The following is a 69,390-nucleotide window of genomic DNA, read 5'->3' as shown; positions in this document are numbered from 1 at the left end:
AGTTTTCCAAATTTGCTGGCATATTGAGTGCAGCAATTTCACAGCATCATCTTTCAGGATTTGAAAGAGCTCAACTGGAATTCCATCACCCCCACTAGCTTTGTTCATAGAGATGCTTTCTAAGGCCCACTTGATTTCACATTCCAGGATGTCTGGCTCTAGGTCAGTGATCACATCATCGTGATTCTCTGGGTCATGAAGATCTTTTTTGTACAGTTTTCTGTGTATTCTTGCCACCTCTTCTTCATATCTTCTGCTTCTGTTAGGTCCATACCATTTCTGTCTTTTATCGAGCCTATCTTTGCATGAAATGTTCCTTTGGTATCTCTGATTTTCTTGAAGAGATCTCTAGTCTTTCCCCTTCTGTTGTTTTTCTCTATTTCTTTGCATTGATTGCTGAAGAAGGCTTTCTTATCTCTTCTTGCTATTCTTTGGAACTCTGCATTCAGATGTTTATATCTTTCCTTTTCTCCTTTGCTTTTTGCTTCTCTTCTTTTCACAGCTATTTGTAAGGCCTCCTCAGACAGCCATTTTGCTCTTTTGCATTTCCTTTCCATGGGGATGGTCTTGATCTCTGTCTCCTGTACAATGTTATGAACCTCATTCCATAGTTCATCAGGCACTCTATCTATCAGATCTAGTCCCTTAAACCTATTTCTCACTTCCACTGTATAATCATAAGAGATTTAATTTAGGTCATACCTGAATGGTCTAGTGGTTTTCCCTACTTTCTTCAATTTAAGTCTGAATTTGGCAATAAGGAGTTCATGGTCTGAGCCGCAGTAAGCTCCTGGTCTTGTTTTTGCTGACTATATAGAGCTTCTCCATCTTTGGCTGCAAAGAATATAATCAATCTGATTTCGGTGTTGACCATCTGGTGATGTCCATGTATAGAGTCTTCTCTTGTGTTGTTGGAAGAGGGTGTTTGTTATGACCAGTGCATTTTCTTGGCAAAACTCTATTAGTTTTGCCCAGAAAATGACATTGGAGAAGGGAATGGCAAACCACTTCAGTATTCTTGCCTTGAGAACCCCATGAACAGTATGAAAAGGCAAAACGACAGAATACTGAAAGAGGAACTCCCCAGGTCAGTAGGTGCCCAATATGCTACTGGAGATCAGTGGAGAAATAACTCCAGAAAGAATGAAGGGATGGAGCCAAAGCAAAAACAATACCCAGCCGTGGATGTGATTGGTGATAGAAGCAAGGTCTGATGCTGTAAAGAGCAACATTGCATAGGAACCTGGAATGTCAGGTCCGTGAATCAAGGCAAATTGAAAGTGGTCAAACAAGAGATGGCAAGAGTGAATGTTGACATTCTAGGAATCAGCAAACTTAAATGGACTGGAATGGTTGAATTTAACTCAGATGACCATTATATCTACTACTGCGGGCAGGAGTCCCTCAGAAGAAATGGAGTGGCCATCATGGTCAACAAAAGAGTCTGAAATGCAGTACTTGGATGCAATCTCAAAAATGACAGAATGATCTCTGTTCGTTTCCAAGGCAAACCATTCAATATCACAGTAATCCAAGTCTATGCCCCAACCAGTAACGCTGAAGAAGCTGAACGGATCTGTGAAGACCTACAAGACCTTTTAGAACTAACACCCAAAAAAGATGTCCTTTTCATTATAGGGGATTGGAATGCAAAAGTACGAAGTCAAGAAACACCTGGAGTAACAGGCAAATTTGGCCTTGAAATACGGAATGAAGCAGGGCAAAGACTAATAGAGTTTTGCCAAGAAAATGCACTGGTCATAACAAATCATGTTTAGCTATGCTAAAAATCTCACAAGAATAAATAAGTACATATTGGTCAAAATAAAAAGAGATTCAAGACATAGTCATCAATGAAAACTAGATTACAAACTTCAATGATTCAACTTGTTTTATATATATAATATAGGTAGCCAAGATCTCTAGATTTGCTTTGTGTTGTTATTTTTGCATAGCTATTTACTATAGGAAATATTGACAGCCTATTTAATAAAGAAATAATAAAATATTAAAGTAAAATGTTTTAAGTAAGCACCTTAAAGTTATTGTTCTACAATACCCATTTTTAGTATAACTATTAAACTTATCACAGAGGGAAATGTCAAAATGGAAGTTATTCCTACCCAACCAATCCTGGAAGACATGCCAAAGTCCAAATAACATCTTTACCACCATCCTCCTTCAATCGTTTCAGTTTGCTTAACATACAGAAGCCTCCATAGTGCCTGTTGAACTTCCTTATTCCTCAGAGTATAAATCACAGGATTGAACACAGGAGTGACCACAGTGTAGAGCAGGGCAAAGACCTTAGTGAGGAGCTGGGAGTGGACAGCAGAGGGCGCAATGTACAAGACCATGAGAGAGCCATAGAATGTGGACACTACAGCTAGGTGGGAGGAACATGTAGAGAAAGCCTTCCTTCTGCTGGCCCCAGCAGGAACTCTCAGCACAGCCACCACGATCCGACCATAAGATGTCAGAATCAGTCCAAAGGGAACAGTGAGGCAGACCACAGACAGAATGAATGTTGTCATCTGGGCTACACTGGGATCTGAGCAGGCCAGGCTCATTAAAGGCATGAAGTCACAGTAAAAGTGGTCAATGTGGTTGCGGCCACAGAATCTCAGTTGGGCCGTGAGGGCTACAACCAGTCCATCTACCATGAAGCCAGAGAGCCACGCTATGACCACCAGCCCCAAACACCATCTGGGTCCCATCAGGAGAGGGTAGCGGAGCGGGTAGCAGATGGCCAGGTAGCGATCATATGCCATGACAGCCAGTAGGAAGCACTCAGCAGTGGCTAAAGAACCAAAGATAAAGAACTGGAGCAAGCAACCAGCCACAGAGATGGCCGCCTCCTGCAAGAAGCCCTCCAACATCTTGGGCACCACTGACGAAGTATAGAGGATCTCCAGGAAGGACAGATTAGCCAGGAAGAAATACATGGGTGTGTGGAGCCTCTGAGAGCTAACCACCGCCACAATGATTAGCATGTTCCCTAGGATGATGGACGCGTAGATGACAGTGAACACAATAAAGAGAAGGAGATGCAGCTCAGCTTTGACATAGAAACCAAGAAGGACAAATTCAGTAATCGTTTGGTTTCCTATGGAGACCGTTTCCATGAAGATCATCCAAGTTTCTGCAGTGATTAAGTGACAGATTCTAGTGCTTCTTTGCATCTTCTACACCAAGCCCGAGATAAGTAGAGCTAAAATGAAAAAGATAAAAGTGAATCTCAAAAACAAGAATCTTTAACACACGTTGTCCTTTTCTCTCCCTTTTTTAGTTGCTTACTGCTTTTCCAACTCCTGTCCTCCACTGCATTCCTTAACTATGCACATATTCAAGACTCAAGAAAGTTGGCCCAAACTCAGAGTTTTCAGTCTTCAGAAACCTTAACCTATTAGTTCAATCTAATATTTTTATGATATAATACATTCTACCTTCCCAATCTCTATAACCAGTCATAGAGCCTTCCTCGTGAGCAACAGTATAATGCCATTCAAATGTCTGCTTTGTGTCCTATCACAGCTTACAATCAGCATGATTTTTTTTTTAATCTTTTTTTATTATTTTATTTTATTTTTTAACTTTACAATATTGTGTTGGTTTTGCCATATATCAACATGAATCAACAGGTATACATGTGTTCCATATCCTGAACCCTCCTCCCTCCTCCCTCCCCGTACCATCCCTCTGGGTCATCCCAGTGCACCAGCCCCAAGCATTCACTATCGTGCATCGAACCTGGACTGGCAATTCGTTTCATATATGATATTATACATGTTTCAATGCCATTTTCCCAAAAATAAATAAGTAAAGGTTTAAAGGGCAAAAGTCCAACATGAATTATTTTAAATTTTCATATGTTTCCCCTAATATTGTTAGATTACCAGTCTCTATCTGGACATTTTAGTTAGATACAATATCTAACTAATATTTTAAATAAAATATCTAAAAATTTAAAAAATAAAATAAAAAATCTCTTTTATCTTTCCTGAGCACAACCAGCTCCATTGTGAGTGGTTTGAAAATTCTGCCTGATACTCAAGTTTGCTGTATTGTCGTCATCTTTATCTTAACACTGTCTCTTATTCCTCTAGCACCTTATCAATTGTTGCTTGGGAAATTCTTATATAGCCCCTCTCTGCTATCCCACCATTAGTGTCATGACCTCTTTAGGACTATCTTAGCACAATTTTGGCCTCACAGTCTCTAGATTCCCCTCTCCCTTACCAAAATAATCTTCTTTACATTCTAGTTTCATACAAGGTTTTATACTACAAACATGACAAATAATAAGATTGAGGAATGTACAGGTGCCACGTGAGTAGAGAGAAACTCAACCCAGACTAGGATCTGAGGGAGTGTAATAATCAAGGTCAGAGAGGTTCCCTGAGGAAGTAATTGTAGGTAAAGTCTTGAAGAACAAGAGTCAGCCAGGCAAAGGATAGGGGAGCGAGCTCAGCATTCTAGGCAGGAGAGACACAATGGAAAGCAAAGATATGTAACTGAGTGAAGAGCTGAAAATGCACCTGAGTACCTGCGAGGAAGATCTCATATGCTATCCAAAGGGATGTGTGTGTGTTTATTAAAAATGAGAATGCATCGAATGATTGGAAGCAGAGGGGAAAAGTATAGGGAAAATGCAGCTATTCCTGTGTGTGTGTTATCACAGAATCAGCTAGTAGAGTTTGTGAAAATATGGTTGTCATCTCTACACGAGACTGTTCTTGGGAATGTTTTAAAAATTTACTCAGGTACTTCCATAGAGGTCCAGTGGTTAAGACTGTGCACTTCCACCACAGGGGCATGGGTTTGATCCCTGGTCAGGGAACTAAGATCCTGCCTGCTATGCAGCCAAAAACTATTAATAAAATAATTTTTTTTTTAATTCACTCACATGAAAACTATTTTCAAATCATAACACAATCCTGGTTTTTCAGATCACCACATTTTCACTCTATTTTTCAAGGGTTGGGGAAGTGGGAATAAAGAAGGAAAACAGAAGATAAAAGGAAGTGAGGATTATAGAGAAATGGGAACGTTTTAGTGGAAGACGTTGCAACACTGGAATTCCAGAGGACAACTGGGATTTCTTCAAATGCCTTTGAAAAACAGACTTTTGACTCTCTGGGTTAAACAAAATGTGTTTATGATCAGAGGAGAAAACCCCATAAATACCAATTCTTTACCTATATTTTAAAGAGTCTGTGAACTAAGCTGTAAACAATTATACAAAAATAAGAAACTCACCTGCAAGCACTTCCAAAGGAAAAAAATTGTGAAAAGCAGACTATGTGCTAAGATCTTCCAAAGAGTTCAGATTATTGAAGTTTCCCAACTTCAACTCCTCCCTTCTTGAGCTCAACCTGAAATAATGTAGGACATTGATTAGAAATGTCGCACCTGTCACCTTCCACTTCCCAGAGTCATTCTCTCTTCCACTCTCCATCTCCTTTTCTAGGTCCCCAATTCCTTTGGCTTTTCTTTGTTGTAGGTCCTTCCCTTTATCACAAAAGAGGGCTGACAATTGCCTAGAGGGGAGGGGCCCCTGAGAACCAATTACAGATTGACTGGAGAGAAACCTTAAATGAAAAGGAAATATCAGCCCCCTGAGATATTTGTCTTTCTCCAGAGGAGGTTCCTGATCTGTTGGCTTGACCAAAAGTAGAGCAGAAATCAAGGGTTATATGGAAACCCACCTTTCCATCTCCATGGGGGCTAATGCTCTCCACTAAGCTCTCAATCCTTCCACCCTACACCCAGCTTTCATACCTTTCACCATCCCAGAAAAGTATTTCAGTTGAGACAGCCCTTGAGGAGTCGTTTATGTGGGTTATCAAGGCCTTGCCAATGCTGGGCCTGATTCAAGGGGAAGGAAGCTGGTACATTATTACAAAGTAACATCTACATGATTATATGGCCTTTCAGTGTCCTCCATGCCCAAATGCCTGCCTGACAGCTCGTCTCCTACTATTCCCTTCTGCAAATTCTCCACAGATACCAGGCTGATCTATTGACTTCTCATCCCCAGCAGTGTGTTCAGTCACCTCGTCATCCATCTGAGTCAAACCCTTACTTCATTCCCATTGCTTTTCTAACAGACCAACAGGGAAAGCCCCCTTCTTTGAACTCCTGTAAGGTCCACTGTCTACAGCCAAAAGTAAATGCCGCCTACATTCTTTTTTAATTCTATAGCTTAAATTGTAACTATAATACACCCTAACTGTAACAATTCAAATAAAATAGTAATCTCTAAAAAAAAAAAAAAATGAAGATTCTCTTTTTCTTCCCCCCAAACACTCCACACACCTGATGAAATCATTGTGAAATGTTGGTGTCTGTCTTTAAATATCTTTCTGTTTACTTACAAAAACATATGCAGACATAATGTTGGTGCTCAGTTGCTCAGTCATGTCTGACACTTTGTGACCCCATGGACTATCTGTAGCCCACTTGCTTCCTCTACCCTTGAAATTTTCCAGGCAAGAATGCTAGATCAGGTTGACATTTCCTACTCCAGAGGATCTTCCCAACCCAAGGCTCAAATCCATGTGTTGTGTTGTGTCTCCTGAACTGACAGGTGGATTCTTTACCAAAGTGCCACTTGGTTAGCCATAGTATCCAATGATTATTTCCAATGGTGCCAAAGAATTCCATGATACTTGTCAAGCAGAAAAAATAAAGTACAAAATAGTATGTTTAGTATGTTCCCATTTGTGTAAAAAGCATAAAATAAACCACTCATATCTGTTTATATGGGCATAGTCAAGAAACTGAGACAGGCCTAGTAGCTGGGACCTTTCGCTATAGTGCTGCAAAGCTTGCACATGGACACACCTCTCTTCCAGCTACAAAATACAAAGAAACTATATGAAACTAAAGATAACTGTGGGCCTGGGCGAGTTCTGGACCAAAAGATACAAAAGACTAAATACCCAACTGCCATTTCTGAAGAGCTAGGAGCAAAAACTGGGTGTTGGGAGCAAAAGCAGGGTACTGAGGATGCCCCCCTGCACTTAACAATACAAAATGGTAGGCAAACAATCTAAGCCACCCCTCTGGCCCCATCCCTCTTCCCACCCTCAGCCTCACCTCATGTAAGGAAGGAGCTCATCCTTCCTCTGTAGCAAGCAATCGAATCTGTTACTTGTTTTCACTCCTTCATGCAGGGAGTGAAGGAGCCCCAGTAAAGTCTTGCCTGAATTTCTTGTCTGGCTTCTAGTCAATTTCTATTGACTGGGGAAAGTCAAGAACCCTGGTGGGTATCAAAACTACTCTATCTGTACCTGGATTCTAGGTAAGCATATCAATGGTTTCAGGTGATGGAAAGATATAATTTTCATTGTATACATTTTAAAAAATTTACTGTGTAAAAACTTTACCAGGTTTAATTTTTTACATTTACCAGTTATCATATAAACAGCTCTTTAAATTTTTTATTTATTTATCAAATTCCCAAAGTAATAGATTCATATTATAATAAATGAAAACATAATGGGTCCCCCATGTCTCTAGGCTATTTCACAAACCAGAGCCCAGTTCTCTTATCTGGTTATTATTAATAGTTCCCCGATCCCTTCCCTTGGATCTTAAGAAATTTGCACCCAAGGAGTCTTTAACAACAGGATTTCATGGACCTAACTTGAAATATTATTTTATCCCATACCTTCCAAAACTTCTTGAAGATCAGAGATTCAATTTTACACAAAAGAGATGGTATTCTATCCAGCCAGATTTTAACAAGACAAATCATAGCCTTTTGTGGTTTCTATTAGAAATTTAGCCTTCTTCTTCACTAGACTCAAGCTAGAAATAAGTAATAATACTCAGTAATACTTAGCGCATCCTATTCGTCTTTGTTCCAGAAGTACATTGTAGTTGTTTCATAAGTGGTTAGCAAAACAATGAATAGAAATGCCTTCATGGATGCCTAAATGAAAAACATGGGTATTTGACTCATAATCCTTGGCTTTCTGAAAATGTCTTAAAGTTTCAGCTGTGAAGAAAACACCAAAGATTGCAAGAGTAGAGAAGATTAGAATAGTCAATATTCATAATTTGTATATTCAGTATTTGTCAAAACGCTTGCTCTCTAAAATTTATGTGTAATCCTAAAATCAATATTTTCAGTACTTTTCTACTTATGCATGGGTGTTAGGATGTGCACATGGCAAAAAATTGAGTCAGCTGATAGACATGTTGCCAGCTTAGGTTGAACAAGATAAAGTTTTGCCCTCTTACTTCAGTTCTATGCTATAAGTAAGTGGCCTTTTCATAGTATATTTAGTGCCACGTTTTTCACAGTTTGGGATGTTTTTTGGTGATCTCACTGGTCCCCAAGTGTAGTACTAAAATGCTGTCTAATTTACCAAGGGCAAAAAGACTGTGATGGGCCTTACAGAGAAAAATGCATGTATTAGATAAGCTCTTTTCAGCCATGGGTTACAGTGCTATTCGCTGTGAGTTCAATGTTAATGAATGACATATATGTAGTGTCTTTAAGCAGAAGCACACTTAAAACAAGACTACACGTTCATCAGTGGACAAAAAGGTGGCCAAGGGCTTGTAAGAATATAACTCTGAATTTCCCCTAGAGCAAAAATAAGCATTTGATACTCACAAACAACTTCAGTGTTCAAGGAAATTTTATATAAAAAGCATAACTATGGCAAATAGCAAGACATTGTTGCATCTCACTTTTTTAAATTAAGTCTTCATTGAACTTGTGACAATATGGCCTCTGTTTTATGTTTTGTTTTTTTGGCCAGGAGGCATGTGGGATCTTAGCTCCTGGACCAGGAATCAAACCCACACCCCCTTCACTGGAAGGCAAAGTCTTAACCACTGGACTACCAAAGAAGTCCCTGTAATCTCATTTGAAAATGAGAAATCTAAACGCCTATCCTACTCAAACTCTTCCAGAAAATTGCAGAGGAAGGTAAACTCCCAAACTCATTCTATGAGGCCACATCACCCTAATACCAAAACCAGACAAAGATGCCACAAAAGAAGAAAACTACAGGCCAATATCACTTACGAACATAGATGTAAAAATCTGCAACAAAATTCTAGCAAACAGAATCCAACAACATAATAAAAAGATCATACATGATGACCAAGTGGGCTTTATCCAGGGATGCAAGGATTCTTCAATATTTGCAAATCAATCAATGTGATACACCACATTAACAAATTGAAAATTAAAAACCACATGATTATCTCAATAGATGCAGAGAAAGCCTTTGATAAAAGTCAACACCCATTTATGATAAAACAAAACTCTCCAAAAAGCAGGCATAGAAGGAACATACCTCAACACAATAAAAGCCATACATGATAAACCCACAGCCAACATTATCCTCAATGGCAAAAAGTTGAAAGCATTTCCCCTAAAGTCAGGAACAAGACAAGGGTGCTCACTCTCACCACTACTATTCAACACAGTTTTGGAAGTTTTAGCCACAACAATCATAGAAGAAAAAGAAACAAAAGGAAACCAGATTGGAAAAAAAAAAAAAAACTCTCACTGTTTGCAGATGACATGATACTTTACATAGAAAACCCTAAAGACACCACCAGAAAATTACTAGAGCTAATCAACTTGCAGGATATAAAATTAATACACAGAAATCCCTTGCATTCTTATACACTAACAATGAGAAAACAGAAAGAGAAATTAAGAAAACAATCCCATTCACCATTGCAACAAAAAGAATAAAATACTTAGGGATCAGATCAAATCAGATCAGTCGCTCAGTTGTGTCCGACTCTTTGCAACCCCTTGAATCGCAGCACGCCAGGCCTGCCTGTCCATCGACAACTCCCGGAGTTCACTCAGACACGTCCATCGAGTCAGTGATGCCATCCAGCCATCTCATCCTCTGTCGTCCCCTTCTCCTCTTGCCCCCAATCCCTTCCAGCATCAGAGTCTTTTCCAATGAGTCAACTCTTCGCATGAGGTGGCCAAAGTACTGGAGTTTCAGCTTTAGCATCATTCCTTCCAAAGAACACCCAGGACTGATTTCCTTTAGAATGGACTGGCTGGATCTCCTTGCAGTCCAAGGGACTCTCAAGAGTCTTCTCCAACACCACAGTTCAAAAGCATCAATTCTTCAGTGCTCAGCCTTCTTCACAGTCCAACTCTCACATCCATCCATGACCACAGGAAAAACCATAGCCTTGACTAGACGAACCTTTGTTGGCAAAGTAATGTCTCTGCTTTTGAATATGCTATCTAGGTTGGTCATAACTTTCCTTCCAAGGAGTAAGCGTCTTTTAATTTCATGGCTGCAGTCACCATCTGCAGTGATTTTGGAGCCCAGAAAAATAAAGTCTGACACTGTTTCCCCATCTATTTCCCATGAAGTGATGGGACCAGATGCCATGATCTTCGTTTTCTGAATGTTGAGCTAAAGAAACAAAAGACCTATATATAGAAAACTATAAAACACTGATGAAAGAAATCAAAGATAACACAAATAGTTTGAAAATATACCATGTTCATGGATTGGAAGAATCAATATAGTGAAAATGAATATACTACCCAAAACAATCTATAGATTCAATGCAATCCCTATCAAGCTACCAATGGCATTTTCCACAGAACTAGAACAAGTAATTCCACAATCTGTATGGAATTACAAAAAAAAACCTCGAATAACCAAAGCAATCTTGACAAAGAAGAATGGAACTGGAGGAATCAACCTGCCTGACTTCAGACTCTACTACAAAGCTACAGTCATCAAGACAGTATGGTACGGGCACAAGACAGAAATATAGATCAATGAAACAAAATAGAAAGCCCAGAGATAAATCCATGCACCTATGGACAACTTATCTTTGACAAAGGAGGCAAAAATATATAATGGAGAAAAGACAATCTCTTTAACAAGTAGTGCTGGGAAAACTGGTCAACCACTTGTAAAAGAATGAAACTAGAACACTTTCTAACACCATACACAAAAATAAATTAAAAATGGATTAAAGATCTAAATTTAAGACCAGAAATTATAAAATTCCTAGAGGAAAATATAGGCAAAACACTCTCTGACATAAATCATAGCAAGATCCTTTATGATCTACCCCCCCACCCCCAGTGTAATGGAAATAAACAAATGGGATCTAATTAAACTTAAAAGCTTTTGCACAACAAAGGAAACTATAACAAGGTGAAAAGACAGCCTTGAAAATAATAGCAAATGAAGCAACTGACAAAGAATTAATCTCAAAAATATACAAGCAGCTATACAACTCAATACCAGAAAAATAAATGATGCAATCAAAAAAAATGGGCCAAAGAACTAAACAGACATTTCTCCAAAGACATACAAATGGCTAACAAACACATGAAAAAATGCTCAACATCACTCATTATCAGAAAAATGCAAATCAAAACCACAATGAGGTACCATCTCATGCCAGTCAGAATGGCTGCTATGAAAAAGTCTACAAACAATAAATGCTGGAGAGGGTGCAGAGAAAAGGGAACCCTCTTACACTGTTGGTGGGAATGCAAATTAGTACAACCACTATGGAGAACACTGTGGAGATTCCTTACAAAACTGGAAATAGAACTGCCATACAACCCAGCAATCCCACAGCTGGGCATACACACTGAAGAAACCAGAATTGAAAGAGACACATGTACCCCAATGTTCATCGCAGCACTGTTTACAATAGCTAGGACCTGGAAGCAACCTAGATATCCATCGGCAGATGAATGGATAAGAAAGCTGTGGTACATATACACAATGGAATATTACTCTGCTATTAAAAAGAACACATTTGAGTCAGTTATAATGAGGTGGATGAAACTGGAGCCTATTATACAGAATGAAGCAAGTCAGAAAGAAAAGCACCAATACAGTATATTAAGACATATAAATGGAATTTAGAAAGATGGTAACAATGACCCTATATGCGAGACAGCAAAGGAGACACAATAAGAAAAGAAGAAACACATGGAAAGCAAGGAGGAGGACAAGGCATCAAATAAGCTTTGGGGGACTTTCCAGTATTAAAAAGTTTGTTGTTGTTGTCATTTAGGCACTAAGTCGTCCTCATGGACTGTAGCCTGCCAGGTTCCTCTGTCCATGGGATTTCCCAGGCAAGAATACTGAAGTGGGTTGCCATTTCCTTCTCCAGGGTATTGAACCCCACTCTCCTTCTTGACAGGCAGATTCTTTAGTACCAGGGTCCAGCCCCGGTTGGATCCAGGGATTCCCTCGGGAGGACGGCATTGGCGAAAGAATAGATAAAGAGATAAGGAAACAATTTTGCAGTTAAGAAATAGAGGAGAGAAAAGAGGCTGATATTCCGTGGTTTACACAGAAAGCTAATAAAGCCCCCGCACGGGACTTGCTCTGTTCACGTAGGCCACAGGCACCCTCTCGAATCACGGAATGTGCCCCACCTTAGGCACTTTCTTGAGTGGGTCTTAGAAGCCCAGGCAGGAAAGTGAACACAGAGAGCCCCTGCGCTCCATGGAGATCAACCTGAATAGGAAAAGGAAAGAGAAAGAACGACATGGGGAGACCAAGCTTCGGTACGCAAGGCCCACACTTTATTTTCAAAAGTAGTTTTTATACCTTAAGTTGTGCATACAAGATAAAGGGGGAAGGGGTAGAGTCATGCAAGGTCAGCAGTCCTTGATCATTATCAAAGCCAGGCTTTCTTCCTGCAAACTTATCATATGCAAAAGTTTTAGGTGATTTACATCATCTTCTGGCCAGGAGGCCTGTTAACATTTTATGACCCTTTTCCTCAGAAAACTTATTTTTCTCTCAAGGTGATTATTCTAAAGTCATGCGTCACCCTCCCAAAGCATTAGATAAAGTTGCATACCTATAGGGCAAAAGTGGTGGGCTATAATAAGAAACAGTATGAAAAGGCAAAATGATAATACTGAAAGAGAAACTCCCCAGGTCAGTAGGTGCCCAATATGCTACTGGAGATCAGTGGAGAAATAACTCCAGAAAGAATGAAAGGAAGGAGCCAAAGCAAAAAGAATACCCAGCCGTGGATGTGACTGGTGATAGAAGCAAGGTCTGATGCTGTAAAGAGAAATATTGCATAGAAACCTGGAATGTCAGGTCCATAAATCAAGGCAAATTGGAAGTGGTCAAACGAGATGGCAAGAGTGAATGTCGACATTCTAGGAATCAGTGAACTTAAATGGACTGGAATGGGTGAATTTAACTCAGATGACCATTATATCTACTACTGCAGGCAGGAATCCCTCAGAAGAAATGGAGTGGCCATCATGGTCAACATAAGAGTCCAAAATGCCGTACTTGGATGCAATCTCAAAAACGACAGAATGATCTCTGTTCGTTTCCAAGGCAAACCATTCAATATCACAGTAATCCAAGTCTATGCCTCAACCAGTAACGCTGAAGAAGCTGAAGTTGAACGGTTCTATGAAGACCTACAAGACCTTTTAGAACTAACACCCAAAAAAGATGTCCTTTTCATTATAGGGGATTAGAATGCAAAAGTAGGAAGTCAAGAAACACCTGGGGTAACAGGCAAATTTGGCCTTGGAATACAGAATGAAGCAGGGCAAAGTCTAATAGAGTTTTGCCAAGAAAATGCACTAGTCATAATAAACACCCTCTTAAAACAACACAAGAGAAGACTCTATACATGGACATCACCAGATGGTCAACACCGAAATCAGATTGATTATATTCTTTGCAGCCAAAAATGGAGAAGCTCTATATAGTCAGCAAAAACAAGACCAGGAGCTGACTGCGGCTCAGACCATGAAATCCTTATTGCCAAATTCAGACTGAAATTGAAGAAAGTAGGGAAAACCACTAGACCATTCAGGTATGACCTAAATCAAATCTCTTATGATTATGCAGTGGAAGTGAGAAATAGATTTAAGGGCATAGATCTGATAGATAGAGTGCCTGATGAACTATGGAATGAGGTTCGTGACATTATACAGGAGACAGGGATCAAGACCATCCCCATGGAAAAGGAATGCAAAAGAGCAAAATGGCTGTCTGGGGAGGCCTTACAAATAACTGTGAAAAGAAAAGAAGTGAAAAGCAAAGGAGAAAAGGAAAGATATAAACATCTGAATGCAGAGTTCCAAAGAATAGCAAGAAGAGATAAGAAAGCCTTCTTCAGCAATCAATGCAAAAAAATAGAGGAAAACAACAGTACGGGAAAGACTAGAGATCTCTTCAAGAAAATCAGAGATACCAAAGGAACATTTCATGCAAAGATAGGCTTGATAAAAGACAGAAATGGTATGGACCTAACAGAAGCAGAAGATATTAAGAAAAGATGGCAAGAATACACAGAAGAACTGTACAAAAAAGATCTTTATGACCCAGATAATCACGATGATGTGATCACTAACCTAGAGCCAGACATCCTGGAATGTGAAGTCAAGTGGGCCTTAGAAAGCATCACTACGAACAAAGCTAGTGGAGGTGATGGAATTCCAGTTGAGCTATTCCAAATCCTGAAAGATGATGCTGTGAAAGTGCTGCACTCAATATGCCAGCAAATTTGGAAAACTCAGCAGTGGCCACAGGACTGGAAAAGGTCAGTTTTCGTTCCAATCCCAAAGAAAGGCAATGCCAAAGAACGCTCAAACTACTGCACAATTGCACTCATCTCACATGCTAGTAAAGTAATGCTCAAAATTCTCCAAGCCAGGCTTCAGCAATACATGAACCGTGAACTTCCTGATGTTCAAGCTGGTTTTAGAAAAGGCAGAGGAACCAGAGATCAAATTGCCAACATCCTCTGGATCATGGAAAAAGCAAGAGAGTTCCAGAAAAACATCTCTTTCTGCTGTATTGACTATGCCAAAGCCTTTGACTGTGTGGATCACAATAAACTGTGGAAAATTCTGAAAGAGATGGGAATGCCAAACCACCTGATCTGCCTCCTGAGAAATTTGTATGCAGGTCAGGAAGCAACAGTTAGAACTGGACTTGGAAAAACAGATTGGTTCCAAATAGGAAAAGGAGTATGTCAAGGCTGTATATTGTCACCCTGTTTATTTAACTTATATGCAGAGTACATCATGAGAAATGCTGGACTGGAAGAAACACAAGCTGGAATCAAGATAACCTCAGATATGCAGATGCACACCACCCTTATGGCAGAAAGTGAAGAGGAACTCAAAAGCCTCTTGATGAAAGTGAAAGTGGAGAGTGAAAAAGCTGACTTAAAGCTCAACATTCAGAAAACGAAGATCATGGCATCACTTCATGGGAAATAGATGGGGAAACAGTGGAAACAGTGTCAGACTTTATTTTGGGGGGCTCCAAAATCACTGCAGATGGTGATTGCAACCATGAAATTAAAAGACGCTTACTCCTTGGAAGGAAAGTTATGACCAACCTAGATAGCATATTCAAAAGCAGAGACATTACTTTGCCAACAAAGGTTCGTCTAGTCAAGTCCATGGTTTTTCCTGTGGTCATGTATGGATGTGAGAGTTGGACTGTGAAGAAGGCTGAGCACCGAAGAATTGATGCTTTTGAACTGTGGTGTTGGAGAAGACTCTTGAAAGTCCCTTGGACTGCAAGGAGAGCCAACCAGTCCATTCTGAAGGAGATCAGCCCTGGGATTTCTTTGGAAGGAATGATGCTAAAGCTGAAACTCCAGTACTTTGGTCACCTCATGCGAAGAGTTGACTCATTGGAAAAGACTCTGATGCTGGGAGGGATTGGGTGCAAGAGGAGAAGGGAATGACAGAGGATGAGATGGCTGGATGGCATCACTGACTCGATGGATGTGAGTCTGAGTGAACTCCGGGAGTTGGTGATGGACAGGGAGGTCTGGTGTGCTGCGATTCATGGGGTATCAAAGAGTCGGACACAACTGAGCGACTGATCTGATCTGATAACAAGAAAAGAATTAACTCAAGGGTCTAAGGTTACAAACATTAAAGCTACTACTTACATTTCTATACACCAACTATATTAATCAATACACTCCCAGGGACAGAGTAGGTAAGGGATATGGAAACTTGGCAGCAAGCATTAGCTCAACAAAGAAATCCTCTACTAGTTCTATTTAACAACTTTAACTCTCTGAGAAGCTCTGCATTGTTAGAATATCTTAAGCTTCCTGTGCCTCTCGTGGTTGGGAGGCTGTGAATTTGAACAAATCTGTCAGGCAAGCTAGAAAGTCATCAGAGAGGTTTGAATTGAAACATTCCTATTATGTCCAGGAGACTTATTAACTAGAGTTTCAAGTTGATTTTCTTACAGAGAAGGTGGTGGGGGATAGCCGCTGTAAATGTCAGAAGAGTTGGTGAAAGTCGTGAAATAGCAAAACAGACAGATTTTGGTTTTGGGGTACATGCTCAGGCAGGCCCAGAGGGGCACCCCTTGAGTTCTGGCTCGCCTTGCCCACCAGAACTCTCCCACATGGCCTTGTCATGGGGTGGGGACTCCCGTGCTGGTTCCTGGCACATTAGCACTAAGCCACCTGGGAAACCCATGTCCAACAGGAAGAGAGAATTTGGAGTCTGAGTCATGTCACACAAGAGAGTGACACCTTAGTCTTTCCACAAATGCATACTACCAAAGCATAAAATCAAGCCCCCTTGATTCAAGATAATCATCTATTTCAAGATGATCCTCCGTGACTTGAAACATCTCCTAGAACAAAAATCAATCTTCTTCTTCCAGATCCAATTAAGCTTCTATCTTAATATTAGTTTGTAGTGTTAAGTGCCTGATAATTACCTTTTTTATTGTAATGCAAGTGCCTAACATTAAGCTTTTGATTGACAGGCATTTATTTCAAACACGTTTACCTCAAATAAACATATAGTCAACTACACATTTAAATAAAGAGCTGGGCCACCCCACCCATGAATTCCCCTTTTAGAAAACCTTGGATGGCCTCCATTAACTGAGCACTTGAGTGACCCTGCTTTTCCCTCCCATGCTTTAATTTCTCCTCTTGTGTTTTATTTTCATTGATAAAGAGTGAACCCATGACACCCTAGACACCCCACCCTTGATCCCAATAATGGCAGAGTCCCAGATCCATGCTCTCTCTCTCCCTAAATTCTCTTTGTGTGGCCCCAGGTGTTCATGTAACCTTCAGGACCTATAAGTAATAAACCTTGTTTTTTCCAAATTTCCATAATGATTGTTGCTGAGATGCATCCTGCAATCATAATAGGAACCACAAGGGTCAGCCCAGCCACAGCATTAGCCTTGGTCAGAGAAACGTCTGTAGGGAGAGCCCAAGTGAGTGCCTCAGGCATTCTTAGCTGATGGAATCACTACCCTATCAATAGACTGAGATCGACACAAAATATGTTTATATAAAATACAAGATATAGGGATAGACACCAAACAAAACCATAAGTCAGCAGAAAGTCTAATGTAAAATATAAACCATTCTACAGTGAGCTTAATTTCCCCAAAGTCAAAAGTATGAAAAAAAAATAGAGGAGAAGGACCACTATGAAATAAGGGACTTAAAAACACAACAAGATACAGTGTGAATCTTGTTTACATCCTAATTTTAAGAATTTACTTAAAGATAATTGGAGAAATTTGAACATAGTCTGGGTATTAGATGCCATTGGGGAGGTATTTTTAAATATCATAACATCGGGGTTGGCATGTTTTTTTCTTTAAATGCCTTCATCGATAAAACATACTGAGTACACTTGACCCTTCAACAATACCAAGGCCAGGGGTGACAACTCACTGAGAAATTGAAAATCCACCTATAACTTTGAGTTGGCTCTCTGTACACATGGTTCCCCTGTACATATGAGGTTCCCTATCTACGGATTCAACCAGCCATAAATCCCGTACTTCTGTATTTACTACTAAAAAAAAAAAGTCGGCCTTTAAGTGAAACTGTGCAGTTCAAATCCATGTTGTTCAAGGATCAAATGTATTTGCACATGGAAAACATCGCTACACTTCTCACATAACACAATACTTACACATCTGAAATTTGCTCTAAAGTGTTCCAGAAAAAAAAGGAGCTATAGGCAATAGAAATAGGATTGGCAAATGTTGATATTGATGCTAGATGATGGCTGTATGGGATTTATTATAGTGTTCTATCTACTTTTCTGTATATTTGAAATTTTCTACAATAAAGTAGTTAAACAATTAAATGCATTCAGCTTTAATTTTTTAATATGCTTTCCCTTTAACCTGACAATTCAACTCTTAAGAATTTATTGTAGGAAAATCTAAATGTGAACTATATTTGCATGGTGAAAAAATTAAAAATGACTATGAGCTTTCACAAACAGAGATCACCTAAATCATGTTCAGCTATGCTGAGAATCTCTGAAGAATAAATACATACATATTGGTTAAAATAAAAAGAGGTTCAAGACATAGTCGTCAATGAAAAACCACATTACAAACTTCCATGATTCAACTTATCTCTAGGTTTGTTTTGCATTGCTGTTTTCATATATTTGTTTCCTATAGGAAATATTCAAAGCCTATTTGGTAAAGAAATTATAAAATATTAAAGTAAAAAATTTAAAGCACTTTAAAATTATTGCTCTACAATATTCATTTTTAGTATGAGTACAGTAACTATAAAACTTTTCACAGAGAGAAACGTCAAAACAGGACAAAGTTATTTCTACCCAACCAATCCCAAAGTCCAATTAACATATTTACCACCATCCTCCTTCAATCATTTCAGCTTGCTTAACATACAGAAGCATCCACAGTGCCTGCTGAACTTCCTTATTCCTCAGGGTATAAATCACAGGATTGAAGAAAGGGGTGATCACAGTGTAGAGCAAGGCAAAGACCTTCATGAGGAGCTGAGAGTGGACAGCAGAGGGCGCGATGTATAAGACCATGAGAGTACCATAGTATGTGGACACTACAGCTAGGTGGGAGGAGCACGTGGAGAAAGCCTTCCTTCTGCTGGCCCCAGCAGGAACTCTCAGCACAGCCACCACAATCCGGCCATAAGATGTCAGAATCAGTCCAAAAGGAACAGTGAGGCAGACCACAGACAGAATGAATGTTGTCATCTGGGCTACACTGGGATCTGAGCAGGCCAGGCTCATCAAAGGCATGAAGTCACAGTAAAAGTGGTCAATGTGGTTGTGGCCACAGAATCTCAGTTGGGCCATGAGGGCTATAATCACTACACCTACCATGAAGCCAGAGAGCCACACTATGACCACCAGCCCCAAACACCATCTGGGTCCCATCAGGAGAGGGTAGCGGAGCGGGTAGCAGATGGCCAGGTAGCGATCATATGCCATGACAGCCAGTAGGAAGCACTCAGCAGTGGCTAAAGAACCAAAGATAAAGAACTGGAGCAAGCAACCAGCCACAGAGATGGCCACCTCCTGCAAGAAGCCCTCCAACATCTTGGGCACCACTGACGAAGTATAGAGGATCTCCAGGAAGGACAGATTAGCCAGGAAGAAATACATGGGTGTGTGGAGCCTCTGAGAGCTAACCACCGCCACAATGATTAGCATGTTCCCTAGGATGATGGAAGCGTAGATGACAGTGAACACAATAAAGAGAAGGAGATGCAGCTCAGCTTTGACATAGAAACCAAGAAGGACAAATTCAGTAATAGTTTGGTTTCCTATGGAGACCGTTTCCATGAAGATCATCCAAGTTTCTGCAGTGATTAAGTGACAGATTCTAGTGCTTCTTTGCATCTTCTACACCAAGCCCTAGATAAGTAGAGCTAAAATGAAAAAGATAAAGGTAAGTCTCAAAAACCCCTTTTTAGTTGCTTTTCCAATTCCTTACCTCTGCTGTTTTCCTTAATTGTGCACATATTCAAGACTCAAGAAGTTTGATCAATGATTTAAACTCACAATTTCCAGTCTTCAGAGACCTTAACCTATTAGTTCAATCTAATATTTTTATTAAAGAAGGAAATGGCAACCCACTCCAGTATACTTGTCTGGAGAATCCCATGGACAGAGAAACCTGGCAGGCTACAGTCCACGGGGTCACAAGAGTCAAACACAACTTAGCGACTAAACCACCACCAATATTTTTATGATTTACTAAATTCTACCCTCCTGATCTCTGTAACCAGCCATAGAGCCTTCCTCATGAGCAACAGTATGCTATGCTAAGTCACTTCAGTCATGTCCGACTCTGTGCGACCCCACAGATGGCAGCCTTCCAGGCTCCCCTGTCCCTGGGATTTTCCAGGCAAGAGTACTGGAGTGGGGTGCCATTGCCTTCTCCGGAGCAACAGTGTAATGTCTTTCAAATGCCTGCCTTGTGTCCTATCACAGCTTACAATCAGCTTGTTATAGGAAAAAGAAAAAAAAAAAAAAACTGTTTTATCTTCCTTGATCACAACCAGCTTCACTGTGAGTGGTTTGGAAATTCTGCCTGATACCCAAGCTTACTATATTGCAGTCATCTTTATCTTAACATTGTCCCTTCATTCCTCAAGCACCTAATCAATTGTTACTTGGAAAATTCCTATGTATTCTCTCTTCATTAGTCTTATAACCTCTTTATCTTAGCACAATTATAACCTTATAGTCTCGAGATTGCCCACTCCCTTAAAAATAATGTTCTTTAAATTCTAATTTCATACAAGATTTTATAATACAAATGTAATAAATAATATGATTGATGAAAGTATAGGTGCTGTGTGATTAGAGAGAAAACCAACTCAGACTAGGAACTGAGAGAGTGTGAGAATCAAGATCAGGGAGGCTCCCTGAGGAAGTAATTGTAGCTAAAAAGTTTTGAAGAACAAGTGTCAGCCAGGCAAAGGATAGGAGAGTGAGCATAGCATTCTAGGCAGGAGAGACATAATGGAAAGCAAGGATGTATAATTGAGTGAAGAGCTGAAAATGCCCCTGAGTACCTGCAAGGAAGATCTCATATGCTATCCAAAGCGATGTGTGTGTGTTTATTAAAAATGAGAATGCATCAAATGATTGGAAGCAGAGGGCAAAAATGCAGATATTTGTTGGTGCATGTGTGTGTGTGTGTGTGTATGTGTGTCACAGAATCTGCTAGCAGAAAGTATGAAAAATATGGTTGTCAACTCCACAATAAGACTGTTCTTGGGAGTGTTTTAAAAGTTCAGTCAAGATCTTCCCTGGTGGTCCAGTGATTAAGACTCCAAGCTTCCACTGTTTGGAGGACAGTGGACACTGGGGACACAGGTTGAATCCCTGGCTGGAGAACTAAGATCCCACATGCTGTGTGGGAAAAATAATAATAATAAAATTAAGTTTAAAAAAAATCACTTACATGAAAACTATTTTCAAGTCATAGCATAATCGTGGCTTTTCAGATCACCACATTCCCACTCTATTTTTCAAGGGGTTGGGGAAGTGGGGAGAAAGAAGAAGGAAAAGAGAAGATAGAAGGATGTGAGGATTATAGACAAATGGGAAGGTTTTAGTGGAAGACATTGCAACACTAGGATTCCAGAGGAATGACTTTGAAAAACTGACTTTTTGACTCTCTGGGTTAAACGAAATGTGTTACTAATCAGAGGAAACAACTCCATAAATACCAATTCTTTACCCTTTTATAAAAAGTCTGTGACCTAAGCTGTGAACAATTATACAAAAATAGGAAACTCACCTGCAATAGTCCTTCTAAAGATAAAAATTGTGAAAAGCAGAATATGTGCTAAGATCTTCTGAAGAGTTCAGATTATTGAAGTTTCCCAATTTCAACTCCTCCCTTGAACTCAACCTGAAATAATGCAAGACATTGATTAGAAATGTCACACTTTTCACCCTCCACTCCCCAGAGTCATTCTCTTTTCCACTCTCCATCTCCTTTTCTAGTTTCCCGATTCCTTTGGCTTTTCCACTGTAGGTCCTTCCCTTTATCACAAAAGAGGGCTGACAATTGCCAAGAGGAGAGGGGCCCCTGAGAACCAATTACAAACTGACTAGAGAACAACCTTAAATGAAAAGGAAATATCAGCCCCCTGAGATACCTGTCTTTCTCCAGAGGAGGTTCCTGAACTGTTGGCTTGACCAAAAGTAGAGCAGAAACCAAGGGTTATATGGGAACCCTCCTTTCCATCTACTTGGGGGCTAATGCACTCCACTAAGCATCCCATCCCCCATTCCTAGGCTGTTTCCCCAGAACTTATCACAAAACTCTCCTAAGTTCTCTACAGCATCCCTAAACCACCATGCCCAAGAGTGGTCCTCCCAGAAGACTGCTCTCAACCCTTCCATCCCACACCCAGCTTTCAGACATTTCACCATCCCAGAAAAGTATTTCAATTGAAACAGCCCTGGGGAGTATTTCATGTGGATTTTCAAAGCCTTGCCAATGTTGGGCTGATTTAAGGGGAAGGAAGCTGGCATATTATTACAAAGTAACATCTACATGATTAAATGGCCTTTCAGTGTCCTCCATGCCCAAATGCCTACCTGACAGCTCCTCTCCAATTGTTCCCTTCTGTGAATTCTCCACAGACACCAGGCTGATCTATTGACTTCTCATCCCCAGCAGTGTGTTCAGTCACTTCACTGTCATCCATCTGAGTCAAACCCTTACTTCATTCCCATTTTTTTCCCAACAGACCAACAGAGAAAGCCCCTTTCTCTGAACTACTGTAAGGTCCACTATCTACAGCAACAGTAAATGCTACTACTTTTTTTTTAATTCAATAGCTTAAATCATAGATATAACGCACTCTAACTATAACAATTCAAATAAAATAGCAATCTCTAAAGAAAATGAATACTCTCTCTTTCTCCCCGCAGAACACTCCACCTACCCTGATGAAACCATTGTTTAAATATTGACATCTGTCTTTACATACTTTTCCCTTTACTTATAAAAACATTTGCAAACATAATGCCTCAGCAGGCAGATTCTTTACCATTGCATCACCCAGGAAGCCCTAATATCCCATGATTATTTCCAATGGTACCAAAGAGCTCTACGATATTTGTTAAACAGAAAAAAAAATCAAGTACAAAATAGTATGCTTAGTGTGTTCCATTCTCATTTGTATAAAAAAGTAAAATAAACCACTCACATCTGTTTCTGTGGACATAATCAAGAAATTGAGACAATGCTGAGACCTGGGATCCTTTGCTGCAATACTGCAAAGCTTACACCTGGACACACCTCTCTTCCAGCTACAAAATACAAAGAAATTATATGGGACTAAAAATTACTGTGTGCATGCACAGTTGGGGCAAATTCTAGACCAAAAAATACAAAAGTCCCAACTGCCATTTCTGAAGAGATGGAAGCAAAAACTAGGTATTGGGAGCAAAAACAGGGTACTGCACATGCCCTCCTGCACTCAACACCACAAAAGGGTGGGCAAACCACCTAAGCCACACCTCGAGCCCAAGCCCTGGACACACTCCTTGTTGTTAGTCACTACATCGTGTCCAACTTTCTGTGGCCCCATGCACTGTAGCACACCAGGCTCCTCTGTCCTACACTATCTTCTAAAGTGTTGATCCATTAGTTAATTAGCATCAACTAACCAAGATGATTAGATGAGACCTAACCATCTCATCCTCTGCTGCTCCTTCTCCTTTTGCCTTCAATCTTTCCCAGCATCAGGATCTTTTCCAATGAGTCGGCTCTTTGCATCAGGTGGCCAACGTACTTTGGAGCTTCAGCTTCAGCAACAGTCCTTCCAATGAATAATCAGGGCTAATTTCCTTTAGGATTGACTGGTTTGGTCTCCTGGCAGTACAAGGGACTCTCAAGAGTTTCTCCAGCAACACTATTTGAAAGCATCAATTCTTCGGTGCTCAACCTTCCTTATGGACCAACTCTCACATCCGTACATGACTATTGGGAAAACACTCCTACCCTCAGCCATGTAAGGAATGAGCTCGCCCCTCCACTGGGACAAGCAAGGGAACATGTTACTTGCTTTCTCTCCCTCCTGCAGCTGGCACAGGAGCCCCAATAAAGCCTTGCCTGAATTTCTTGTCTGATCTGTAGTCAGTTTCTATTGACTGTGGAAGGCCAAGAACCTGGTTAGCATCAAAACTACTAATTCTTGCTACTGGGGATTTGGGGTGATATACATGATTTTTATTTTCATACATTTTTTGTTTTTTCCCATATAAAAACTTTACCATGTTTAAATTTTTTATGTGTTTGCCAATTACCATACAAATTGCTCTTTAAATTTATTTTCTATTTATCACCTTCAACAACCAAGATCAAAACCCTGGCCTGTTCACTGCTCTCTCTGCTATATGCTTACTTCCTAGGACACAATAAGAAAAGAAAAAACACACAAGGGAAATGAGGAGGAGGACAAGGCATCAGACAAGCTTTGGGGGATTTTCCAATACCAAAAATGTTGACCCTCATGCAGCAATGAATTGAAAACGTTACAGAATGAAAAAAACAGCATATTCATTGTAATGATTATTCAAACTTGATGGGACTTTTCCTGTCCCATCACAAACTGTACTTGGGAGAATTTCCTCAAGCCCTCATTAGTGAATTCAGGCAAGTTGCTGTTACCTTTCCCCTCCTTAACTCTCTTTACTCCCACAGAGGAAGGTCTTCCCTAAAGCCCGAAAAGAAATGTTTGTGTTCAACAAAAGCATAAGAAGTGGGCACTGGGGACTTCCCTGGTGATCCAATGACTAAGACTCCACGCTCCCAGTGCAGAGGGTCCAGGATCTATTCCTGGTCAGGGAACAAGACCCCACATGCTGCAACTAAGACTCGGTGCAGCCAAATAAATATATCATTGCTGTTGTTTGGTCTCTCAGTTGTGTCTGACTCTTTGAGGCCCCATAGACTGTGGCTCACCAGTCTCCTCTGTCCATGAGATTTTCCAGTCAAGAATACTGGAGTGGGTTGCCATTCCTTCTCCAGGGGATCTTCCTGACCCAGTGCTCGAACCTGCATCTCCTGCATTGCAGAAAGGTTCTTTACCGTTGAGCCACCAGGGAAGCCCAAATAAATAAAAAAAACATTAAAAAATTATAACCTTAAAAAAAAAAGGTGGGCATTGGACACACTCTTATTACTAACAGTCATTACTGACTGTACAGGACTCTGTGTGAAGAGTGATCTTCTTCAGTGGCTCTAGATCGAACAATATGACACCAAGAAATTCTGGAATCAACAGCCTCAGAGCTAACATTCCAGACAGCAGAAGAGGAAACCTGGTCCCCATCAGCCTGCTCCATACACAGAGAGGCAGATGTGGTCCTTCTACAGGGAATTGTCTGCACTGGCAGGGCTTTCTGACTCTAAGGGAACAGTGTGACCGCTGGGCTCCTGATACCAATCATCTCTGTGAGTCACCTTAGGGTGTGTGGGTCTCAGGGAGTACAGTTCCCCTGAGGAAAAAAGACACACCAACAACACTTCCCTTCACAGGGCAGTCACCTCAGAGCATGGAGGCTCAAATCTGGAAAATAAACTATACATGCTTCTGAAGATTCCATGGTTTTCCAGAGACCCTGACCCCCTAAGGAAGACATGCTTCTGAAAAGGGAGCTGGGAGAAGAGGACACAGGGAGCTCCTCTCCAACACCACCTCTCTCAGTTGGACTTTGTTACTGTTTTTCCTAAGACAGAAGCTGCACCCTACCTCTTTGTCCCACAGAACCAACTGATGCATCTTTCCGGTCCTCTTTCCCATCATTGGTGAGTGCTATCTTCTCCTGCCCTGATGCCCAAGGCAATGAGGGTCAGTGTCTTTGGTCATGTAAAAAGAATTAGGAATGGAAAGTTAGAGTGTAACTAATGATAGTGAGCCAGATCTTCTCTCTTAGTCAGAATTCAGTTGCATTATCCCTATTTTAAAGGCTTCGGCAGTGGCTGACAGAATCTGCCTGCAATGCAGAAGCTTCAGGAGACTCAAATTTGATCCCTGGGTGGGGAAGATCCCCTGGAGGAGGACATGGCAACCCACTCCAATATTCTTGCCTGGAAAATCCCATGGACAGAAGAGTCTGGAGGGCTACAGTCCATAGGGTCGCAAAGAGTCGGACATGACTGAAGTGACTTAGCATGCATCCCTATTTTAAAAAGAAAGAAAAGGGGTAGGGGAAGGAAGGGAGGAAAACTTAAATTCAAAATAGCCGAGATAGGACACTCCAAAAGTAACCTGAAGCTTCACTGAATAGCAGAATGGTGTAGAGTATTTCTCTCTCTCTTTAGAAATAGAGAATAAATGTCCGGAGTGATGGATGAGAGAAAAGTATTCTTTATCAGCTGCTGAAGTAGAGAGAGAGATGGAGAAGGTGGAGCACCTAGAGTTGTTCATTTCTGAATCATACTCAGCTTCTCAGAGACAGCTGAACACCAACCTGCTGTTTGACCTCTACCTGATATTTTTAAAGACTGACCATTTTCATATATATCCCTCTGACTCAACTTTGTCCATAACTTCACAAAGGGCAGTGACACAGTCAATGGCTCTAACTCAATAATATTTTAAATTTTATTTTCAATAAAATTATATGTTTGCCTGTTTTTTAAATTAAATAATAAATGAGGGTAAGAAAAGGAAAATATTTATATTGGTTTGACATTTTTCAAGAGTCTTTATAGTTAGGATTAGAGATGATTTGTCCAAAGTTTCAGAAGAAACCTTGACTCAAAAAATTAAATGAATTCTTTAAGATGACCAAATGAGAGATGATAGATGCCATTTCTTAATTCCTGGCCCAAATTCTAGGCATAAATATTGTGATACCAGCAACTACAAGCACAGCCTCTTGGTGGTAAGAGGAAGGGGACCACTACTTATTTGACCACAAAGTTTATGGAAGCATAGAGTCTGTTTTACTCCCCCTATACATTCTCACTCATTCCCATTCTGGAAAATAAAATACAGTAAGGAATATCATAGATTTATACAGGGAAAAACAATAGTATTGTGAACACTGGTTCCAGGGTACAAAGATAAAATATAAATATGCTGCCATCAGTTCTGTTGTTCAGAATCCAGCACGGATGAAAAGACATGAGATTGTTCCAAGCCCCTTCCTCTCTGGGCTGCGGAACACTTATTATAGGTGAAGTTTATTGCATCAGAATTTCCAGGTCCAGTTGCCATTCTTCTGAACTGTATAGCTCTCTGAACAGTAAGAATTCAGGATTATTTCACTAGTCCCTGGACTAGAACATTTGGCTGAGACTTCATAAATGAATCAAAAACAATGGTTGCTGTTTTACAAAACACAGGGGAGGATGCCAAGCATGAGCAAAGGCACTGAGGCAGAAAGGAATCTAGGGTTTGGGGCAAAATAAGGAAAGCTGCCTAAAATGGCCCCCAACCTTTAGATTCTCTAAATGTTAAATGTGCATCAGTGATTGCTGATATATGAATATAATATACTAAGACTCAATGTATGGACTGCAAATGTACAGCAGTTGTATTTTTATGGTTACTGCCATACACCGTGCTCTGCTTACTGCCTCCCTTTCCACTGGGTCACCAACTGCCTAATGACCCTGAGTCAGATTCCCTAATTTGTCAGTCATGTTTATGTTTCAAAGTGTTCTCTGGCTATTAAGACATTCACTTTTCCTTTGCTTCTATTAGGGTGAAACTTTGCACACAAATCCCTGTTAGTTTTTGTTCCAATCACATTTTCATATCAATGTTCCTTTTTAATAACCCCAGCCAACAGCCAGTCCTAGATCTGCTCTTAGCTCTGCTAGCAGTAAAAGGGAGAGAGCCTGGTCTGCTCACATGACCCCCACTTTTCCCCCATATCTACTTTTTCTGGTCAGGCAGGTAAGGAAATAGATAAATATGCTGGTAAGGTTGCATCCTCTTCTTGGTTGGAACTTTGGCTCAAGCCAAAGTTAATTTAAACAGAAGTCGAGCAGCTCCCTTAAGCCTTGGCCATCCACTCAGTTTCATCTTGCCAGTTGACTCCCAACTGAGAGCCTCATACAAAATTCCCGATGCCCCAAACTCTTTGCCCGATGATCCAGTATGGGCCCAAATGCATCAGCTCTCTATAACCCTGACTCTGGAACCTGTACCTACACACAGATTCGTCTTCATTCCAGTGGGAAATCAATAATTCAGGGAAGCAAGGTCTGTTTCTTCTCTGCCAGGAGGTCTCACTGTATCACCTCTCCCAAAGCTCCTCCCCTAGCCCCATCAGTATCTGCTGGTGGGTGAGCGACCAGTGAGGAAATCAGAAGTCAGTGTCTTTTCTCTGCAGGTCTTACTTTTCCTTCAGGGGAAGAAAGGAGTTGACTTAGGGAAGAAGACTGTTGGAAGGTCAGAGATGGAGACAGCCTGTCCGTGCAAGCAAGCCCTGCCTTCCCCAAAAAAATGACCCACCCCTTCCTCCCAGCCCTTACCTTAATCAAAGCCCTAGGGAACTCCTCAGTGTCAGTTCATGCCTCCGTGCATTGGCAAACACCCTGCTCTTTGATACCTAAAAACTCCTTTGTATTCATAAAGACTGATGTTGAATTTGACCTTCTCTGTGAAACCTTTCTCTGCTTCTAAAAAGTCAGATCCTTCAACTGCAGTGGTTTCCTTAAGGTCCTTTAGCCCATGTTTATAACACTTACCAAAATACTTCATGAAACATCTGTTTATATCTAGATTTCTACTATAAGACATGAGCTCCTTGAAGTCAGAAGCTCAATGGTAATCATAGATAAGTAAAAATTTGGGGCTGGAGAGAGTGAAGAGGAAGAGTGTTTTCTTCTGACATAAATCTCTCAGTAGTTCTTACTGGGAGAAAACAGACACAGTAAGTTTGTATTTAGAATGAGCTCTGGGGAAATAGGAATAATCCCACCGGCAAACTTAAAAATACACTTTCTTAGACAGGTGGTATAGAACACATGTTTCAGGGTCTGCAAAAGAATGCCAATCCAAGGAATTGGAACCTGATATAATGTATTATAGGAATCACAGGCAAAAGATTGATGGAATGAAAACTGTGTCCAAAAAAAAAAGAAAACTGTGTCCAGGAAAATCCATCTGGCAGGGAATTCTGGACACTTTGGAAGAGAAAGAAGCTGGATAACAATTAGCAAGCAGCTTTGATGGTGTATCTATTCATTCCTCCACCTGACACTTAGTTTTTACTGCTCTGTCTTCCATGCTGTATCCCAGGTTTGGAGAATAAAACCTTGAATAAAGTAGAGCTCCCAACTTCAAGGGATTTAATAGTAGATCTGAGTAAATCTTAAATACTGAGATTTAATAGTAGAAAAATAGACATAAACAGATATATCACAAAGCACTTTAGTAAGTATTGACATGGGGGCAAAGAAAGAGAGAGGGGAAGAAGGGAGTCATTGAACATTAATCCATATTTGCAGCATGAGAAACCTGATGGGTGGTAGTGTCATGAACAAAGGAGATGGTACTAAGCCTGAATCAGGAGATGGCAGTGGAAGAATGGAAAGTAAAGGATGGACAGTTCAGAAATTTCTTTTTATGGTTTCAAGTGTGCACTTGTCTTTGCATGTGTATGTGTATATGTGTGTATAAATACATAAATGAAAATACTTCAAAAGTTAACATTCCAATATAAATAACGTTTCTCACACTGACTGGAAAATATTCAGATGATTCTTAATTTCTTTTTAATATTTGTCAATTTTCTCTAGTTTTTCTCAACTAACTCAATGCATTCTTTTTTAATATTTATTTCTTTATTTGACTATGCCAGGACTTGGTTGCAACCTGAAGGATCTTTATCAACTAACTTATTTCTGACATCAAAATAAAATAAATATTTTAATAGCAAAATAAAATATCCCTCTTGATATAGAAATTGTATTTATTATGAAGTGGTGACACAAAAATTTACATTTAAGAAGTCACTGGTAATCTATATCTTGGGCATACATACCAGATCATATTGAATATTAGATTTTGCATCACACCTTTACATTGTGTCAAAACAATTTCTCATGTATTTTATTTATTTCATGTATTTTAATGTATAGGATAATTAATCTTACTCCTAATGTTGAATATATTTGATATTTCCATTTTTAGAGCACTTCAAATGAAGACACCTGCAAGATGTGCAAAATATGTAAAACTCACAGCTCAATAATGTCAGTGCTATCACCTTCATCCATTCCAATGAACTTCAGCTATGCAAACCTGAGTATCCTCTGAGTCTTGCTTTTGTGATTAGTTTGGATTTAAGCACATATCTATAACAGTTGTTTCCTTTCAAGGATCTTATCCCATCCCCAAATTCCCATCTGGGAATCCAAGCCTACATTAACTCTTCACGTTAAACTATATTCCACTCCTTACCCTCCACTGAGCAAGAAGAGCTCTCCTACTCTGCCTTTGATTCTCAGAATCAGAGTCTCCATGAAGGGCCTCTATCCAGTCTTGTGCTGGAATCTGTACAAAGGTAAACACACTCACTACTCCCCATCTTCTGAGATCTGATGGCAAAAGACAGAGCTACTGTCCAGAGCAGGAAGATAGAAGATCAGTAATATCCCATATCTTCTGCAAGCCTGAAGGTTAAAGATTCTTGGGATCAGAGAGCTCAAGGATACACACTAACCAATCCTTGGAAATATTAAGTTAAATAATATAAACTTCCTGGTCTGACGTCCAAAAAAGTTGATATCTACAATAATATGCAATTCAACCTATGCTTAGGGACAGCGTGGCTCCATGTTCACTCTAGTTAGAGCCACAGCTGAGTCCTCTCCTGTAATCTTTCTAAAGAGAATTCCTGGGAAATGTGGCATTTTAGGACCTATTTCAATGAGGAGAAAGAGAGAGTGTCTTGAATATTTAGTAACCCTACTTTTGAAGAAGTAGAGTGCTCTCTGCTTTGGAGAAGCTCTGAGGCAGTCAAAGGGTGAATTAAAAGGAATACTGGGAGTGTGTGGAGTCCAGATGGTGTAATAAAGCTGGAGAGGAAACCATGTAACTTAAGACATCTCAAGATCTTTATATGTCTCCTCCATGCCCAGTTGACCCACCAAGCTGAATGGAAAGAGCCAACCGCACCTTGGTCACTCAATTTATCTTCATGAGATTTTCCAACTCTCCACTTCTGCAGCTGCTCTTCTTCTCCCTCTTTCTCCTGGTCTACCTCTTATCCCTGGTGGGCAATGGGCTCATTGTGCTCATTGTGGCCCTGGACGGACGCCTCCACACTCCCATGTACTTCTTTATCTGCAACCTCTCCTTGGTAGAGCTCTGGTACACCACAGTCACCGTGCCCAAAATGCTGGCCAACTTTCTCAGTTCCCAAGGGGTCATCTCAGTTCCCAGCTGCATCACCCAGTACTACTTCTTCTTCTCTTTGGCTGCCACAGAACTCTTCTTTCTCACTACCATGGCCTATGACCGCTATGCAGCCATCTGCCGACCACTCCACTACCCACTTCTGCTCAGCCCTCAAACGTGTGGTACCCTGGCTGGCGTCTGCTGGTGTGTGGGATTCCTCTGCCCCATGTTCCCTTCATTCCTCCTTACACAGATCTCCTTCTGCACCCCCAACCAGATCAACCACTTCTTCTGTGACGCTGACCAGATTTTCCGCCTTTCTTGCACAGACACATACGCCATCCAAGCCGTGGGCTATGCTTTTAGCACTGTCATTATCCTAGGGGCCCTGGTCTTCACCATGGCTTCCTATGCCCACATCCTGGCCACAATTCTAGCCATGGCCTCAGCTGCTGCTCAGCACAAGGCCTTTTCCACATGCACAGCGCATCTTTCCGTGGTCACCATCTACTTTGGCACTCTCATATTCATGTATGTCCGCCCTGCTGTTAGGTATGAGTCAAGTATCAACAAGATTGTGGCTATTTTCTACTCAGTCATCACTCCCCTTCTCAATCCTCTCATCTATACACTCCGTAACAAGGATGTCAAGGAAGCTCTGAAAGTCTTGGTGTCCCGGATGAAAAAGGTCTACCACTCAAGCGGGGAAACAAAGTGATGGAGCCACAGGAAAAGCAGAGAGAGCAAAGCTGGTGGGGTATCCAGCAGAAAATAACTCCTAGTCATTGAATTTTACCTGTGCAAGGTAACTTTTTTAATCATTAAGCTTAGCTTTTTATTTATTTATTTTTTTAATTTTTGGTTCCACTGTTTTCATTGCTTTGTGCAGCCTTTCTCTAGTTGCAACAAGTAGGGCTTGCTCTTGCCAGTGCACTGGCTTCTCATGGCAGTGGCTTCTCTTGTTCTGGAGCACAGGCTCTAGGCGCAGGAGCTTCAGTGGTTGCAGTGCATGGGCTCAGTAGTTGCTCGCAGGCTCTAGAGCTCAGGCTCAGTAGTTCTGCCACACCCACTTTAGTTGCCCCAAGCATGAGGAATCTTCCCAGAATAGGGATTGAGCAAGTGTCCCTGCATTGGTAGGCAGACTCCCACCCAGGGAAGTCCAGTCATTAAATCTATATATTTGCTCTGGGGAGTTATCTGTGGCACATTTTAAGTGAAACAGTTGCTCCTCCTGCCACCCAGCATGTCCATTTTTGCCTATTCTTTCCATTGCTCAGCTTCTCCAGAGGAGTGAATACTCTCATGTTCATATAAAGTGCTGGGAAATCGCACGTGGTTTGTAGTCTGTACATCTGGGTTGGACATCCAGCTCCTTCACTTGCTATCAGGCAGGTAACCAAAGAACATAAAATCCTTTTCAGTTCTCTCAGAGAGAAGTTCTGATGTTCAGTAGACTTAATAACATGCAAAGCAGTGAATGAAGAAATGATGCAAAGCCGAAGAATTGATGCTTTTGAACTGTGGTGTTGGAGAAGACTCTTGAGAGTCCCTTGGACTGCAAAGAGATCCAACCAGTCCATCCTAAAGGAAATCAGTCCTGAATATTCATTGAAAGTACTGATATTGAAGCTGAAACTCCAATACTTTGGCCACCTGATATGAAGAACCGACTCATTGGAAAAGACCCTAATGCTGGGAAAGATTGAAGGCGGGAGGAGAAGGGGACAACAGAGGATGAGATGGTTGGGTGGCATCACTGACGCGAGGGACATGAGTTTGAGTAGGCTCCAGGAGTTGGTGATGGACAGGGAAGCCTGGTGTACTGCAGTCCATGGGGTCGCAAAGAGTCAGACACGGCTGAGTGACTGAACTGAAAGCAGTGAACAAGTGCTGGTTTATTAGATTAGATTGGCATGTAGTTTTCTTTCCTTGTAGTGCTGTTATGCGCTGGACTGTGTGTGACCACCTCTCTCACCCCCAGAAAAATTCATATGTTGAAACCCTAATGACCAATGCCTCAGAATGAGGCTGTATCTGGAGACAGCATCTTTAAAGAGATGATTAAGGATAAATGAGTTACCTGGAATGGGGCCTAATCCAATATGACTACTAATATCCTTTTAAGAAGAGGCAACCAGGACACAGATATACAGAGGGAAAACCAGTGTCTTAATACATAGGAGAAGACAGCCTTCTATAAGCAATGAGAGTAGACTCAAGAAACTAACCTTGCCAACACTTGGATCTCCAGACTCCTGTGGAGTCTGTGAGATAATGAATCTTTTTATTTAATCCATCCCATCTGTGATACTTTGTTGCTGCTGCTGCTGCTAAGTCGCTTCAGTCGTGTCCAACTCTGTGTGACCCACAGACGGCAGCCCACCAGGCTTCCCGTCCCTGGGATTCTCCAGGCAAGAACACTAGAGTGGGTTGCTATTTCCTTCTCCAATGCATGAAAAGTGAAAAGTGAAAGTGAAGTCGCTCAGTCGTGTCTGACTCTTAACGACCCCATGGACTGCAGCCTACCAGGCTCCTCCATTCATGGGATTCTCCAGGCAAGAATACTGGAGTGGGGTGCCATTGCCTTCTCCGTTATGGCACCCCAAATAAAGTTTGCCTGTTATTTTCTTTTTTATTGAAGTTTAATTGATTTAAAATGTTATGTTAGTTTCAGGTGCACAGTAAAATGATTCATATATAGATATATAGATATATATATACAGTCTTTTTCAGATTCTTTTCCCTTAAAGGTTATTACAAAATAGTGAGTACAGTTCCTTGTGCTATACAATAGATTCTTTGTAGGTTATCTATTTTACATACAATAGTGTGTATATGTTAATAGCAAACTCCTAATTTTCCCTCCCCTCCTTTCCCCTTTGGTAGCCATAAGTCTGTTTTCTATGTCTGTGAGTGTATTTCTGTTTTGTATAGATATTCATTTGTATCATTTTTTAAATTCCACATATAAGCAATATTATATAATATTTGTCTTTGTCTGGCTTACTTAGTATGATAATCTCTAGGGTCCATCCATGTTGCTGCAAATGGCATTATTTCATCCCTTTTTTGGCTGAGTAATATTCCTGTGTGTGTGTGTGTGTGTGTGTGTACTACATCTATATCCATTTATCTGTTGATGGACACTTAGGTTTCCTCCATTTCTTGACAATTGTAAATAATGCTGCTATGATCATGGGTGCATGTATCTTTTTAGTGTTTTGATTCAGTTTGGTTTGGTTTGGTTTGGTTTGGATATATACCCAGGAGTGGAACTGCTGGGTCATAGTTCTATTTGTAGTTTTTTGAGAAACCTCTGTACTGTTTTCCATAGTGGCTGCACCAGTTACATTCTCACCTCAGTGTACAAGGGTTCTCTTTCTCCATATCCTCACCAACATTTGCTGTTTGTGTTCTTTTTGATTACAGTCATTCCAATAGATGTGAGGTGATAGGTCATTGTGTTTCAGGTTTGCATTTCCCTGATAATTAGCAATATTAAGCATCTTTTTATGTGCCTGATGGCCATCTGCATTTCCTCTTTGGAAAAAATGTCTCTTCAATTCATCTGCCCATTTTTTAATTGGGTTAGTTTTTTGATATTATGGGAGAGCTACGAAAAACAATAGCCCTGGACATTTTCTCTGATATGCTCTTGACAGGTCACCCTACAATTTCTGCAACCTAAGAAACAGACTTTAAAATAACACATTAATTGGTTGTGTGAAGAGCACTTCCCTTTGGAAAGTCAAATATGCTTGGAGACTCAGGTCCTCAGAGACATGAAAGAGACACCAAATTGAACAGTACCTTCCTCGGGAGGGATCCACTGTGTAGAGAAAGGAGAAAATAAGCAAGTCATCAAAGACCATCTGCCTTTATCACTGGCTGTTTCTTCAAATAAAAAGAAAGAATTCTGATAGCATCTCCTGAAAAACACTGAAAGAGCCACTAAGGTGGAATGAACCAAGGACTCTCGAACTGCAAAAGGACACCAGTGTGTGAGCTTGTATTTTTAATAGATGTTCCTGAATATGGTTTTACGTTTGCAAAGAATTTAGATGTGTGCTTCTATTATATATCTGGGTGTATTTATATTCCTAGGTTAAATGTATTTTCACATTCATTGTTATTTGTAGTGATATTTGTGTGTATATACAATACATGATTTATTTGTGACCTTAGCTGACTCTAGCATCTGAGGATATTGGACTATTTTTCTGTGCTTGTGTTTAGAAATGTACTATGTTAGTGTGTGGATCTGTGAAGTTTACACGTGTGGCTTGGGTTTTTGCATACATATTAAGATAAATAGAGATGAGGTTTGAGGGCTGTAAAATGCAAAAATAAGCAACCAGGAAGGACCTTGTCATCTCCTTCCTGAGTATCTTTAAAAACTAGAGCGATTCTCACTCCTTTGGATAATTAACAGTTTAACTGCCTATAAGAGAGAGAATCTTTCCAATTTCTTCTCTCCCCTTTGAAAACCATGAAATTTATCTCATTGCCATTAGATAGGAAACTGAGAAAAAAAATAGAGAAAGGTTGAGTGGATCTGGTAACTGAAGAAAGAGTTGAAGTTGGGGGGCGGGGGGTGGGGAACTATACGTAAATTGTGTGAGAGGGGAGACAAATTGAGAGGCATGGAAAAAGGAAACATGTGAAAGAAGGAAAGTAAAAGACAAAATAGAAGGACTCAAAAAGGAAAAAACACAGAGAAAATTCCGACTAAATTGGGATTTTTCATGCCCTCCCTGAACATGGAACACATCTAACTTTGAGGAGGGAAATATCTGCTGGGAGGGAAAATTCTGTCCCCAGCACTGTGGGAAGGATGAGCAAGGGAGAAAAGAGTAAAAAGGAGGCTAGAATGATCCAGCCCTCATCCCTGGAGTAACTGAAAACAGAATTCAGTGTGTTGTTATGAAAGGCGGGCACCACCAGGGACAAGTCAGGTGAGGGAGTTAGGCACAGAGCCGCACTATTCACCCAGGGTTCCAAGAGCCAGCAAGAGTCTAATATGGACTCAAGGCTGTGCTGCCTCAAAGGCCATGAAAGTCTAAAAGACAGAAGTTCCAATGCTTTGCTCAGATACAAGAAGAGGTCATCTTTTTTAAAATTTCAAATTTTGAAACAGGGTTTATTTCTTTTTAATTGTTGGCCAGACCCTGTGTCACGTGAGATCTTAGTTCCCCTACCAGGCATGGAACCCGCATCCCCTGCACTGGAAGGAGCAGTCTTAACCACCTGACCGACAGAGAAGTCCCAACAAGACGCCATCTTTGCCCACCTCACAATTCCATAATTGCAACTTTCCCTCGCCATTTCTTTCGTCCTTCATCAGAAGGGATTTGAGCAGGATGTCTACAAACACCTCCGTGGTGACCGAATTCATTCTTGTCGGTTTCTCCCGCCTGGCCGACCTCCAGGGCTTACTCTTCTCCTTCTTTCTCACCGTCTACCTGCTCACCGTGGCTGGCAACCTCCTCATCGTGCTGCTGGTCTCTGCTGACGCTGCCCTCCGGACCCCCATGTACTTCTTCCTTCGAAACCTCTCAACCCTGGAGATCGGCTACACGTCTGTCACGGTCCCCCTGCTGCTTCACCACCTCCTCACCGGTCAGCGCCACATCCCTCGCTCTGGTTGTGCTCTCCAGATGTTCTTCTTTCTCCTTTTTGGTGCCACGGAGTGTTGCCTCCTGGCAGCCATGGCCTATGACCGCTACGCCGCCATATGCCAACCCCTTCGCTACCCACTGCTGCTGAGCCAACGGACGTGCCTGTGTCTAGCTGGGTCAGCGTGGGCCTGTGGGGCACTGGTGGGCCTGGGCCACACCTCCTTTGTCTTCTCCTTGCCCTTCTGTGGCCCCAAGGCCATCCCACACTTCCTCTGTGAGATCCAGGCTGTCCTGCAGCTGGTATGCGGGAACACCTCTCTCAACGAACTGCAGATTATCCTGGCCGCTGCTCTCCTCATCCTCTGTCCCTTTGGCCTCATCCTGGGTTCCTATGGGCGTGTCCTGGCTACTATCTTCCGGATCCCGTCTGCTGCTGGCCGCCTCAAAGCCTTCTCCACCTGCTCCTCCCACCTGGTGGTGGTGTCCCTTTTCTATGGCACCGCCATCTTTATCTACATCCGGCCTAAGGCCAGCTATGATCCCGCCAGTGACCCTCTTGTCTCCCTCTTCTATGCTGTAGTCACCCCCATCCTCAATCCCATCATCTACAGCCTCCGGAATGCTGATGTCAAGGCTGCCCTAAAGAGAACCATCCAGAAAATAGGGCCTGCAGGGATTTGACAAAGGGTTGCTGATGATGACCCCCATTTCCAGTCAGCCCCAAATCACCAAAGATCAAAGGGAGAAGAGGCGTGGTTCTTGGGAGAGGGCAGCTTGTCAAAAAGAAAATGTTACCTTAAAGAACTGCTGGAGTCAAACGCCTCCTCCAACTTCAGCAACCCACGCACGCACAAGCACGCAAACACTATTCTGCCTTCTCCTAAGAAACAGGAAATATTTAGGATGGAGGATTAACTCTACAAACAGAGCAAGTTGACAATTGGGAAAATGTTACAAATTGTCATCCTCACCAATGAAGGTAATAAAATTTCCAACCAGAGTAATGATCCTTGAAGTTATTTGACATTTGTACATTCTAAGGTAAGGCATTTATTCTCTGAGTGGTCCTGCTCCTTAGTACTTTTCACACATAATTATACCTAAGTAAATCTATCACCAGGTAGAAAGGAAAGCCCTTAAGAAGTGAGAGCAATGAAAAAAGTTTCAATAAAGGTAAGTTCTTATGAGAATCGGACTTCCCTGGGGGCTCAGCTGATAAAGAATCCGTCTGCAATGCAGAAGACCTGGGTTCCATTCATGGGTTGGGAAGATCACCTGGAGAAGAAATAGCTACCCACTCCGGGAGTGGTTAAGAGAATAGATTATAATGTCTGTAATTCAAGATCATAATTTTTCCAAGTGATTACCTGTGTGATAACAGGAGAACTATATCATCACTCTGAGCCTTAATCTATTTATCCATAAAATTTGCATAATAATAGAGTATTTCTTTGGGTTTGTTGAGGATTTATAGACTTGTTAAATAGCCAAATTCAATGTCTCACACAAAATAGTGTCTCCATAAATGGTTTTATTAGAGAGTCAGACAGATCTGTACAGAGGATAATATCCATTGCACATTGGGCACCTTTGCTGGGAGAGAGAAGGATCTTCTTGGAGTGTCAGTGACCTCCTGCACCAAGATTCAAAGGAGTGGAGGAAGAGACTCCACACCCATCACAGACATAAAGACAACCAGGCCACTATAGAGCAGATATGATGGCAAAGTACAGAAGAGTCAGAGACACACAGAACAAAAAAATGAAATGAGCTGAGACCATCAGAAACCATGTCTCGGGGGCAAATACTCAGTCATTATTAAAAATCCAATCCATACTCGTTTTCTTATAGGCAATATTTTATTCAGTTTTACAAGCATTTACTGAAGGTCTTCCGTATGCCCACTGCTGTGCTTGGCACTGTGGTGAATACCAGAGAAATATAGGGTGGTGATTTTGCCCAGATGGTGCTTGCTAGCTGGTTGAGGAAATAATGCTGACTCCCATGAATCTGGGCTTCCCTGGCAGCTCAGTTGATAAAGAATCCACCTACAATGTGGGAGACCTGGGTTCAATCCCTGGGTTGGGAAGATCTCTTGGAAAAGGGAAAGGCTACCCACTCCAGTATTGAAGCCTGGAGAATTCCATAGTGTAGTTCATGGACATGACTGAGCACACACACACACACACACACACACACATACTTGTGAAACCATTCCCATATGCATGATATGAAAGAATTCAAGCCCTTCAAAAGTTTTCTCATGTCCTGTTTCAATTTCTCCCTTCTACCCCTCCACACATTGCTCATTCCCAAACCTCTGATCAGCTTTCCGTGGCTATAGATTATTTTGCCTTTTCTAGAGTTTTATATAAATGGAATCACAAAGTATGTACTCTTTTATGACTTCTTTCATTCAGCACAATTAATTTGAAAGTCATCTATGTTGTGTGAATCAACAGCTCATTTCTTTTTATTGCTGTGTTATTCCATTATACAAACATATGACAAAATATTTATCCATTAACCTATTGGTGGAAATTTGGGTTGTTTTCAGTTTCTGGTTATTACAAATAAAGCTGCTCTGAACACTATGTACAAGTCTTTGTCTGCTTTTATCTCTCTTCAGTTAGTATTTAGGTGTGGAATAGCTGGATCATACGGAAAGTGTTTAACTTTTTAAGAAACTAATTAATCACTTTTCCCTGCTTGCATGACAACCAGTAAACTTAAAGCCAAATTTGTAAGCCATCTCCAGGAAATGTACATTCCCTCACAGTGCACTTTTGAAATATTCACCTGATATCTGACATCACCTTAGTTTTTCTATTCTGCCATTTTCTTTGTTCTCTCTACCTCACCCTTACTTTGTGGATAATATGTAAAGCTTGTTAAAGTTTTTCTAGAACAAGATCTAGGGTCATGAGCATAGAAAAGATAGCAGAGAGGAGGGCTGAAAGGAAAAGGGCTGACTCAAATGAGCTCTATGTCAGGTTCAAGCTCCACTATTTCATGTCAATTTCCCTGAGGACTTTCTGCTTCTTGTGGCTAATTCTTGGATAAAGAACCAAAAAAAAAATCTGGTAAATGCTCCCTCCCCACCATTGCTGCTAAGGGATCTTGAACTACATTGTATATGTGTTAGTCACTCAGTTGTGTCCAATTCTTTGCTACTCCATGGCTCCTCACCAGGCTCCTCTGTCCATGGTTCTTCAGGCAAGAATACTGGAGTGGGTAGTCATTACCTTCTCTAGGGGATCTTCTGACCCAGGGATCGAATCTGGGTCTCCTGCATTGCAGGCAGACTCTTTAACCATCTGAGCCACCAGGGAAGCTTGAATCTTGACCAATACAAGCTGTCCGCTTGGTTGCCTGGCAAATACCACTCAAAATAGACAGCAAGTTTCTAAATTCTGAGCTATGACCCCAGATATAAGAGAATTCACATTTCTGTTTATTCACATGGGGATTTCTAGCAGAGAGCAGACAAGCATATGGTCATCAGGAAAGAAGGAAAATATACAGGGAGGAGCCAGTTATCAGAGAGATCTCTGGGTGGCCGATGTACACCCTCACCCAAGGTTAAGGAATCTACTGACAAATCCGAATCTGCTCCCCAAATCCAATGTGGCTTCTGCCCCATCTTTCTGATGGATGCTCATCATATCTGGGAGCTGTATCTAGACAGCCAGGATCTCACCAAGAAAATGTCATCTGAGGTTACTGTCTCACACAGGCCATAGCCCTGTGTCTGGATGAGATCTCCCAAAGAGGGGAAGTCTCATCAGCATCTACGGTATTATTAGGAAGCAGTCCCAACATCGTGGTGGATTTGCACACCAGACACATGCACTAAAAATAGTAACACAGCTGCCTGAGAAGGTGCCTGAAGCCCACTTTTAAAGACTCATAAAAGCCCTTCCCTTTGAATCACAGGCAATTTTTACTTCAGGAATTTCTGAAAACGTGATCATTTTTCATTCACAGGTTAATGTAGAGTTCTAAGAGCAAGACACCTCAGAACATGAAACCTAGACATATAGAGAGGCCAAACAAAAACAAAGGGCCGGGGAACTTCCCTGGTGGTTCAGTGGTTAAGACTCTGTACATCCACTGCAAGGGGGTACGGATTCCATTCCTGGTCAGGGAACTAAGATTCCACATGTCCCCCAGCCAAAATGTTAAGTAAATAAAATAAAAGGAAGAGTCTGAAAAGGTGGCCAAGTTCGATTTTGTCCATGTCCCAGTGTGCCCTGGTCAATCGTAGGGCTTCTCCTGGGTAAGCCAGACTTCATCTGGGCTCTCTCATTTCCTTGCACTTCTCTGAGCTTTTCCAGATGAACTAATGAGACAACAGACTATTTTATAACGCGCCCCCTTGTGGTCAGGGACTGGTACAGATTACAATCTCCATCTCTTCAATACAGACTGTACAGACGGGAACACCCTGATTACCCTTGGTTTGGATTTGGGTGGGAACGTGCAGTGATGGAGCTGAGAGCTCTATACTACTGGCTTTTAACTAAACTAGGACAGAGATTCTTAAAATGCAGTCTCCTAACCAGAAGGAACGACATCTCTCAGGAACATAGAAATGTAAAATTCTCAGGGGCCTCCCCAGACCTACTGAATCAGGAATTCTGTGGGTAAAATCCATCTTAAAGACTAAAATTAGTATCCTAGACCTTAGCTCAAGGGATACTTGCTACAGTATTTCAGGATCAGGTCTTGCTCTCCAGAATTCTGGAGATGATTCAGTTCTCTATTATGACCACAGGGTGGCATACCAATCCTGACATCCTGAAGTTCAGTCGCTCAGTCTGACTCTGCCAACAGGCAGAGTCCCCATGGAGGGCAGCACACCAGGCTTCTGTCTTCCACTATTTGCCAGAGTTTGTTCAACTCATGTCCATTAAGTCGATGATACCATCCAACCATCTCATCCTCTGTCATCCCCTTCTCTTGCCTTCAGTCTTTCCCAGCATCAGGGTCTTTTCCAATGAGTTGGCTCTTCATATCAGGTGGCCAAAGTATTGGGAGTTTCAGCTTCAGCATCAGTCCTTCCAATGAATATTCAAGATTGATTTCCTTTAGGATTCGCTGGTTTGATCCCCTTCCAGTCCAAGGGACTCTCAAGAATCTTCTTCAGCGCCACAGTTCAAAGGCATCAATTCTTCAGTGCTCAGTATTTTTTATTGTCCAGTTTTCACATCTGTACATAACTACTAAAAAACCATAGCTTTGACTATATGGACCTTTGTTGGCAAAGTACTCTCTCTGATTTTTAATATGCTGTCTAGATCGGTTGTAGCTTTTCTTCCAAGGAGCAAGTGTCTTTTAATTTCATGACTACAGCCATCGTCGGTTGTGATTTGAAGCCCAAGAAAAGAGTCTGTCACTGTTTCCATTGTTTCCCCATCTATTTGCCATGAAGTGATGGGACCGGATGTCATGATCTTCTTTTTTTGAATGTTGAGTTTTAAGCCAGCTTTTCACTCTCCTCTTTCACCTTCATTAAAAGGCTCTTTAATTCCTCTTTCCTTTCTGCCATTAGGGTGGTATCATCTGCATATCTGAGGTTATTGATATTTCTCCCGGCAATCTTGATTCCAGCTTGTGCTTCATCCAGTCCAGCATTTCCCATGATGTGCTCTGCATATAAGTTAAATAAGCAGGGTGACAGTATACACCCTTGACATACTCCTTTCCCAATTTTGAACCAGTCCGTTGTTCCATGTGCAGTTCTAACAGTTGCTTCTTGACTTGTATACAGGTTTCACATGAGGCAGGTAAGGTAGTCTAGTGTTCCCATCTCTTTAACAACTTTCCACAGTTTGTTGTGATCCATACAGCCAAAGGCTTTGTCATAGTCAATGAAGCAGAGGCAGATTTTTCTGGAATTCTTTTGCTTTTTCTATGATCCAGTGGATGTTGACAAATTGATCTCTGGTTCCTCTGCCTTTGCTAAATCCATCTTGTACTTCTGGAAGTTCTTGCTTCACATACTGTTGAAGTCTAGCTTGAAGGATTTTGAGCATGACCTTCCTAGGATGTGAAATGAGTGCAATTGTGTGGTAGTTAGAATATTCCTCAGCATTGCCTTTCTTTGGATTTGGAATGAAAATACCTTTTCCAGTCCTGTGGCCACTACGGAGTTTTCTAAATTTGCTGGCATATTGAGTGCGGCACTTTCATAGCATCATCTTTTAGTATTTGAAATAGCTCAGCTGGAATTCCATCACGTCCACTAGCTTTATTCATACCGATGCTTCCTAAGGCCCATTTGACTTTGCACTCCAGGATGTCTGGCTCTAGGTGAGTGATCACACCATCACAGTTATCTGGGTCATGAAGATCATTTTTATATAGTTCTTCTATGTATTGTTGCCACCTCTTCTTAAAATCTTCTGCATCTGTTAGGTCCATACCGTATCTGTCCTTTATTGTGCCTAGCAGGAGGGCCGAGAGGAGCTGCTCCACATTCAAGGTCAGGAGGGGTGGCCGTGAGGAGATACCCCTCATCCAAGGTAAGGAGCAGCAGCTGCACTTGCTGGAGCAGCCATGAAAATATACCCCACATCCAAGGTAAGGGAAACCCAAGTAAGACAGTAGGTGTTGCAAGAGGGCATCAGAGGGCAGACACACTGAAACCATAATCATAGAAAACTAGCCAATCTAATCACACGGACCACAGCCTTGTCTAACCCAATGAAACTAAGCCATGCCGTGTAGGGCCACCCAAAATGGGCAGATCATGGTGGAGAGGTCTGACAGAATGTGGTCCACTGGAGAAAGGAATGGCAAACCACTTCAGTATTCTTCCTTGAGAACCCCATGAATAGTATGAAAAGGCAATGATAGGATACTGAAAGAGGAACTCCCTGGGTCGGTAGGTGCCCAATATGCTACTGGAGATCAGTGGAGAAATAACTCCAGAAAGAATGAAGGGATGGAGCCAAAGCAAAAACAATACCCGACTGTGGATGTGTCTGCTGATAGAAGCAAGGCCGATGCTGTAAAGAGCAATATTGCTTAGGAACCTGGAATGTCAGGTCCATGAATCAAGACAAATTGGAAGTGGTCAAACAAAAGATGGCAAGAGTGAATGTCGACATTCTAGGAATCAGCGAACTAAAATGGACTGGAATGGGTGAATTTAACTCAGATGACCATTATATCTACTACTGTGGGCAGGAATCCCTTAGGACAAATGGAGTAGCCATCATGGTCAACAAAAGAGTCTGAAATGCAGTACTTGGATGCAATCTCAAAAATGACAGAATGATCTCTGTTCGTTTCCAAGGTAAACCATTCACTATCACAGTAATCCAAGCCTATGCCCCAACCAGTAACGCTGAAGAAGCTGAAGTTGAATGGCTCTATGAAGACCTACAAGACCTTTTAGAACTAACACCCAAAAAAGAAATCCTTTTCATTATAGGGGACTGGAAGGCAAAAGTAGGAAGTCAAGAAATACCTGAGATCAGATCAGTTGCTCAGTCATGTCCGACTCTTTGAGACCCCATGAATCACAGCATGCCAGGCCTCCCTGTCCATCACCAACTCCTGGAGTTCACAGAGACTCATGTCCATCGAGTCAGTGATGCCATCCAGCCATCTCATCCTCTGTCATCCCCTTCTCCTCTTGCCCCCAATCCCTCCCAGCATCAGAGTCTTTTCCAATGAGTCAACTCTTCACATGAGGTGGCCAAAGGACTGGAGTTTCAGCTTTAGCATCATTCCTTCCAAAGAAATCCCAGGGCTGATCTCCTTCAGAATGGACTGGTTGGATCTCCTTGCAGTCCAAGGGACTTTCAAGAGTCTTCTCCAACACCACAGTTCAAAAGCATCAATTCTTCGGTGCTCAGCCTTCTTCACAGTCCAACTCTCACATCCATACATGACCACAGGAAAACCCATAGCCTTGACTAGACGAACCTTTGTTGGCTAAGTAATGTCTCTGCTTTTGAATATGCTATCTAGGTTGCTCATAACTTTCCTTCCAAGGAGTAAGCGTCTTTTAATTTCATGGCTGTAGTCACCATCTGCAGTGATTTTGGAGCCCAGAAAAATAAAGTCTGACACTGTTTCCACTGTTTGCCCATCTATTTCCCATGAAGTGATGGGACCAGATGCCATGATCTTCATTTTCTGAATGTTGGGCTTTAAGCCAACTTTTTCACTCTCCACTTTCACTTTCATCAAGAGGCTTTTGAGTTCCTCTTCACTTTCTGCCATAAGGGTGGTGTCATCTGCATATCTGAGGTTATTGATATTTCTCCTGGCAATCTTGATTCCAGCTTGTGCTTCTTCCAGTCCAGCGTTTCTCATGATGTACTCTGCATATAAGTTAAATAAGCAGGGTGACAATATACAGCCTTGACATACTCCTTTTCCTATTTGGAACCAGTCTGTTGTTCCATGTCCAGTTCTAGCTGTTGCTTCAAGATCTGCATACAAATTTCTCAAGAGGCAGATCAGGTGGTCTGGTATTCCCATCTCTTTCAGAATTTTCCACAGTTTATTGTGATCCACACAGTCAAAGACTTTGGCATAGTCAATAAAACAGAAATAGATGCTTTCCTGGAACTCTCTTGCTTTTTCCATGATCCAGTGGATGCTGGCAATTTGATCTCTGGTTCCTCTGCCTTTTCTAAATCCAGCTTGAGCATCTGGAAGTTCATGGTTCACATATTGCTGAAGCCTGGCTTGGAGAATTTTGAGCATTACTTTACTAGCGTGTGAGATGAGTGCAATTGTGCAGTAGTTTGAGCATTCTTTGGCATTGCCTTTCTTTGGGATTGGAATGAAAATTGACCTTTTCCAGTCCTGTGGCCACTGCTGAGTTTTCAAAATTTGGTGGCATATTGAGTGCAGCACTTTCACAGCATCATCTTTCAGGATTTGGAATAGCTCAACTGGAATTCCATCACCTCCACTAGCTTTGTTCGTAGTGATGCTTTCTAAGGCCCACTTAACTTCACATTCCAGGATGTCTGGCTCTAGGTCAGTGAACACCTGAGGTAACAGGCAAATTTGGCCTTGGAGTACAGAATGAAGCAGGGCAAAGGCTAATAGAGTTTTGCCAAGAGAACGCACTGGTCATTGCAAACACCCTCTTCCAACAACACAAGAGAAGACTCTACACATGGATATCACCAGATGGTCAACACCAAAATCAGACTGATTACATTCTCTGCAGCCAAAGATGGAGAAGCTCTATACAGTCAGCAAAAATAAGACTGGGAGCTGACTGTGGCTCAGATCATGAACTCCTTATTGCCAAATTCAGACTGAAATTGAAGAAAGTAAGGAAAACCACTAGACCATTCAGGTATGACCTAAATCATATCTCTTATGATTATACAGTGGAAGTGAGAAATAGATTTAAGGGACTAGATCTGATAGATAAAGTGCCTGATGAACTATGGACAGAGGTTCGTGACCTTGTACAGGAGACAGAGATCAAGACCATCCCCATAGAAAAGAAAAATTAAAAAGCAAAATGGATATATGAGGAGGCCTTACAAATAGCTGTGAAAAGAAGAGAAGTGAAAAGCAAAGGAAAAAAGGAAAGATATAAGCATCTGAATGCAGAGTTCCAAAGAATAGCAAGGAGCGATAAGAACGCCTTCCTCAGCAATCAATGCAAAGAAATAGAGGAAAACAACAGAATAGGAAAGACTAGAGACCTCATCAAGAAAATTAGAGATACCAAGGGAACATTTCATGGGCTCCATAAAGGACAGAAATGCTATGGACCTAACAGAAGCAGAAGATACTAAGAAGAGGTGGCAAGAATGCACAGAAGAGCTGTACAAAAAAGATCTTCATGACCAAGATAATCACGATGGTGTGATCACTCACCTAGAGCCAGACATCCTGAAATGTGAAGTCAAGTGGGCCTTAGAAAGCATCACTACGAACAAAGCTAGTACAGATGATTGAATTCCAGTTGAGCTGTTCCAAATCCTGAAAGATGATGCTGTGAAAGTGCTGCACTCAATATGCCAGCAAATTTGGAAAACTCAGCAGTGGCCACAGGACTGGAAAAGGTCAGTTTTCATTCCAATCCCAAAGAAAGGCAATGCTGAAGAATGCTCAAACTACCACACAATTGCACTCATCTCACACACTAGTAGGGAGAAGGCAATGGCACCCCACTCCAGTACTGTTGCCTGGAAAATCCCATGGATGGAAGAGCCTGGTAGGCTGCAGTCCATGGGGTCCTTTAGAGTCAGACACGGATGAGCAACTTCACTTTCACTTTCCACTTTCATGCATTGGAGAAGGAAATGGCAACCCACTCCAGTGTTCTTGCCTGGAGAATCCCATGGCCAGAGAAGCCTGGTGGGCTGCAGTCCATGGGGTCCCACAGAGTAGGACATGACTGAAGCGACTTAGTGGCAGCAGCAGCAGCACACACTAGTAAAGTAATGCTTAAAATTCTCCAAGCCAGGCTTCAGCAATACATGAATCGTGAACTTCCAGATGTTCAAGCTGGTTTTAGAAAAGGCAGAGGAACCAGAGATCAAATTGCCAACATCTACTGGATCATGGAAAAAGCAGGAGAGTTCCAGAAAAACATCTATTTCTGTTTTATTGACTATGCCAAAGCCTTTGACTGTGTGGATCACAACAAACTGTGGAAAATTCTGAAAGAGATGGGAATACCAGACCACCTGACCTGCCTCTTGAGAAACCTATATGCAGGTCAGGAAGCAACAGTAGAATTGGACATGGAACAACAGACTGGTTCCAAATAGGAAAAGGAGTATGTCAAGGCTGTATATTGTCACCCTGCTTATTTAACTTATATGCAGAGTACATCATGAGAAATGCTGGACTGGAAGAAACACAAGCTAGAATCAAGATTGCCGGGAGAAATATCAAGAACCTCAGATATGCAGACGGCACCACCCTTATGGCAGAATGTGAAGAGGAACTCAAAAGCCTCTTGATGAAAGTGAAAGAGGAGAATGAAAAAGTTGACTTAAAGCTCAACATTCAGAAAACAAAGATCATGGTATCCGGTCCCATCACTTCATGGGAAATAGATGGGGAAACAGTGGAAACAGTGTCAGACTTTATTTTTTTAGGCTCCAAAATCACTGCAGATGGTGACTACAGCCATGAAATTAAAAGACACTTACTTTTTGGAAGGAAAGTTATGACCAACCTAGACAGTATATTTAAAAGCAGAGACATTACTTAGCCAACAAAGGTCCGTCTAGTCAAGGCTATGGTTTTTCCAGTGGTCATGTATGGATGTGAGAGTTGGACTGTGAAGGAAGCTGAGCACCAAAGAATTGATGCTTTTGAACTGTGGTGTTGGAGAAGACTCTTGAGAGTCCCTTGGACTGCAAGGAGATCCAACCAGTCCATTCTAAAGGAGATCAGTCCTGGGTGTTCATTGGAAGGACTGATGCTAAAGCTGAAACTCCAGTACTTTGGCCACCTCATGTGAAGAGTTGACTCATTGGAAAAGACTCTGATGCTGGGAGGGATTGGCAGGAGGAGAAAGGGATGACAGAGGATGAGATGACTGGATGGCATCACCGACTCAATGGACATGAGTTGAGTGAACTCCAGGAGTTGGTGATGGACAGGGAGGCCTGGCGTGCTGCGATTCATGGGGTTGCAAAGAGTTGGCCACAACTGAGCGACTGAACTGAGCTGAACTGAACTTGCATGAAATGTCCCTTGGTATCTCTAATCTTTTTGAAGAGAGCTCTAGTCTCTCTCATTCTATTGTTTTCCTCTATTTCTTTGTATGTCTCCTTGCTATTCCTTGGAACTCCTGATATTTTGACCTAAAGTGTATAGTATGCAACGACATAGGGAAAGGCCTCTTCCCAGAACTTGATAGGCTCCAGGAACGTTGAGGAAAATTAGAAAGTCAAAATCAAAGTATTTTTAAACCAGTTGCCAAGACTGCACAGGAAAGTGTGGCTAGTCATATAATTCATGTAGAAAGAGAAGTGCTGGCTTCCACCAACCACAAGCTTAAAAATAATTTTCTTCCAGCAAAACGACAGCTGATTGAAGGGAAAAGTCGGTGCACAAGGAAACATATAGGAAGTACCAACCTCCAGGAAGTGCATCCAGTGGAATTTGGTGATAATTTCCAGCTCCATAACGTCTGATTTTCGGTTAGAGGACTGAGCAAAGAATGGTATTGCTACCCTCACCGTATCAACTCTGACACCTCTTCAACCAGAAAACATCAAGTGCTGAGAGGAAACCAGGCCGCTAACTCTCCACCACCATGTCCCCTGTGTTTAACTTCTACCCCCTGTTTTGAGTTCTGTGGAAACACAAAAAAGTGTTGCTTGTTTGGCTTTTTTAATTGCTAGTTACACAGACTCCCACCACATCCTGCCCTAATGCAACACAGGCAGGAAGTTACACCAGTGAAGCAGAGTACAATTTCAAAGAAAACAACACAACCCTGTAACACCAAAATTCAGAACTCTGAAAACCAAAGATTTGGGTGAGGGAGGAGGAGCAAGATGACCATGGGGTGGTACAAATGAGGACACTTGGGCTGCAGGGCTCAGGTCATTTAGGAGGTGAAAATATTTCAGGGGACCTCTTCAAAAGGGGGCCACCTGCTCCTCCCTCTTTATCTTCTCCCATGAGATAGACTAGGGGCTCCAACAAGTGAGAATAAAAACCTTAGAAAATAAGATGATGTAAGTTAGATTAAAAAAAACTCTACAAACAGATTTAACCTGAGCACCTACCACCTGCCCTGTACCTTCTGCTCCAAGATCATTCCCTGAGGACCCAGGGATTAGCTGTCTGATGCTCTCTAGCATTTCTTACACTTCTGGATAGGGGCATGGAAGACACTGAAGAGGCAGGAAGGACCGAGGCCTGCTTAGAAACCCTACTTAGTAACCATCAACCCCAGATATTTGCCTGAAGGCCACTCAGTTCAGTTTATAGTTACTCAGTCATGTCTGACTCTTTGCAACCCCATGGACTGCAGCACGCCAGTCTTCCCTGTCCATCACCAACTCCCAGAGCCTACTCAAATTCATGTCCATCAGGTCAGTGATGCCATCCAACCATTTCATCCTCTGTCATTCCCTTCTCCTCCAGCCTTCAATCTTTCCCAGCATCAGGGTCTTTTCCAATGAGTCAGTTCTTCATAACAGGTGGCCAAAGTATTATAGCTTCAGCTTCAGCATCAGGTCTTCCAATGAATATTCAGAACTTATTTCCTTTAGGATGGACTAGTTGGAGCTCCTTCAGTCTAAGGGACTCTCAAGAATCTTCTCCAACACCACAGTTCAAAAGCATCAGTTCTTTGGTGCTCAGCTTTCTTTATAGTTTAACTCTCACATCCATACATGACTACTGGAAAAACCATAGCCTTGACTAGACGGACCTTTGTTGGCAAAGTAATGTCTCTGCTTTTTAATATGCTGTCTAGGTTGGTCATAGCTTTTCTTCCAAGGAGCAAGCATCTTTTAATTTCATGGCTGCAGTCACCAACTTGCAGTGATTTTGGAGCCCCCCAAAAAACAAACTCTCTCACTGTTTCCATTGTTTTCCCACCTATTTGCCATGAAGTTGAAGGAGGAAACAGAACAGGCTCTATCTTGAAAGCAGGACTCCATCTTGGGCGGACTGTGGACTTTGAGCTATATGCCCAGTATCTATGTAAACGACACACCAACTGGAAAACCAGACCCCCAGAAGAAAGAGCCCCAGGGCTCTCTGTAGCCTAAAAGAATACCCTAATTATCTGGGTAACCAAATATAATCATACATTCTATTATGCTTATTGGGGTATGACCACAGGCCTATTGATAATTCTCCACTGTTAACTACCTAGCCTTCAGTTCAGTTCAGTCTCTCAGTCGTGTCGACTCTTTGTGACCCCATGAATTGCAGCACGCCAGGACTCCCTGTCCATCACCAACTCCCGGAGTTCACCCAAACTCACGTCCATCGAGTCAGTGATGCCATCCAGTCATCTCATCTTCTGTCATCCCCTTCTCCTCCTGCCCCCAATCCCTCCCAGCATCAGAGTCTTTTCCAATGAGTCAACTCTTCGCATGAGGTGGCCAAAGTATTGGAGTTTCAGCTTTAGCATCAGTCCTTCCAATGAACACCCAGGACTGATCTCCCTTAGAATGGACTGATTGGATCTCCTTGCAGTCCAAGGGACTCTCAAGAGTCTTCTCCAACACCACAGTTCAAAAGCATCAATTCTTCTGTGCTCAGCTTTCTTCACAGTCCAACTCTCACATCCATACATGACCACTGGAAAAACCATAGCCTTGACTAGACAGACCTTTGTTGGCTAAGTAATGTCTCTGCTTTTGAATATGCTATCTAGGTTGGTCATGACTTTCCTTACAAGGAGTAAGCATCTTTTAATTTCATGGCTGCAGTCACCATCTGCAGTGATTTTGGAGCCTAAAAAAATAAAGTCTGACACTGTTTCCACTGTTTCCCCATCTATTTCCCATGAAGTGATGGGACCAGATGCCATGATCTTCATTTTCTGAATGTTGGGCTTTAAGCCAACTTTTTCACTCTCCACTTTCACTTTCATCAAGAGGCTTTTGAGTTCCTCTTCACTTTCTGCCATAAGGGTGGTGTCATCTGCATATCTGAGGTTCTTGATATTTCTCCTGGCAATCTTGATTCCAGCTTGTTTCTCATGATGTACTCTGCATATAAGTTAAATAAACAGGGTGACAATATACAGCCTTGACATACTCCTTTTCCCATTTGGAAGCAGTCTGTTGTTCCATGTCCAGTTCTAACTGTTGCTTCCTGACCTGCATATACGTTTCTCAAGAGGCAGGTCAGGTGGTCTGGTATTCCCATCTCTTTCAGAATTTTCCACAGTTTGTTGAGAACCACACAGTCAAAGGCTTTGGTATAGTCAATAAAGTAGAAATAGATGTTTTTCTGGAACTCTCTTGCTTTTTCCATGATCCAGTGGATGTTGGCAATTTGATCTCTGGTTCCTCTGCCTTTTCTAAAACCAGCTTGAACATCTGGAAGTTCACGGTTTACATATTGCTGAAGCCTGGCTTGGAGAATTTTGAGCATTACTTTACTAGCGTGTGAGATGAGTGCAATTGTGCGGTAGTTTGAGCATTCTTTGGCATTGCCTTTCTTTGGGATTGAAATGAAAACTGACCTTTTCCAGTCCTGTGGCCACTGCTGAGTTTTCCAAATTTGGTGGCATATTGAGTGCAGCACTTTCACAGCACTACCTAGCCTTAAGGCATATGAATCATGGGTTAACTTTGATTGTATCTTTCTTTTTCCTTTGTTCAGACTAGTTTCAGGGAATTTGGGGAGGTGGGTTTGTGCATGTACACTTAGGGTATATAAGGTTTTCACAAAAACTGGTCAGGATCCTTGGCTAAGAGGAGACTCTGCCTTGGGCCTGCCCGTGTAATAATCTGCACTCCACTATCTGCATTGTCCTTCTGAGTGAGTTTGTTTCCCGGAACTCGTGGCTACAACAAAGTGATGGGACCAGATGCCATGATTTTAGCTTTCTGAATGTTGAGTTTTAAGCCAACATTTTCACTGTCTTCTTTCACTTTCCTCAAGAGGCTCTTTAATTCTTAGCTCTGAGAAAAGGCAAAACCCTGGTTGTTGCTGTTCAGTAGTTCAGAAGTGTCTGACTCCTTGCGACCCCATCACTGCAGCACGCCAGGCTTCCCTGTCCTTCAAAATCTCCCAGAGCTTGCTCAAACTCATGTCTGTTGAGTCGGTGCTGCCATCCAACCATCACATCCTCTATCATCCCTTCTCCTCCTGCCTTCAATCCTTCCCCAGCATCAGGGTCTTTTCCAGTGTGTCCATTGTTCCCATAAGGAGGCCAAAGGCTTGCAGCTTCTGGATGTGATGAGGTTGGTTTTAGGACTGAAGCTCCTGCCGCCCCCACCCCGCCCCCCAACCCCGGTCGGCCGCGCAGCCTTAGGGTTTCTTGCGCATATGGACCCTGTGGTGCGCGACCATCTGCTGAAGCCCTGGTCTTAGCCATCCCTAGCCACAGGTACGGGATGAGGTGCGAGCTCCGTGCCACCCCGCCACTTGTCTTGCCGGGCTTCCCGCCGGCGGGGACCCGCCTGTGCGGAATGAGGTTGGCGCGGTGGCTGAAACACTTGGTACAATCCGCGCACTTGTGGGGTCTCTTGCCACCGTGGATGCGCCGGTGCCGGGTCTTGGCCAAGGTGGAAGCACTTGTCGAAACTCACTGCCGCGGTAGGGCTGCTGGCCCCTGTGGATTCGCTGGTGCGCGAGCATGACGAGATGCGGCCAAAGCTGCGGGTGCACTGCGGGCAGGGCAGCTCAGCGGCGTGCGTGCACTGCTGGTGTCCCGTGTCCTCAGCAACTCTAAAGATTTGAGGCCAAAGCGCTCCGCGGACGGCGCGCAGCTTAAAGGAGCCTCCCCGCGGTGCCTGCAGCAGTGGCAAGTCGGATCTGAGTTCCAGCTCAGGCTCTCATTGAGCTGTGGACACTGGAAAAGCTTCTTCTCGCTGGGGATGCGCTGTTGGCGGCTCCTTTTGGAGGGGTGGCTGACGCCCTTGCCCCGCAGCGGGCACTGGTAAGGCTTGCGTGGATCTGGAGCAGAAAAGGGTCATCAGGGAGAGTCGATGGCAGTGCAAAGGGTCAGTTCCTTGCCCTCGAGGGGCATCAGTAGAGAACCTTGTCAGAATGCTCCTCGGAGACCTCATCCCCACTGGGCAGGGCTGGGGAAAGGAGTCCCTGCCTCACAGACCTCCTGGGTTCGGTAAGGATTTCATGATGTCTCCTGCAGGGGAAAGCAGAAGCCAGGGTTTGAGATGGGTGGAAATGAAGTGCAGTGCAAACTGGCAGATTCGAGCCTTAGTACTGAGGCTAATATTGACCTGTGGGGCAAATCACTCAGGATCTCTAAGCCTTCTTCCTCATCTGTAAAATGGGGGAAATAAGACATACTTAACAAGTCTGTATGGTTATAAAGCTGTTTAATAAATATGTGCTGAATGGAGCACTTGGAAAGGGAAAGGGGAAGGTGTCAAGGGTTACTTCAGACTCCATGGTCTCCATACTCGCAAGAAACTCAGACATTTCAAAAAGAAAGCAAATAAAAGGTTGTTTCTACTTGGTCTTAGTAGATTTAATTTCCTGATTCTACTTGACTTACCATTATTTAGGGGTTAAGGAGGTTAAGGTGGAGGGGAACTTTTAAAATATCTGAGTGAGGCAGGCACTCAGCAAATACTCTCACCACCAACAACAAAAACAAAATAACTACAGATTTGTCAAAAACGATAATGGAAGGGCTCTAGAAATTGACCAAAGGCATCTATCGACTTAAAAAATATTGACTTTAAACAACCTAAAACTTCAGCTTTGTTTTACTCAGTGGGAATTTTTAGGACTTAAGCCCAGGAGAGAGCATCTCAAGTGAACCTAAGAGAACCGCTCTGAAGAGCTGATGGGAAGAAGCCAGGTTTTATAGAAGTCTTACAACAAAGAGCAGATAGTCTAATATCAAAAGATACAGTTCAGTTCAGTTCAGTTCAGTCGCTCAGCCGTGTCCGACTCTTTGCGACCCCATGAATCGCAGCACACCAGGACTCCCTGTCCATCACCAACTCCCGGAGTTCACCCAAACTCACATCCATTGAGTCCGTGATGCCATCCAGCCATCTCATCCTCTGTCGTCCCCTTCTCCTCCTGCCCCCAATCCCTCCCAGCATCAGAGTCTTTTCCAATGAGTCAACTCTTCGCATGAGGTGGCCAAAGTATTGGAGTTTCAGCTTTAGCATCAGTCCTTCCAATGAACACCCAGGACTGATCTCCTTTAGAATGGACTGGTTGGACCTCCTTGCAGTCCAAGGGACTCTCAAGAGTCTTCTCCAACACCACAGTTCAAAAGCATCGATTCTTCTGAGCTCAGCTTTCTTCACAGTCCAACTTTCACATCCATACATGACTACTGGAAAAACCATAGCCTTGACTAGACAGACCTTTGTTGGCTAAGTAATGTCTCTGCTTTTGACTATACTGTCTAGGTTGGTCATAACTTTCCTTCCAAGGAGTAAGCGTCTTTTAATTTCATGGCTGTAGTCACCATCTGCAGTGATTTTGGAGCCTAAAAAAATAAAGTCTGACACTGTTTCCACTGTTTCCCCATCTATTTCCCGTGAAGTGATGGGACCAGATGCCATGATCTTCATTTTCTGAATGTTGAGCTTTAAGCCAACTTTTTCACTCTCCACTTTCACTTTCATCAAGAGGCTTTTGAGTTCCTCTTCACTTTCTGCCATAAGGGTGGTGCCATCTGCATATCTGAGGTTCTTGATATTTCTCCCGGCAATCTTGATTCCAGCTTGTGCTTCTTCCAGCCCAGCGTTTCTCATGATGTACTCTGCATATAAGTTAAATAAGCAGGGTGACAATATACAGCCTTGACATACTCCTTTTCCCATTTGGAAGCAGTCTGTTGTTCCATGTCCAGTTCTAACTGTTGCTTCCTGACCTGCATACAGATTTCTCAAGAGGCAGGTAAGATGGTCTGGAATTCCCATCTCTTTCAGAATTTTCCACAGTTTGTTGTGATCCACACAGTCAAAGACTTTGGCATAGTCAATAAAGTAGAAGTAGATCCTTTTCTGGAACTCTCTTGCTTTTTCCATGATCCAGTGGATGTTGGCAATTTGATCTCTGGTTCCTCTGCCTTTTCTAAAACCAGCTTGAACATCTGGAAGTTCACAATTCATGTATTGTTGAAGCCTGGCTTGGAGAATTTTGAGCATTACTTTACTAGCGTGTGAGATGAGTGCAATTGTGCAGTAGTTTGAGCATTCTTTGGCATTGCCTTTCCTTGGGATTGGAATGAAAACGGACCTTTTCCAGTCCTGTGGCCACTGCTGAGTTTTCCAAATTTGGTGGCATATTGAGTGCAGCACTTTCACAGCATCATCTTTCAGGATTTGAAATCGCTCAACTGGAATGCCATCACCTCCACTAGCTTTGTTCATAGTGATGCTTCCTAAGGCCCATTTGACTTCACATTTCAGGATGTCTGGCTCTAGGTGAGTGATCACACCATCATGATTATCTTGGTCATGAAGATCTTTTTTGTACAGTTCTTCTGTGTATGCTTGCCACCTCTTCTTAATATCTTCTGCTTCTGTTAGGTCCATACCATTTCTGTCCTTTATCGAGCCCATCTTTGCATGAAATATTCCCTTGGTATCTCTACTTTTCTTGAAGAGATCTCTAGTCTTTCCCATTCTGTTGTTTTCCTCTATTTCTTTGCATTGATCGCTGAGGAAGGCTTTCTTATCTCTTCTTGCTATTCTTTGGAACTCTGCATTCAGATGTTTATATCTTTCCTTCTCTCCTTTGCTTTTTGCTTCTCTTCTTTCAACAGCTATTTGTAAGGCCTCCTCAGACAGCCATTTTGCTTTTTTGCATTTCTTTTCCATGGGAATGGTCTTGATCTCTGTCTCCTGTACAAGGTCATGAACCTCCATCCATAGCTCATCAGGCACACTATCTATCAGATCTAGTCCCTTAAATCTATTTCTCACTTCCACTGTATAATCATAAGAGATTTGATTTAGGTCATACCTGAATGGTCAAGTGGTTTTCCCTACTTTCTTCAATTTAAGTCTGAATTTGGCAATAAGGAGTTCATGTTCTGAGCCACAGTCAGCTCCCGGTCTTGTTTTTGCTGACTGTATAGAGCTTCTCCATCTTTGGCTGCAAAGAATATAATCAATCTGATTTTGGTGTTGACCATCTGGTGATGTCCATGTGTAGAGTATTCTCTTGTGTATGTGTAGAGTCCAAGGAGCGCTGGCTGCGCTGGTGCAGGAGGGCTGAGAAAAGCTACTCCACGTTAAAGGTCAAGAGGTGCAGCCATGAGGAGATACCCCTCATCCAAGGTAAGGAGCAGCGGCTGCACTTGCTGGAGCAGCCGTGAAGAGATACCCCATGTCCAAGATAAGAGAAACCCAAGTAAGATGGTAGGTGTTATGAGAGGGCATCAGAGGACAGACATACTGAAACCATAATCACAGAAAACTAGCCAAACTGATCACATGAACCACAGCCTTGTCTAACTCAATGAAACTAAGCCATGCCGTGTGGGGCCACCAAAGACGGGCAGGTCATGGTGGAGAGGTCTGACAGAATGTGGTCTACTGGAGAAGGGAATGGCAAACCACTTCAGTATTCTTGCCTTGAGAACCCCATGAACAGTATGAAAGGCAAAATGATAGGACACTGAAAGAGGAACTCCCCACGTTGGTAGGTGCCCAATATACTACTGGAGATCAGTGGAGAAATAATTCCAGAAAGAATGAAGGGATGGAGCCAAAACAAAAACAATACCCAGTTGTGGATATGACTGGTGATAGAAGCAAGGTCTAATGCTGTAAAGAACAATATTTCATAGGAACCTGGAATGTCAGGTCCATGAATCAAGGTAAATTGAAGTGGTCAAACAGGAGATGGCAAGAGTGAACGTCAACATTCTAGGAATCAGCGAACTAAAATGGACTGGAATGGGTGAATTTAACTCAGATGACCACTGTATCTACTCCTGTGAGCAGGAATCCCTCAGGAGAAATGGAGTAGCCATCATGGTCAACAAAAGAGTCCAAAATGCAGTACTTGGATGCAATCTCAAAAATGACAGAATGATCTCTGTTCGTTTCCAAGGCAAACCATTCAATATCACAGTAATCCAAGCCTACGCCCCAACCAGTAACACTGAAGAAGCTGAAGTTGAACGGTTCTATGAAGACCTACAAGACCTTTTAGAACTAACACCCAAAAAAGATGTCCTTTTCATTATAGGGGACTGGAATGCAGAAGTAGGAAGTCAAGAAACAGCTGAATTAACAGGCAATTTTGGCCTTGGAGTACGGATTGAAGCAGGGCAAAGGCTAATAGAGTTTTGCCAAGAGAACGCACTGGTCATAGCAAACACCCTCTTCCAACAACACAAGAGAAGACTCTACACATGGACATCACCAGATGGTCAACACCGAAATCAGATTGAGCAAAAGATTATTGTTAATTAAAGAAAATCAGATATCTCAAGTTAAGAAATTTAGCACTTTTCTATGTATGGGAGGATGCAAGAAAGAATCTGGGCTAACTGAAATCATTCCTTTCATATCCGTCTCAGCTATCCGGGGCCAGCATCTTATGTTTTTCACATCCTAAGCTCCCTTGGGCTCACTGTAGGGAGTGGCTGCAACCTGATGGCTATTAGATCTCAGATATTCTTCTACTTCCTGAGTGCCTTTATGCTCAGATTGGAGGTCTGGAATTGCTGACGACTGTGGACTGTGACATCATTGTTCACTAATATGGCAGGAAATGTTCCATTTCTCACATCCAACAATTTGAGAAGTGTTAATTCAAGAATACTTTCCTAAACTTTAGCAAGAACCCTCTTAGGCTGGAGTTTCTCCTTTCACCCACCCAACTGAACAAAGGAAGGATTAAGATACAATGAGATCTGGGTGTTAGGACTGTGAAGTACTGACAAATGAAACTCTCTTAAAAGTTGGGGGGGGGCTGGGGGAGACATGCAGAATGACCATTCCAGGATGAGGAGTTCTATAAGGAAAACAGTCCAGATACCCTCACTCTTCCCAGAAGAAACTCAAAGCCAACTTCTCAAATGTCAGCAACCCTGGAATAGCATGTGAGCCCAAGGATGAGCCCCATAAGGGCTGATAGACAAGAAAGGACATTCAAATATGAAGAGGAAGCAAGATTCAAAGACACAGAGAAGAGATGGCATAAGGAGCAGATAAAGGCAGAGTGACCTGAACCAATGGGACCGAATGAATTAGGTGGCCAGCACTGCTTAATAAACATAACTCCAGCATCAAGGAGTCAATAGGGCATTTGAGCAGAAAAGTGGGCTTATCTGGTCTAATCCCATCATTTGGAAGATGAGAAAACAAAGACATAGATAGACTTAAATGTGTCCATGGTCACAAAGCTACCTAGTGCAGAACCAGAATCCTAGGTTTCCTTTGGCCCAACCAAGTTCTCTGGCCATTGTGATCTTGCCTCTACATACATGCTGAATGAACAAATGAATGAATCCCACCCACCTGGTTTCATCATAAGACAAGTCAGAGCTTTTGGTTCAGAGAAAACTGAAACAGTCAGGCTTGTGAGATGGAGTAAAAGGAAAGAGATGGCTGAGTACTAGCCCAAAGAGCAAAAAGGAAAAGGAACACAGAGTCACCATAAGAGTAGGAAAGAGGAAGAGGTAGAAGAAAAGACAAGGGGGAAGTCAAGAGGCCACATTCTCCCCTGAACCCCAGTTGCAAAGTGCATAGATGTCACAGTTAGTCTGTGGAGGATGAAGATAGGGGAAAGTTAAGCTGGGGAGGCCATTGAGAGATTTCATTCTTGAGGGTATCACCCCCCACTCCATTCTGCCTCCCTGAACCTGACACCTAGAAGCTATTACCCCTATTCACATCCTGCTCTATTCTCGGATCCTGCCCTTGCCCACAACAACCACTGGTCCTCCTCTTCACCTCCCACTGCCCTTTCTGTCAGGCTTCCTCTTCCCCACCTCTCTCCCCAGACTTTCCCATAACTTTCCCATCCTCAGAGGACCCACCCTCTAAAGTGTGCCCCACCCCTAGACATCTGCTCCGGAAGTGGCCTCCTCCCCTCACTCTGCAGAATTGAAGTGGGAGGTGACTGGGATGGGAATAGGAGGGGTGCAGGCAGGGTGACCCACTGGTGGAGAAAAAGAAGGACCACCACAAAAGCCCAGAGGAAAACTCACTAGCTCACAGGGAAATTGGTGTCTGGGCTCCCTGGGCCAGCCTCTTTTAGGAGCTAAGGAGCAGCACACTCACCCATGGATCTCACCTCCCCAGCCTGCACTCTCGGATCCCCCTGCTTCACCTCCTCCCCAGGCTCTCTCACATTCACAGATCAGGGTCCCAGGGAGGGACTGGAGAGCCTGGCAGGAGAGGATCTCCCTTGGGAGCCAGAAAAGAGATGTAGAAAGCAGGAGTGGCTGAGGAATAGAGACAAAGGTTTCAGCTCAGTCCAGAAAACATGAGTGGGTGCTCACTCTGTTCACTGGCACCCTCTTTGTCTCTCTAGGGTATGTACTGTCACTGTCAGGGTCAACCAGGGAAGAGGCAAGGAAAGTGGGAGAAACTCAGGTGCCATGGGGCTGAGAAACAGAAGCGCTGGGTCCTCCAGAGATATTGGACCAGGGATTGAACCCAAGTCCCCTGAATTGGCAGGCAGATTCTGACCCATTGAACTACCAGGGAAGCCCTATAATGAAATGAAAAGCAGAAGGTGAAAAAAGATTGTTTGTTTTGCAAATTCTAAAGGCTGTGGGAAGTGAGAAGAGGCTTAGAAAGGCTTCCTGGAGGAGGTGATGCTTGTTTTGAAGCTGGAGGGGTAGGGAGGAATGAGGTCGGTGTAAAGGGACAAGGAGGGCATTCCTTCAAGCAAAGATACAGAGGTGGGGATGCGCAAAGAGTCACCCAACCCCACCAGGGCAACAAGTTTATGTGAGAAAAAGCAGAACACGTGCCAGGCCTGGAAACTTGAGGCTGGATTCTTAGAAGCCTTGAATGCCAGACTTCAGACTACTGGCTCTATCTGGGGAGAGGGGGCACTGGAGAAAGTCACATATTTCTCCAACCTTCCAACACTCTTATTGAGGCAGAAATCATTTAAGTTAATTTCAAGATGAATACAAGGATTCTGAAAGATCCTGAGAGACATGGAAAGAAGATCAAAGGGACCATGGTGAAGGTTTCTGGGTTCAAGTGTCTTCACTTGGCCCCTGAAAGAGGCAGCTTACAGAATGGGAGGAAATATTTGTAAACCATATTATCTGATAAGGGGTTAATATTCCAAAAAAAAAAAAAAACATATACAACTCACTAGCAAAATAAATTCAATTAAATAATTGTCAAAGGACTTGAACAGATATTTTTCAGGAAAAAAAAATCTGATCAAAAAGTGGACAAAGGATCTGAATAGATGTTTTTTCCAAAGTCATAAAAAAGGGCTACCAGGAACATGAAAACATGCTTGACATCACTAGCCATCAGGGAAATGCAACTCAGAACCACAATGAGAGGGGGCTGGACTTCCCTGGTGGTCCAGTGGTTAAGAATCTGCCTTTCAATGCAGGAAACACGGGTTCAATCCCTGGTCTGGAAACTAAGATCCCACATGCCCCGGAGAAACTAACCTCGAGTGCCACAAATAGAGAACCAGCACACCACAGCTAAGACCCATCACAGACGTCCCCCGTCCCCCCAAAAAAAGCACAATGAGACATCACCTTACACTTATTACAACAGCTATCATCAAAAAGACAAGAGAGATAAGTGTCAGTGAGGATGTGGGGAAGAGAACCCTGGTGTGCTGTTGGTGGGGATGTAAAGTGATACATACATATGTGTGTGTTTCAAAGGAAAGCAAAGTGGGTGAGGTGGGAAATGACAGCAATGAGGAGTGTCGAGGGTAAAGCTGAAGTGAGAGCCGAAGCTGCGTTCAAAACTGAAGATGACCTCATCAAATCTATAATATCTCCCACAGGTCAGGGTTGCTACCTACGTTTTACAGATGGTGACACCAAGAATCACTAGGTTGAACAGCTGGCTGAAGGTCACCCTACAGAGAATGAAATCCTAAACCAGTTAAAAATTAAGAGTAGCAACAATGTGAGAAGGAATCGCGCTGCCTCTGGCTTCCACATACTGCCAGGGACACTCTACCTAAAAGGACCATTCCCTCTAGTATCTTCCCTTGCCTACCCTGGGAGAGGTCTCTCTCCGGATACCTCCATACGAAGGACTAATTATGGGAGAGGGTCAAAGAGTCCCCAGAGCTCCACCCTCTCTCTAAATAACAGGAATCGGTTAATTCCCCGGCTCCTTCTTCATTCTCTACAACTGCTCTGTCCTTAAGAATCAGGAAGAACATTTTTTTTTCTATTTTTTTAAAAATATTTTTATGCTTTTTGTTGGTTTGTTTTAAATACATAAAGAATCAAATCTAGTAAAATGGGATATGGACTTTTTCTATTTTTTAAAAAACATTTTTATGCTTCTTTTCTTTGTTTTGGACACATAAGAATCAAATCTAATAAAATGAGATGTGGGCTTTTTTTCATTTTTTAAAAAACATTTTTAAGGAAAGACATCTTTGCTGCCACTGCCAACAATACTGATTTGCCATCACCACAAGGATCAGGTCCTCGCCTTGTCTAAACCTTATTACAGGGTTCTCCGGGAACCCATATCACCACCTGTACCTGGGTCTCAGTGTATCCCAGGACTTACGGGGCTTCTTGCCCCAGGTCATTCTATTCATTCCTCTGCTGACCAGCAAGAAGCATCCACCCTAAGTCTTCTTCCCTAAGGTAGCTGCTCTGATCTCAGGCACCCATTCCAGAAATAACAGTCATGTGACTTGGCCTTTCTTTCATCCCTCCCCCGGCCACTTCAAACCCAGAGAATCCAGAGCAGGAGCACAAGACCAGCCTCTCATCTGTTAGCTGAAGGCCTAAACACCAGTGCCAAAGAATAAGACATGAAGGTAGGTTTATTACCACATCCCACTTTTTAAAAATGGTCTTATGGATGAGGGGTGCATTCTAGAACACCAAATGATGTGTGAGGACAGATTAGAATATTTTTTACAACATATTTTGTGTTCTGGATGCTTGAGGGGGATTATGGGGTGTTTGTATGTGTGTACAAACGTGTCTGAGCTACTTGTTTGGGAATTTGTGTGTACCTGCAGTAAAGATGTCTGTGCAATTTTACCACTGTGTGCCTGTTTTCAGAGTTTGGTGGGTTTGCAGAAGAATGTCTTAAGGCTTGCCTGGCTGAACTGTTGTGTATTTATGTAGCCACAGAATTAGAAAATTTGACTTTTTATAACTCAACGTCCCTAACGCCATTGTCAGCTTTCATACTTTTTTCATCTTTGATATGACTATAATATTATCCAGAAATAAAGGTAAATCTTTGTATGGAATTTTATCCATCACAGTCCTTAACATATTAGAGCCTGGTTCCTTTAAAAAAAGCAAGGGTCCCCGAATTAATCAGATTTGAGTTGAAATCCTGAGAGGCATTTACAAACTATGTGACTTTGAGCATGTTATTTAACCTCATTTGCCCTCCTCTCTTATTATATAAAGTAAGGATATTATCTAATTTTTCACATAAGGTCAGAGTGAATATATGAAAAGGGATATAAATTCACACACCAGCTTTGTCCTTACCTAGTGTAAGAACCCTCTAGAAGCCTATTCCCTGATATGAAATAGGGTTTGATAGTTAACATTCATTCACCATCTACTACATTGTCAGAAACTGATCTAAGAGCTTGACATGTTTGACCTACTTAACCAATTCTACTTTCACATCAGGAAACTGAGGCACAGAGAGGTTAAACAACAGTGGCCAAGGTTGCTCGGGTAAGAAATGAGAGAAGCAAGAATGGAACAGGGGCAGTCTGACTCCCAAATCCTTGTGGGTTTTTTTTTTTTAATTATTTTTATTTATTTATCAGTATTTGGCTGTGCCGGGTCTTGGTTGCAGCATAAAGCATCTTCACTGCGGCATGCAGGACTCTTTCGTTGTGTCCTGGGAACTGTTAGGTGTGGCACGTGGGATCTGGTTCCCTGACAAGGGATTGAACAAAGTGTCTCTGCGTTGGGAGTGCTGAGTCTTAGCCCCTGGACCACCAGGGAAGTCCCCCAAACCCTTATTGTAAATCAAAACATTAATACTTGTTCTGCTTAATGAAGATAAATGAGAGAACCATACAAATACAATGTTGTATTGGGGGGAAGAAGGTTCTTTTCTGAACAATAAAAAATACAGGATTATAATTTAAGAACAGCAAATATGATTTTTAAAATAAGTTATCCTTACAATGATAACCTGTCAGAGACCATGCAGTAGGAAGCTTTCTATGTGACTTTTATCCATCACATCAACCATGATGGTTTCTGTACTGTTAGAAATTTGATTTGGCATTACCTCAAGGATTAAGACTTTTGCATCCACTTTTACTTTGCTTGAAAAATAGTTATTAAAGTGAAAAAAATATTTATTAAAATGAGAGCCAGGAAGGTAGTACAGGAACTTCAGATGTCATTTAGTTCTTACTCAATGGTTCACACATGAAAAAAAATTGAGGTGGAAAGAAATGAAATGACGTCCCCATATCAAATCATTAACAAAAGGGAGTTCTACTAGGTGAAACCCAGGTCTCCTGGCTAGTGGTCTTTCTCTACCCAGATGACTCTGGATTTAAAGGCTGGTACATATGTGTCCATCTGTGTTGTTCACGCTCATCACAGTAGCTGGTAAGCAGGAGTGACATGTACATTGCACACAGCCTAGAAGAGAGATTCACCACAAATTAAAGTTTCTCCTTCTGGCAGGAAAGCCACTGATAAAACACTGATTTTGGAAATCAAACAGTCCTGAATACACTTCCACAGGGGCACTCACTTATCTATGACCTTGGGATGCTTTACCTTACTGAGCCCAAGTCTGTTCATCTCTAGGAGGGAGATTCTATTTCCTCATAGAATTTTCTGGTAAATATATAACTAGAGCATACTAATATATGGCTGCCTTCCTAAACTAAAGGTTCAGATCTGTAAATGAGCTCCAATGGACACCTAAGCATGTGTGTGCTGCCTGCCATCTGTTCCCCCTCCCCACTCCCATGGTCCGGGTTTTCCTTTGCTTGTAAGGGACACATCGCCCTGTGTATCGTCCTTCCAAACCTGCGAGTTTCCCTCTTCAGGGCAACCACAGCACAGAGGAGCGCTTCCTCCTGCTGGGCTTCTCCGACTGGCCCTCCCTGCAGCCTGTCCTCTTCGTCCTCGTCCTCCTCTGCTACCTCCTGACTCTGATGGGCAACTCGGCGCTGGTGCTGCTGGCGGTGCGCGAGCCGCGACTACACACGCCCATGTACTACTTCCTCTGCCACCTGGCCCTGGTGGATACGGGCTTCACCACGAGCGTGGTGCCACCCCTGCTGGCCAACCTGCGCGGCCCGGCCCTGAGGCTGGACCGCGGCGGCTGCCTGGCGCAGCTGTGCGCATCGCTGGCGCTGGGCTCGGCCGAGTGCGTCCTCCTGGCGGTGATGGCTCTGGACCGCGCAGCCGCCGTATGTAGTCCGCTGCGCTACGCCGGCCTCGCCTCCCCCCGCCTCTGCCACACTCTGGCCGCTGCCGCCTGGCTCGGTGGCCTCACCAACTCTGCCGCGCAAACCGCGCTGCTGGCCGCTCGGCCGCTGTGCGCGCCGGGTCGGGTGGACCACTTCATCTGCGAGCTGCCCGCGCTGCTGCAGCTGGCCTGCGACGGCGGCGGCCAGGACTCCACCGAGCGCCAGATGTTTGCTGCCCGCGTGTGCATCCTTCTGGTGCCGTCCGCCGTCATCCTGGCCTCTTATGGCGGCGTGGCCCGTGCTGTATGGGGCATGAGGACCAGAGGCAGCCGCAGGAAAGCGGTGGGCACCTGTGGGTCTCACCTGACAGCCGTCTGCCTGTTCTATGGTTCAGCCATCTACACCTACCTGCAACCCACGCACAACTACAACCAACGGCGGGGCAAGTTCATTTCTCTTTTCTACACTGTAGTCACACCCGCCCTCAACCCACTCATCTACACCCTCAGGAATAAGGAAGTGAAGGGGGCAGCGAGGAGGCTCCTGGGGGCTGTGGGGAGAGGACAAGATGCACAGTGAGTCAATTGGGGAGGGAAGGAGGGGAGTGTTACCCCAGGGCCCAAGGATGGGAATGCCCAGTGGAAAGAAAGGGTTTAGCCTTCAGGCTGTTCATTTCTCTACATGAATCCGTAAGACTTGTCCTTAAGAAGCCCATGATTAATGGGGAGGTCCCTTCCTCCCATCAGGAAAGGTTCTTGTGCTATAGGGAAAACCCCCCATGTCCTTTAACTGTGCAGGTTTAGTGAGGGGAAAATGGCCCTTGGGCTTTCTCCAAAGCTGATGAAAATAAGAAAGTGAGATTTGGGGAGGACCTTTCCCATCTTCAAGCTTACCATATCCCCACGTCAAGAGTCCGTATGCTGGTAAGAAGATGTATGAAGATCCCAGTCTAGTGGAGGAGGCCATGGAAGACCCCATGGTGTCTGTCATCAGACATATCCCTAAGTGACAATAAAATCATAGACTCAGCCCTGCGGGAGATTCCATCCAAAAAAAGAAGACACGGTCTCTCATTGCAGGGAATCAGTGCAAACAAATGCCCTCCTACCCAGTTAAATAGTGCCCACCCCAGAGAACTTGACCCATAATTATACTGAGCAACACCTGTAAGTGTGGTTTGTGCTGAGTGCATTAAGTTCAGAAAGGCTTCTGCAGGAAGTGGTTCTTGAGACAGTTATAAACAAGAGAAGAGACTAGTGGGGAAGAGGGTGGACATGTTTCAGGCTGCAAGAAAAACATATAGGTGATTGGGAAGGAGACCTAAGGTGGTGAGACATAGGAGTAAAGGAAGGGAGAGAGATGGAGGAAGCAGAGAGGGGAACACTCCGCTAGCCAGAATGTGGGCAGAATGTTGGGGTCAACCCAGAAACCAATCCTCAGCCCCCATCCAACCCAGAGAAGACCTGCTAGAGCCCTAGGCAGTCAGGACAGAGACTGCTCCACAATCACTCAATTTTCTGAAAATCTGTTCCCACCTAAAGTACATCTACTCCCAAGGAGCCCCCACTAGAGGCATAAAATCTCTAGATCCCACCATGAATATCTTGCCATGACCACCATCATCCCCAGAAATAAGAATGGTTTAATAAGAGTGTGAGAAACAGAGAGTAGAAAGGGGCATGGTGCCAAGTTTCACTTCATAACAAATAGCTTTAAATAAGGCGAGGGGAAGTCGTTTGATTGAATTTCTAAATTATTTATTAATAAGATTGGAATCATCACAGTAAATAGTTCAATAATAAAGCATTTCACTATTCTCTATAAGTAGAAAGTAAATGTAGCTCAACAATTTTTGAGTGATATGATAGAAGAAGCACTGCACTAAAAATAGATGCAAACACAGTAATTAGAAGAACATGGATCACAACCTAAAATGTACTTTTGTTGATTGGGAAAGGAAATAGGAGTTTTTCTATGAGTCAGAACCAATTCAGGATTAAACTGCAAGCTGGCTTTGAATGTTACCTCTAAGAGGTGTTCAAATTCCAATATATTCTAACATATCAACATATAATGTATTATATGCAATTTTGCAATTATTCAATCATGTGAAAATGAAAGAATCAATGAATTAGAAATGTTCTACAACATTCTTCACCAGCCCAACCTAAATCTTCTCTTTCTATTTATCTTTCACATTAATTTTGGGAGATTTTCAGAGGGTGTGATTAGTGAGTAAGAAGTAAAAGGAAATGAGCTCTTTCATTTCTGCTATCATTCCATCTGCAGGGTCATCATCCGCCAATGCAGGGATATGTCAGGAAGAGTAAATGGCCCTTTTTGATGCCATAATCTCCCATGATCTTCCCATCTTCCAGTTTCTTTCCATTGCAGTTCACAATCTGCTTCTTCGGGGGTATAGCGGTCTTCATCTTGATCATCTCCTTCACCTGGGTCACTGAGCTGGACCTTCGCACCTGGAGCTCATGCCTCTGCCCCCCCTCACCAGGCTCCACCAAAACCAAGGGCAGCTCCTCATCACTGGGCTTCACCACCTTCAGGGTGAGGTGGATGGTCGTCTCCTTGTCGATGCCATACGATGACAGAGTTCTCTGCGGCTTTAGGGTCTTCGAGCCCAGCTGGAGGACCTGGTCCTGCACGGGAACCCTGGTCTTAGAGCGCACATGTTCCTTGATCTTATTCACTCTGTCTCCCGGATGGGCAGGGAAGGTCATCGGTTTCCATTTCTCAGAATGGACAGTCACCTGGACAAAAGTGGCCAAGAGAGAGTTGCCTATGACTGCACTCATCTATACCCTTTGTACCCCCTCCTCCATTGCTCCCACCCCTCTCTGCCTATCTGGTCCTCCAGATCCTTTACAAGCTGTGCCCCTCCCTTGTTTGAAACTTGTTTTTGAAATTTCCAGGTTATAATGCAAGAAAACCAGTTTTCTCCCTTTGTCCTCTTATCCATTGCAAAATGTTATTGATAATTTCCTATCTTTTTCACCTGTCTCCTCTCCAGATAAATGTTGTCAAATGTCAAAAACTAAATACACCTAGAAAGCATCCAAAGATGTACACCAGATTTGAAAAACAGCTCTCAAACAGAATTCCCAAGACCTGACAGCCTAATGGAATATTCACATGGCTGTCCTCTGTGACTATGACTTCTTTAGAAGGAAATTCTGTTTAAGACACATCTTTTCTGTATTGTTAGTTTCTTTCTTAATGCTTTAAATAATAACTCACACATTGTAGTGAAGCTATGTTCAATATCACCTGTTCATCTGTTTCCTGTGTTCTTATATCCACCTGTTGTAGAATATGATCCCTCCTTTAATTGAATCGGGGTCCCACTCACAGAAAGTAGGGACTACATCTGAGTCTTATTTCAATAATATGAACACAAGGAATCTCACTCCTGTGCTATCACCTGAAAGTCTTGGAGGACCTCTTTCAGGCTTCATTCAAAATATCTTCCCAAACTAGATGCCACAGACATTTCTTCACTGAATTCACACGCTTCTATGCTAAGCATTAGCCTCATTCCAAGTTCCTTTTGTAGAGCATATAGTCTTACACAGGCATTAACAACTTAGAATAAATGAATTCTGTAGACCTCTCTTTTGGTAAAAGAAGAAAGCTCAAGTTTAAGAGCCCTGGAGGCCTAAACAGGATAAGACAGAAAAGGATCAAGAAAATATTCCCATAGTTTCAAGTCTTGCCAGCCCTGCTGAGCACAAAGCTCACTCCCACTTCCTACCACGTACCCCTAAGTGTGACCAGTGCAAGGTCTCAATGCAAGAGAACTCAGGAGCCAAGCGACCTGGTTCTCTTCATGGAAACTTTCTTCACATTCAGTAAGTAACAATGCCTATCTCCTCCCCTTCCAGATGCCTTTCCAGCAGCGCCCCCTTCACTTCCCAGCACTGTCCCTCATCCATTCCCGATTCTCTCCCATGACTCAGAGGTCCTCTCCCTTTCTCCACCCTCAGTATCAAATCCCAACTCACATCGACCACTGTGGCCATTTCTGCAATCAGAGGAGCAGAATCAGAAGACAGAGCAAAGGACCTCGCCTCCAGTTTATATAAGCAGCTAAATTGGAAATCCCCTGCCTGGTTTTCAAGGTACGGTGGTTTTCAAGTTTTTCTCTACCCTTTGTTATCAAACCTCCTCAAGTTACTTTCACTTTTGCTACTGGGGAGTCAGTAAACAAAAGTACCTTATGATTAGGCACTTGGCCCCACAGTCAACCCATTTGTCCTCCCTGTTCCAAACATGGGATGGTCTTTCTCTGTTGAGAATTTTCCCCTGATTTACAACCCACCACTCCCAATCCTGACTTGTGACTTCCTAGCCCGCAGCTCTGACCTTCACTAGCTTAAAGACCTTTAAC

General features: G+C 42.6%; 6 protein-coding genes across 6 annotated transcripts; 3 read left to right on the top strand and 3 right to left on the bottom strand.

Moving 5' to 3' along the window:
* Positions 1–2,165: 2,165 nt before the first annotated feature.
* On the bottom strand, positions 2,166–3,260 carry LOC109576685 (olfactory receptor 11A1). The gene has a single exon (XM_019985334.2). The coding sequence runs from the start codon at positions 3,180–3,182 to the stop codon at positions 2,166–2,168; it is 1,017 nt and encodes a 338-aa protein (XP_019840893.2). The 5' UTR covers positions 3,183–3,260.
* Positions 3,261–17,343: 14,083 nt separating this feature from the next.
* Positions 17,344–19,689, bottom strand: LOC139178889 (olfactory receptor 11A1-like). Its single transcript, XM_070777696.1, has one exon. The coding sequence runs from the start codon at positions 19,667–19,669 to the stop codon at positions 18,653–18,655; it is 1,017 nt and encodes a 338-aa protein (XP_070633797.1). The 5' UTR covers positions 19,670–19,689; the 3' UTR covers positions 17,344–18,652.
* An 11,233-nt stretch (positions 19,690–30,922) lies between these two features.
* LOC139178834 (olfactory receptor 6N2-like) lies at positions 30,923–31,882 on the top strand. The gene has a single exon (XM_070777624.1). It carries the CDS (start codon positions 30,923–30,925, stop codon positions 31,880–31,882), a length of 960 nt encoding a protein of 319 aa, XP_070633725.1.
* Positions 31,883–36,524: 4,642 nt separating this feature from the next.
* LOC109576684 (olfactory receptor 10C1) lies at positions 36,525–37,463 on the top strand. The gene has a single exon (XM_070777694.1). It carries the CDS (start codon positions 36,525–36,527, stop codon positions 37,461–37,463), a length of 939 nt encoding a protein of 312 aa, XP_070633795.1.
* Positions 37,464–53,483: 16,020 nt separating this feature from the next.
* On the top strand, positions 53,484–67,154 carry LOC109576683 (putative olfactory receptor 2I1). The gene is made up of 3 exons (XM_070777622.1): positions 53,484–53,559; positions 56,609–56,710; positions 64,570–67,154. The coding sequence occupies exons 1-3, from the start codon at positions 53,484–53,486 to the stop codon at positions 65,565–65,567; spliced, it is 1,176 nt and encodes a 391-aa protein (XP_070633723.1). The 3' UTR covers positions 65,568–67,154.
* Positions 66,724–69,131, bottom strand: LOC109577364 (ubiquitin D). The gene is made up of 2 exons (XM_019986278.2): positions 69,005–69,131; positions 66,724–67,753 (listed from the first exon to the last, which is right to left on the bottom strand). Exons 1-2 carry the CDS (start codon positions 69,020–69,022, stop codon positions 67,283–67,285), a joined length of 489 nt encoding a protein of 162 aa, XP_019841837.2. The 5' UTR covers positions 69,023–69,131; the 3' UTR covers positions 66,724–67,282.
* Positions 69,132–69,390: the final 259 nt, after the last annotated feature.

Source organism: Bos indicus, chromosome 23 (assembly GCF_029378745.1).
Source record: "Bos indicus isolate NIAB-ARS_2022 breed Sahiwal x Tharparkar chromosome 23, NIAB-ARS_B.indTharparkar_mat_pri_1.0, whole genome shotgun sequence".
Taxonomy (NCBI): domain Eukaryota; kingdom Metazoa; phylum Chordata; class Mammalia; order Artiodactyla; family Bovidae; genus Bos; species Bos indicus.
The sequence above is the reverse complement of the archived record's forward strand: the minus strand, read 5'-3'. Positions and strand labels throughout refer to the sequence as shown.

What these genes read in the sequence shown, in the direction of transcription:
- LOC109576685 (XM_019985334.2), bottom strand. Translation starts at nt 3,182, where the DNA reads ATGCAAAGAAGCACTAGAATCTGTCACTTAATCACTGCAGAAACTTGG.
- LOC139178889 (XM_070777696.1), bottom strand. Translation starts at nt 19,669, where the DNA reads ATGCAAAGAAGCACTAGAATCTGTCACTTAATCACTGCAGAAACTTGG.
- LOC139178834 (XM_070777624.1), top strand. Translation starts at nt 30,923, where the DNA reads ATGGAAAGAGCCAACCGCACCTTGGTCACTCAATTTATCTTCATGAGA.
- LOC109576684 (XM_070777694.1), top strand. Translation starts at nt 36,525, where the DNA reads ATGTCTACAAACACCTCCGTGGTGACCGAATTCATTCTTGTCGGTTTC.
- LOC109576683 (XM_070777622.1), top strand. Translation starts at nt 53,484, where the DNA reads ATGCTCCTCGGAGACCTCATCCCCACTGGGCAGGGCTGGGGAAAGGAG. An exon ending in TCACAGACCTCCTGGGTTCG is followed by an intron (nt 53,560 to 56,608) that starts GTAAGGATTTCA and finishes GTGTATGTGTAG; the next exon opens with AGTCCAAGGAGCGCTGGCTG. An exon ending in GGAGATACCCCTCATCCAAG is followed by an intron (nt 56,711 to 64,569) that starts GTAAGGAGCAGC and finishes TTTGCTTGTAAG; the next exon opens with GGACACATCGCCCTGTGTAT.